Raw genomic sequence first — 72,089 nt, forward strand, 5'->3', positions numbered from 1 at the left:
ATAAGAAATGCTTAAAGAATGTATTGATATATTAGAAGGAGACCCATGGAGGCAGGATTTCTGGATATTAAAAAAAAGATTGATAAAAAAGCTTAGTGTCCAAGGACTGTATGAGAAAGAAAGGCCTTAGGAGTCATCAGAGTTGACCTGGACTACGCTAAGAAAAGCCAATTATTTCTTTCAAGCCAAACAGAGCTAAGTTCCAAATCTGTACTGATGAATTGCATCAGAGATGCACTAGTTAGGACATACTAGGTTATGCTACAGTGACAAATATCTCCCAAATCTCAATGACTTAAAGCAACAAATATTTACATCTCTTCCATACTATGTGCCTACATTGATCAGCAGGGGGCAGAGGACTCTGTTCATCATAATTACTCAGGGACTCAGGTTGCCAAAAGCTCCAACACCTTCCGATACCACCGTCTCAAAACAACGTTTCATGGCTTTCCACAGAAAAGAATGAAAAAATGGAAGCTCGTACATCATCACATAAGGGCTTGCGTAAGGAAGTAGCACGTTACTCTCACTCACATCTCATTGTCCATGGCAAGTCACATGCTCATGCCTAAGCTCAAGGAGTTATGTTCTCAGGAGGAAAGAAGTAGAAATTTGGATGAGCCCTAGAAAAGACTAGCACTAGTGAAGTACGCACAGCGGATTCCTCACACTCGGAATAGCCGAGTAGCTGAATGGTATGTATGATGATATATGACATGACATGACATGACATGACATGACATGACATGACATGATATGATATGACATGATATATATGACATGAACATGTGATATTGTATAATATTAGCCATTCTACTGAACACCAGTACATGCTAGACACAGATACCCTGGTGCTCAGTAAAGGGTAGTGATCATCGTTGTCATCATTATTCTTACTTCCGCTCCACAGATGAAGAAAATAAATTCAAAAAGATTAAGAAACTGATGCGAGGCCATATAGGCTATATGATATTGATCTCCTATCTGTCTTTCTATTAGAGCATTTTATCTCCTCTCAAAAGCTTTAATGTGGCCCTAGCTTATATTTCCAAGGATATTTCCCACTCATCCCCTTGTTGCAAACAAGTTAACCAAACTCCTCTTTTATTCTTCACAATGTCTCTCTTTTGGCTTCTGCTCACTTATTTCCTCCACCTGGAAAGACGTCTTCCTCCTTTTCATACTTTTAAGTTGTATGAGTCCTTCAATGTGTACTCAAAAGAACCATTTCTTCCATGAAACGTTTTCCCATTCCCTCTAAATTATTTGCCTTCCCTTCTTCTTATTTACTGTAATTCCTTATCATTGCCTATACCAGTATTGTATTTATGTCTTACTTCTCCCACCTTACTGTGAGATCCATGAAGGCAGGACTTGCATCTGTGTCTTCTAAATGTGTATCAATCTTACTGCACAGACAGATGTGTTGGGTCATGGAAATTTGTTTTCTTGAAATTGCAATAGATCTGATTCTGACACTTCACCCCACCCTCATGATTGGTCTGGTATGAAATTCAATAGTGACCATTATTCAGACCCTTCCTCCCTAGAGCCCTGTGAATGTCCCAGGCATGAGGAAGACATTCCCGGAAGGTCTTTGGTTTGGGTTCCCGGCAGTCACTGCTGCCATGCACATAGTCCCTTGAAGTCTAGCTCTGTCCAGGACAGGATCTGGGAGTTCTAAACCTGCCCTTCTGGAAGACAGATCAAGCAACCATCCCCTTGCTGCCCCACTCTCAGCATCCAAGCTCCCGTCTCCTTTCCAGATTATGGAGAAGGATGTGACTATAGGGACCAAAGGCCATGTAGACACTCCCTAACTCTTGGAAATCGCCTTTGCTCTGTTGTATGGCTTTGCTTTCTCTCACCTCCCCAACCCCTGAGATAATCCCCTTGCTCCAGCTTTTAGAACTGCAAACCCAAGAAAAAACACTCTGCAAGCAGCCTCCACTGTCTTGCCTGCAACCATATCCCCTCTGAGGCATAGGAGGTCAAAACACTGCCTACTCCTTGGAATGCTGACAGAAAAAAATACATAAAAACAAAATATCAATAAATAACCCAACTACACAAGCTCTGAGTGTTGATCTGCACAAAGGAGGCTTTCTCCACTTGATTAAAGGCATGGATGATGGGAAGGAAATGCAACAAAATGATTCAATTAAATGAGCCAGTATGAAAGCTGTTAATACACTTACTCCTGGGGCTGGCAATGGTATTATGTGAAATGCTGTACAACACTGGTGACTGGCCTAAAGTAACCCAGAAATTTTAAATGGCAGAATCCTATTTAATGGGACCAATCAATAAAAGTGAGTTTTGAAGGGTTGTTTATGACTGAAATAAATAAATGTTGACAGTTGCTTCAATAAAATCTATATTGACTTCTTTTTTTTAAAATAAAACCTTGACATATGAGCTCACATATATGACGTATTTGCCATCAACTCTGCATTTCCAAGGATGTTCCAGTTTGATATTTTCTGGGCCTGGAGTCCATGGACTTAAAGAGATCTGCAAAACCCCTGGAATTTTATGCAAATTATGTATGCTGTTGCATATGTATCTACTTCTGAGGAGGGAGTCCAAGGGTTTCACCAGATTGTCACAGGAGTATGTAGACCATAAAAGGCACTGTCCAATATATACACACATGTCTAAATCCCCTCATCATTTTTTTCTAGGTAAGTTAAAAAAAATCAGAAAATTACCAAACAGCCTTAAAATTGACCCATGATTTTGAAGCGTTCCATTTGAGAGGCACCTATAATGACACTATGCCTTTTTCTGCAACCTTCGTCCAAGTGAGAATTCCAAATCCTTGGAGTTATCGTATAAAAGGATGTGTAGTACAGAATTCTAAGTGGAAATAAGGAGAGGGGGACATAAAGAAGCCTTAGGCTCAAATAGATGTGAGAGCCTCTGCAAGTCAAGGTCACTTCACTCCTGTAAATCAGGGGAAATCCTTTGGAGATAGAGGGGCAATGCCAGACCACCAGCCACTAGTAAGCTCGCTGCATGGCTGATAGAGTGCCCTCCAACATCAGAAACAAGATTGAGGTGGCGTGAAAGGTTGACAAAATGTTTACACCTCATCAAAGAAAGCAAGTTGAAAGCTAGTGGTTAAATGGCACCTGCTCCTACTAAAGGAACCATTTCTCCCTCAGTGGAAATGGAGGAAAGTTGGGGAAGATCCCAGCCCAAATGACCCCCACTTTTTACTTTAAAGGGAGCATGTAACTTCTTGGGTCCATGTCTCTGTGGTCCCTAGAGAGGAGTCCTCAGTTTATTTTCTGCAGGGACACATCTGTTGAGGAATATTAAAGCATAAGCTTCCTGAGAACAGGCATAACAATAACAGTGACTAATACATTATCTCATGGAATCCTCAAAAAAACCAAGAGGATACCACTATAATCCCGTTATACAGATGAGGAAGCTGAGGCAGAGATGTTAATTAATTTCCTATACATTCCTCCTTCAGCACTTTGTCCTCAACATCAAGTACAGTGATTTTCAAGTAATCAGGGTTCAGTTATTTGTCAAAGTGAGGCTCCCACATGATTTTGCTGACACATCATCTCTAATTCCACCCTGTTTTCCTTCTATCAAAGGAGGCATGTGAGAGGGAGATTTTTCTAAGGAAAAAAATGGGATTTTTGCCTCCACAAATTTAGACTGTGTTCTCAAACTTTAAGACTCTCATGTTCTACCAATTATTAGTAACCAGCATCTTATAAAATCTTATTTGAGAGAACAGAGGCTGGGCTCCCTATGCAATGACACCCCAGCATCGGCTACGAGGGAAGGATGCAGCTGAAATGATATAACAGAATGTACTGGTTCTCCATCACCATCCCTTCTCTCTTATTCCCAGAGTCCCAGAGTATAGGGACCATGGCTGCCCACCAGTGGTCTACATTTTCAGGGCTCCCTTGCACTGGTGTGGCCATGTAACTAACTTCCAACTGGTGAAATATGAGCAGAGGTACTGCTGCCACTTTCAGGCCTGGTCCTGGAAACCTTGCACGTGGTCTCCGCCACACTGGCCCCTCCATGGAAGTTGAAGCACCTGAGCTCAGGCAAGTGAAGAGGATGATGCCTCCCGGCCTTGCTACTCTCAGACTTTACCAGAAATGCAGGCCCTTGGGCCCCATCTCACAAGGGGAACCAGCATTTAACGAGCTCCACAAGTGGCCCATCTGCATGCTGGAGTCTGAAGAGCACTAAACTAGGGGATGTTAGTAGACACCAGCTGAAAAGAGGCCTGAGGACTCCTCTCAGAAGGGTCTCTGGAGCCAAGCTGCCCAGCAACCTGGCCCGTCCACCCCAGACTGTTCCATCAGAGAGAAACCAATGTCTACCTTTTTTAAGCCACCGAACTATTGTTGTTGAATCTCTCTGTAAAAGAAGCCTAGCCTCAGTGACTAACACAGTGAGGAAACAGTCTACTGGGTGAGTTTTTCTCTGTTAAGAGACCTACAGAGAAAACCTTTGAGGAAAGAATAAGGATAAGCTCCAGAGGGACTTCAACCCTTTATTGTGCTCATGAAGGACATTACTATAAGCATGTCTTTTATTCTACAACCCAGATGTCAGGAAGCATCCCTTATCCCTTTCAGATCTGGTGAAGACTGACTCAAACCTCGTTTCCAAGACTTACTGGGAGCCCAGAACTGTCTCTCTAGCTTTGGTGAATTCCCCAGGAATTCCTGTCCCCATCTCTCTCAGCCTTTGAGTGCCTGCATCACCACGCACTGCGCTGGTTTCATTTCATATCAACCTAGAGGTGAAGCTCAGTTCCTCCCATAATCGCCTATAAAACCACCCTTCCCTGGGGACCCCACGAGTTTAGACTCATTGTTAAAGATTTAGGATGGGACACAGAAGTCCTATACGGCCTTAGTCATCTCTCTGAATCTCCCTCTGCCTCCTCCCCACTTCCTCCCCTGGTGTAACAAGAACCATTTCAGCTGAGGAGGCAGAGGACGAAAGAGACGGAATAAAATTTCAGACTATCAGGAGAGAGAAATCCACTAGCCTGAAGTCTGAAAATGGCTTTGTCTGCTGCTTTCCAACAGTCTGTAGTCAAGGAGCTGGGGCATATCTTATCCTCAGTGAATGTCTGTACCGTCATTTGATCACCTTTCATTATAAATCCACCACATGCAGGCACTTTCCTAGGCACAGAGGACACCAGGGTCAGAAGACTCATGTGAACCCTGACCTCAAGCAGGTGAACGTCTACTGAGGAAACTAGCTCATAAGTCAATGATTATGAAATGCTGGGGTTACAGTCTGATCGTGACCTATACCAGGTCCAAGGTAGGTGACAGCTGCATGTTGGTGCCCCAGGAGGGGTGAGGAACGGCCTTCCACGAGGATTGTCACTCAGGCTGACACTTGAGGCAGGCAAGGGCAATCAGGAGAGCATTCCAAAGCCTACAATTGCATGTCCACATGGCTCAAGAGCACGGTCTCCTCAGGACCAGCTAGTAACAGTCAAGGGTGTGTGGTTGAGGAAGGAGAAGCCTGGGGAGGGAGAGGGGTGAGAAACGAAACTGGGCAGGTGAGCAGGGCCCAATAACTACAGGTGTTTACACACACAAGGGACTGAACTTGATCTAGATGCTTACCTGTTTTTGTGCCATGGATCCTTTGGAAATTTGATGAAATCTATGGACGCCTTTTCCAAAAAAATGTTTTCATAAGTGTAAAATACAATGCATAAGGTTACAAAGGAACTCAAGTCTATTAGGATACAATTCTATCCTGGTGAACACCCCAGGTTAAGAACATCTGAAGGTGATGAGGTACCAAAGAGCAGAGAGGGAACATGATCTGATTTTCACTTCAGAAATAGCAGTCAAGAGCTGGGTGGAGGTGCGGTGGAGGGAGAAGAGACTAGAAGTTGAAGGACCAGTCTGGCAGCTATTAGAGTAACCCAGGCAAGAAGGTCTTGGTGAAAAGACCATTGTGACTATTTGTTGTTGTTGTTGTTGTTGTTATCATCATTTACATCATCCTTCTTAACCAGTGGCTTTTACTTCTAGAAAGCCCAGCACTTCACTGATATTAAATATTTTGTAAAACACATTTTAGCATCCTGAGACAAAATTTAATGGCAATATAACCTACCTACACACCTTTCTTACACCTTTAGGAAAAAAGAAATTTAAACTTTGAGTAAGATCACATTTTTCAAAAATGCCACTGCTCAGCCACAACTAGACTAGAAGATGTAATGAAGGAATCAGCACCAGACCCAGAATCACCGTGAGGGGGACAGCTCTAAACGCTGAGCCATACAGATGTGCTAAGTCAGCAACTTAAATTCCTCCATGACCACTGCCATTGCGAGTTTCCCAAAATTCTGAACAATTCAAATTCCAAAACAAGACAAAATGAAATCTGTCCATTTTCCTACCAGTCACATTTCTTGAAAAGTTAATGTGTATTAAAACTACTCAAAAACCCTTGGTGTTCAAAAGCACAATGAAGTTAAGTTCCAGCTTCTGATCACTGTCATCAGATCTTCCATCTATATAAATGACTGGTATGACATCTGAAAAACTCGTAGTTTGGGGATCAATTTATAGAGGTACTTCACTGCCTCATGCATTACAAGATTTCTGACATCCCTAGGCCTAGTCCATTTTTATTGTGAAATCCAAAAATATTCCTCAAAAAAGTCATGAAATACTGTATTAAACAATACCATTCCTGTTGAGAATCACTAGTGTAAAGTCGCCAGAATCTAAAATAGCAAACCAGCACTGGGCTTGTGTGTGTGTGTGTGTGTGTGTGTGTGTGTCCGTGCATTTGTGTGTTGTTGGGGGAAGAAGAGAAAGAATGGAATGGAATGGAATATGAGAACTAAGAGAAACTGCCAACTTCATGATATTTTTTGAGTCCCGTTTCCAAAGAGGCAAAGGATAAGGGTGCTTCTAAGAGACTCTAGACTTTGACAAACTCTTTCTCCAACAATATCCAGATTTTGTTAACACCTTAACTTAAAAAAAAAAATACATTTGCTCCACCAGCCTCTTCAACTGCACCAAAGAGGGGAGTTACCCTTTGACCCCTGAAGACATTTGCTAATGACCTGCAGCATAAGACTGGATGGCTTTTCTCATTAGTGCATGACTACATTGCAAATGTTATTGCCAGCCAGCCGATTATACAAGCATAAAGAGAAAGTAATTAGCACAATCATTTTATACAGAGTAAATTTTAGTGCAGCTGGTTTGTCAGAGATGCAATTTCATGGGATCACAGCCATGCATTAATGGAGTTATGGGAAACTGTTAATTTGTTAGTTGAAATGAAGTCCTTATCTCTGGTCAGTTAGCTCAGTTAGTTAGTGCCAGGTGCCAAGGAGGCCAAGGGCATGGGTTTGCCTCCTCTGCTGTCCAGTTTGACTTTGTAAGGTTGAACTGCTGACTGGCACTCCCAGCCGGCCAGTTCATGTGGGAGGCTGTTAATTCCAAGCAGAATTATTTCCAGGGTTCCATGAGCATAGATGACTCAGGAAAATTTGCTGGAAGAATTTAAATTCACACACAGATACATGCACACAACACACACACAAATGAGTACAAGTAACACTGGGGAACTCTGAGTAGGTTTGGTGGATTTGCATCAAAGTCAATAACTTAGTTATGATGTTGTCCTAAAGTTTTCTGCAAAATGTTACATTAAGGGAACAAGAGATCTCTCTATATTATTTCTTAAAACTGCACGTGAAATCTATAATTATATCAATAAATTTTTTTCTTAAAAATTCACATATGTTTGGTGATGGCTAAATAGAATAAACCTTGTATTCCCAAAACAATTCTTAACTCAGGAAGACTTTCAATGGTTCCTAAAGACTATGTCATAGTGCTCTAGGAACACAGTTCCTCTGATGTGGGAACCAGTCATCTGTTCTGTTTCCATAAATGGCAGTTGGATATTCAAACTTGCCCTTCTCTAATCCCATCCATTTGGTTCATATTAGATATCATTATAGCTTCATGGATGAGTTAATGGTGAAATTCTAGTACTTAGATTTTCATGCAAAGGAAAAAATGGCAACTAGTATTTTTTTAGCCTTCTTTAAATATCAGTCATCTCAAATACATAACCATATCAAAAATGGAGCTACTTCTCAATGCAGTCTTCTGAGATAGCCAAACAAAATTTATCGGATTGTCATTTTTAGTCTTAGGCTACAAACTGTCCACCTTTGATAAATAATTATAGGCAAGACTTACGATCACTTTGAAATGGATTACAAAGTGAGCCTACAGAGTTCCATTCTTAGGAGCTCCCAGGGGAAAATCAACAACTATATGTCTAGGATGGTTTAGATTCTCATCTAAATCTGTGCCATGAGTTCTTCTGTGAAGAAAGGGTTCCCTATCCAGTTATGTTAAGGGAAGGCTTCATTTCATCTCCATCCCTCCACCATGACAGTGGATTGAAAAGTGACCTCCCCCTCGCCAGAATTCATATCACCCAGAATCTCAGAATGTGACCTTATTTTGGAAATGGGGTCATAACAGGTGTAAGTATGACGTCATACTTGGTTAAAATGGGCCTTAAATCCAGTGACAGTGTTCTTAGAAGAAGAGGACACACAGGGACACATATAGGAAAGAAGGTTGTGTAATGACAAAAGCAAGGATGGAAGTGATAGAGCTATGAGCCAAGGGACACCAAAGACTACCAGGAAGCACCAGAAGCTAGGAGAGAGCCGAGGAACAGAGGCTCCCTCAGAGCCTCCAGGAGGAACCAGCCCTGACAGCCTCCTGATTTCAGACTTCTGCCCTCTTGAACTGTGAGAGAATAAATGTACATTGTTTTAAGCTACTCAGTCTGTGGTAATCTATTATTATAATGACGCACCTCAGAGATCTGCAGTCTCTATTAGTAGGTTAAAAGCCTTGAGAAGTTCTTAAATACCCCAAATTAATTTAGTTATGGAAGCATTCCCCCTGCCATATAACACTATTAGTCTTTCATGGGACATCTTATGAAAATGCTATGTTACACAATTTTCAATTTCAATGTGTCTACAGTTCCTTTGAAGATTTTATGAAAATGAAGATTCTGATTTAGCAAGTTGGAGATGGGGCCTGGGATTCTGCATTTCTAACAAGCTTTCAGGTGACGCTGATGCTACTGGTCCTTGAACCACACCTGGAGTACAGGTTTATACACCAGGAGGCAGGGTCTGGAGCAGGTAATCTTCCAGGGTCTTTTCCTGTTCAGAGGACAGTGACCTAGCCATCTGTGATGGCTTGACCCTCATTCCCAGTTCTTGATGTTCCTAGAATAGGGAACACACAGTACCTCTCACAACAGGTGGAGAAACTTCCCTGCCTTGTTGATATCAGCTGAGCCATGTGACTTACTGTAAGCCATGGAATTTTCATGGATGAAGAATACAGCCTAGGAATGCTAAGTGATGAAAAGCCTCTACCCCTTCAGAGAGTGCCCCAGAATGAAGACGTGAAGCAAAGATATGAACCCAGCCAGAGGCCTGGAGTCCAGCCTGGCCCATCGAAGCCCAGCTTAAATCAGCCAAACCACAGGCTACCTGTGAACTTAGGAGAGAGGGAGAAATGCGTCCTGTTATAAGCTACTGGGATTTTGAGATTGTCGGTTACTCGGCAAAAACTGACAAATACATCACCTTGGTTTTCTATCCATCCATCCATAACTAAGGATGCAAATATTTATCTACAAACTAGGAGGTATTTATTGACTGTCAACTATCTAGTACAAGGAGGTAAAAGATATGATCCCTACTCTAAGAATTGACAGTCTAGCTTAAGGAAAAAGTGACTTACAAATGAAAGAATAAATTACAATGTAAAACCATATAAATTTAAGAATAATAGAAGTCTAAGGAGGCTGGAGTTGCCAGAGAAAGCTACGGATGGGCTTTGGGTAGGTAAGGACAAGTGGAGAATTCATTTTGAGGGGATGAGGTTGTCCTCTGGAAAAAAAGGTTGTAATAGCATAAAATGCCACAAGCTAACAAAGTATTGATTGTAAAATTCAAACCACCTTTTCTGACCATTAGGGGAAAGCTCACGTACATTATTATACTGTGGCAGGCCATTTGTGACCATTTGGAGGAGAAAGAACATTCTACTTGTCCATTATTCACTCCTGGCACAGTAACAATCAGAGACACAATGAGGAACCGCCAGTGGCCAGCTTTCAGAAGCTGTGACAAAGCGAAGGCAGTGAGGCCAGTGGGCTGCAGGCGTGAGTCAGTGTGCGTTATGTGCCCAGTGGAGCTGACAGAGGCTGAGAAATATCGGAGCAGGAGGAAAAGTGCTTTGCACCAAATTACTTTTTATTTCTCGCTTAGTAAAAGCTTCCTGGGTTGTCTTCGGTTATCGTCGCTGGATTCATCATCCTTGATCATAAATGTATGCACAGAGCAATTCCGATGATGTGCTGGGATTAGGGGAATTCAGAAGGAAGAGAAAGCCTACACAGAGTGACTAATTCAGCTCAGGGGAGTCTGCTCACCTACAGGATTATAACAACCATCCACCGTAAGCCAGGGAATGGGATCAATATCCAGTATCCCCCACGACAACAAGGACTAGAATGGTTTTCAAGACTGACCTTATAAATTACAAATGTTTCATTCCCCTATACTCATTTTATAGGTTGGGAAACTGAGACCCAAAGAAAAGTGACTTGAGATCTTAATCAACGTGGACCCAGAAAGAGAAGTGTTTTCCCACTTGCAGCAGGAGAACTCAGATTCCCTACAGGTCCAGCCCCGTCGGGGGGCTGTGGTGCCTGCCTCAGGCACATCTCTGCCAAGGGGTCCTGGAGGCAGCTCCTCTCAGGGAAGAAGAGCACAGGACACACAGAAGCCAGGCTACAGTCAAAGGGAAGCAGCAAGTTCAGGGGCAGGAGGGTCTATGCTCCACTGACTGCCCTCTGGCCCCACATCAACAGCCTCTGTTCCCCACAACTGGACCAGAACTGTCAGAATCTGGAGAGAGGAGGTAGTAACCAAAAAATATTACAGCTGACATTTATTGAGCACTTTACATAAATTTTCTCATGCAACCTCACCAAAGCCCATTTGCTAGAAGAGGAAACTGAAACATCCTTCAAGATGTGAAGTAACTTGCTCAGGGTCTTGATGAGCCTAGGTGGTGGAGGGACGGTTTGAAAGTGAAGTTTTGACTCCAGGAGTCCCGCTCATAACCTCTATGACATGTCACTCTACTGCTGAAGCAATCGCTAGGTGACACTAAAACTTAGCATCCTCCTCCCTCCAGCCCACTCAAGAAAAGTCTATAATTGTCAGCTCAAGGGGGGAGGGTATAGCTCAAGTGATGGAGCACATGCTCAGTATGCACAAGGTCTTGGGTTCAATCTCCAGTACCTCCTCTAAAAATAAATAAATAAGTAAACCTAATTACCTCCCCCCAAAAAACTTTAAAAATTAAAAAAAAAAAAAGAAACAGAAGAACTTAAAAATAAAAACGGAAAAAATATAATTGCCAGCTCAATTCCCTTGTCCCCACCATTGGTTCTCAGAAGCCTCTTGCATTTGAGAATAGACAAGGTCTGGCTGGATCTGGAGGGGGAATGAAAGGAAAGATAATCTTACCATAAGCTACAAAATAAAGAACAGAAAAGAAAGGAGAGGGATGAGAGAAGGGAAGATGGATGGGTCTAGTCACGGAAGGCAGGGGTGAATGAGAGGCTCCAGGCCACGTTGTGTGTAAGAGAAATGAGGACTGGATCTGAGAAGTGCTGCTGGGGGTTAATGCTCTTCAGGAGACAGAAGTGAAGCATGGGGGTGGGGGAGGGCGGGGGGAAGGTGCCAAGATGGCAGAGTAGACAGACTCACAGCTCATCCTCTCCCACAAATACACCAAGAATCACACGTACAAACCCACTAAATCACGCAGAACACCTACTGAACTCTGGCATAGCGTCTCTTGCTTTGAAATCCAGGAGGATACTCACAAAATCTGAAAAAAGTAAGAAAAAAGGAAAAGAAAATCAGTGCAGAACTGGTCCTGCAGGGAGGGAGCGGCATAGGAAGCAGGCACCCTCGCACTGGGACGCCCCCTCTCCATCTGGGAGGTCAGCGGGGACAGAAGTGGAGCTTCCAAGGCTCAGAGGAGAAAGTGGCAGCCACCTGGCAGACAGAAGTAAGAGAAACTGGCACGGAGGGTCCCTGCAATCCCCAACCCTAGATGTGAGCTGGCAGGGGCAAGCTGGGACTGGCTGCTGGAGATCTTTGAGGAGCCTGGGGAGAGGGCTGGGGCCACTGCACAGAGGCAGCCTCCGCGGACTGGGAGGCGGTATGAGCTTTTGACTGGGGGTGTGTGTGTGGAACAGAAAAGCCTGGGATCCCCAAAAAAGCACTACTGCTGGTGTGCGGGGGATTAGGGGGAGGCACAATGCAGCCTCACCATAGCTTCTGTCTCCACCTGGCTCTGTTGTTGGTATGTTCTCAAGAGAAGAGAGGTGGGGCCCGTCATAGCCATCACAGCTATGCAGAGGTGGAGCTGAAAGCTGAATCCATACCCAGGGGCCCTGCAACTTCACAGGCAGGACTGAGATTTGTTTATAGCCCCAGGCAGAAAGGGTAGATTTGCTTGCGCCTCTGGGACAAACAGGCAGTAAGCAGAGTTCTGGCAAACGCAGGGTATTTACAAAAGGCTGGCATACCTTACCATATGCGGAGGTGGGGCTGGGGTCTGCGCAGACCTTCTGGCATACCTCGGATTCAGGTGTGTGACTGCATGCTTACTATGGTGAGTCCTAGTGTCTGACATTGGTGGACATGCACTGGTGGTTCCTAGGGCCCAAAACCTGGGGGACACCAGCGCAGGTGGCTAACATTTCTGCAGATAAGGGCAGGACAAAGGCAGCATCAACAAAGGGTACTTTGTAAGCCCGCATAACAAGTGACAGACAACACCACAGAGGGCACTTCCCAGTGGACATCTCCTGTGGAGGTACACTCAGTGACTCTTCTGCTTACCACTCACCACAGCTCAGAACGAGTCTGGAGGGCACTTAAATTTGAAAAGATACATGCACCCCAATGTTCATAGCAGCACTATTTACAATAACCAAGACATGGAAACAACCTAAATGTCCATCAACAGATGACTGGATAAAGAAGTTGTGGCATATTTACACAATGGAATACTACTCAGCCATAAAAAATAATAAAATAATGCCATTTGCAGCAACATAGATGGACCTGAAGATTGTCATTCTAAGTGAAGTAAGCCAGAAAGAGAAAGAAAAATACCATATGATATCACTTATATGTGGAATCTAAAAAAAAAAAAAGACAAACTTATTTACAAAACAGAAACAGACTCACAGACATAGAAAACAAACTTATGGTTACTGGGGGGAAGAGGGTGGGAAGGGATAAACTGGGAGTTCATTATTTGCAGATACTAACTACTATATATAAAATAAACAACAAGTTCATACTGTATATAGCACAGGGAACTATATTAAATATCTTATAGTACCATGGTGAAAAAGAATATGGAAACAAATATATGCATGTATATATATGACTGAAGCATTATGCTGTACAGCAGAAATTGACACAACATTGTAAACTGACTATACTTCAATAAAAATATATATATACAAATTAACAAAAAAAAGAAGTAAATCATGGAGTCCCTTGTATATTACAGTATGGCTATTAAATTGTACATCAGTAAATGTGACACCATTCCAAAACTAAATAACAATTTGAGTGCACCACAAAGTTGAGACCAAAGGATACAGTTTCAACAGGTCTATATCTGTTAAGAAACAGGGAGCAGAACGCATCCTCATATCCAAACTTGTCTCACATACTGGGGTGGGAGACACCTTTCCAGGAACATGGCAGGCTCATGGCAAAGAACATCAACCTGCAAGGGACAGAAGGGACCTTCTGCAAATCAGGAACCCGTAAGTCCAACCTCTAACACAAGGAAGGAGAAAACAGCAGAAGATAAAAGGCCACAAAGCACTGCTCCAAATACATAGACAATGTCTCCAGAGACTTCCTGAACTAACATGGAGATTTGGGGAAGTATATATTTGCAACAATTTTTGTGACTACAGACGCAGAGAAAGGTGTTGCTTCTGTTCTCATGATCCTAATTTACCTTCTGGTTGGAGAAAATATAGATTATATGCTCTATCCCCATTGAAAAGTTTAGAAAAATAGAAACCAGAAATTGGTAATATATTTAGATGACACATACTAACGTCAAGGTCATGGAGCAAGACAGATGTGTCCACTAGGCAAGCAGAGATTTTAGGCTGGGTTCTGAAATGGAGAGGGATCCTGAGATGTGGACTTAGGAGAGGACAGCAGGAGCCACGCGGGCCAGGAGGGAGCACACGGAGAAAAGTGCGCAGAGGTCTGAAGCCTCACAACACCCAGCTTCTCAGTTGCTTAGCAACTCCTCTCATAGAGATTAAGCAGTGAGTCTTTCAGAACTCTGCAGTGAGCTCTTTGTTGTAGGTAACAAAATTGTATCTGAGTCACCAAAGAGTTACTTGGGCTTTCAGAGGTGACAAGCTCATTACCAGAGGCAGTCAGTTACCATGGTTTATCAGAGTTCGACTGTGAGCTGCCCTGAGGGATTCCAGAGAAAAAAGAGACAGCCCCAGTCAAACCCTGATGAGTTCACTACCTAGGCAACACATACTCATATGTGTAAAGTTATTGAGAAGAAATACATCCACCTCCAAGTGTATTTTTAATTAACTTATGTGTTCTGAAAATGCATTTGATTAGTTTATTCATTTGTTTACAAGCACACATGTTCTCATGTCCATTTTAACGTCAAGAAATTCAACTTCTTTGCCCTGCAAAGAAACACCTAAGGCAAAGGAAGACTAGTCACCCAGCATCCTGGAATTGGGGGTGTAACAAAATATTGAGTGACCCAATCAGGCTATTATCCCCCAGGCCACTGCTATACAAAGATGTTCAGTACAGAAATAGTAATTAATTTCGGTACAGAGTATGCAGCATTTGGAAGGAAACAAGCTGACATGTCAATCCTGGCATCCCAAGATAGGAGGTGAAGTTAACCTGAAGTAGACCCTCTCCAACCAAGCTTGAGGGACAAGGAAGGCAATCGAGCCCCACAAATAAAAATTACTTGTACATAGTGAAAAGTCTAGACTGGATTCAAAGAGACAGGGTTTGTGCAGTGAGTTGTCAGAACATAGCATGTAGCTTATACTGTAAGAGGCCCTAGTCCCATGTCTTTGCCCTGGGAATGATGACAGTGCACGTAGTATAAAATGAAGGAGTACCACTGATCACAGCTGGCACCTCTGGAGCAAGGCCATCCTTTCTCCATGGCTGCTCTGAGGAGCAGGCACAGGATAATGACCCTGCTGAGGCCCCATCTATGTACATGTGAGTGACAGGAAATGGGGGCTGCCAGAACACTAGTGTTCCCCCAGTTGGAGGTGGGAAACAGATAGACATACCACTTGGAACAGTGGTAGCCCAACTCGTCCCAGAGTTCCAGAAGAAAATCAAGGGAGGGATGGCATCCCAAACTGGAAACCTCCTCATGCACTATTCTGACCTGGCCAAGCTAGCTCTAATTTAATTTAAAGAAATAAGGAGTGACATCACCAATATGGTGGAGTGGGACACCCCAGCTTCCATCTCCACAAAGCGAAACAATTAGACAGCTGTCTATGAATGAAAACAGTTCTGGGAGCCCTCAGGAGTCCGCCTAAGATGCCTCAGTGACACAGTGGAACAAAAACCCGAGATAAAAGCACAAAAAGGGTAGAAAAAACAGTTTCATTATACCTGCATCATCCCATCCCCTAGGCCAGCACTGCTCAGCACCGAGAGGGAACACCATGGCCCAAGAGAACTTCCCTCACTCGGAAAAGAAGAGTGGGGTGAGCAACCAGCTCCCCCAGCCTCTTGGGCCACTGCACAAAGGACCTGTTTGGTTTCACCCCATGTAGAGGCCAGCAAAGCTGAGACATCTGGAGACAGCTAGGAATAAGGAAGAAGGGTGGGTTCTACTAGTATCACCAGTATCACCTGTGTCAGGGGAGCTACCAAGTTTCCAGTGGCTGGCAATGTCAAGGACCCCAGCAGCTTTCACCACCTAGGAAACCAACAGCCAGCACAGCTGCCAAGGACTCCCTACAGCTTCTTCTGCTGAGACCATGCAGGTTTTTGCACTTGCAGACTCCAGCTGCCTGGGTCCCTCCCCACATCCACCCACCACCACCATCACCACCACCACCTGAACCACACTAGCCAGAGCCTATGAAGTGCCCCAGTCCCAGAATCCTTCAGGGCCAATCTGCCTGCAGCCAGCCCTGGCCTCTGTGGCTGTGTGCATGCCCAATGCCAGGTCTCCAGTGCCAACCTCTACCTCATGCATATGGAATAAGACACAATAAATGAGAAGATATTCCATGTTCATGAATCAGAAGAGTTAATACTGTTAAAATGTCCAGTCTACCCAAAGTGATCTATATAGAGTCAATGAAATCCCTACCAAAATTCCAGTGGCATTTTTCATAGGTATATTTTTTATAATCTCAACATTTGTATGGAACCACAAAAAACTCAAATAGTTAAAGCAATCTCGAGCAAGAAGAACAAAGCTGAAAGCATCACAGTTTCAGGTTTCAGGCTATGTTACAAAGCTATAGTAATCAAAACAGTATAGTATCGGCATAAAAAACAGACAGATCAGTGGAACAGAATAGAGAACCCAGTGGAATACTATTCAGTGCTTTAAAAGAAGGAAATCTTACCATCTGTGACAACACAGATATTCCTGAAGAACATTATGTTAAGTAAAATAAGCCAAACACAGTCAAATATCACATGATCTCACCTATATATGAAATCTAAAGAAGTCCAACTAATGGTAACAGAGAGTAGAATGGCGGTTACAAGAGGCTGAATTGGGGCAGCCAGGGGTGGGGGGCATGTGGTGGTGGGAGAGAAAAGAAGCTACTGATCAAAAGGTACAAACTTTCAGTTATAAGATGAGTAAGTTCTGGACACATAATGTACTACATGGTGAATATGTTAGTTTAATTACAGTTATCATTTCACAATGTATACATATATCAAAACATTCACTGTATACTTTAAATATACACAATTTTTATTTATCAAAAATAAATAAAAATTTTAAAAAGAAAAACATCCATCTGCTGGATATATGCCACCTTTTACTTGGATGTTAGAGATTGCATATGATGACAACACCCTTAGCAAGGAGAGTTTATTGTATAATTGGCAGCTGGACTAACATGTGTAGGCCAGTATCATCTGACAACCTGTAGATTCATTGGTTAACCCATACATGATGTTAGTCCAGTTTCCAATTGTACATCCAGCAGATGTTCATTAAATATAGGGGAATGGGTGAGCACAATGAGATAACACAGCCAAAAATGAAGAATACGCTAAATCTGGGCCAACGCTAGGTAAGAGGAAACCTTGGTCTGCAAGATATCCTGTTATGATAGACTATTACTCAGCCATAAAAAAGAATGAAATAATGCCATCTGCAGCAACATGGATGGACCAAGAGATTACCATACTAAGTGAAGTCACACAAAGAAAGACAAATATCATGGTATCACTTACATGTGGAATCTAAAAAAATGATACAAAGGAATTTATTTGCAAAACAGAAATAGATTCACAGATATAGAACACAAATTTATGGTTACCAAGGGGGAAGGGGGAGGAATAAATAAGGAGTTTGAGATTAAGAGACACACACCACTGTATATAAAATAGATAAAGGACCTACTGTAGAGCACAGAAAACTATATTCAATTTCTTATAAAAACTTATAATGGAAAAGAATCTGAATCACTTTGCTGTACACCTGAAACTAACACAATCATGCTTCGATAAAAATAATAAAAAGAATTCCTGTAATGAAGAAAATGGAGAATAGAATTAACAATGCTAGTGACACAACACTGTAAAATGATTATGAATCAATAAAAATGTAAAAAAAAATATATAAACATTTAATTAAACTAAAAAAAAAAAAAAAAGAATTAACAATGCTTGTACACTAATGTCCTGGGGGATTTTCAGTTATTTTTGTTATTGTTTATTTCATAAATAAATCTTTTTAACCATATCCACTTTGTCTAGAAATGTTTACTGAGAATAATAATGTATTATAGTAAAAGGACAAGAATTGATTTTTGTCTAACTCACTGAAATGTGTCACATTCTTTTCCCTTAATTCTTACAAGAAAATTAATTTTGTTTTAATTGTTTTTTAATTATCTGTTTCCTTTCAAGAAACTGAGCATGATGTAAATTAGGAGACAGGTGCATTATGGAAACTATCAACATATAGACCATCCCCAATTTATAAATGGAGTGAGTTCTCAAAGTTTCTTAATAAGTTAGATGTTGAGAAATCAGAGTGTATTTTTTTCCCATGAAGATTTGTTACACAGAGTGGTTAGTTTTCTAGATCCAATAAAAATCTTTCTACCCTGTTAACAATCATGAAATTGTTTTCCTAGACCAGTTACTCTCAAAGTGTGGTCCACAGATCCTAGGAAACCACTGAGACACATCCAAGGAGCCCTTGGATCAGAAATATTTTCACAATCATACTGAGAAGTTATTTACCTTTTCACTGTGTCAACATTTATGTTGATGGTCCCAGAGCAACAGTGCATAAAACCACGGATGCCTTAGCCGAAACCAAGGAGAGGGCACTGAACTAGCAGTTTTCATCTCCTTCACCACCACTCACACAGAGTAAAACAAAAATGCCGATTTCACTTAAGAATGTCCCTGATGAGGCTGTAACATTGTTCATTTTATTAAGTCACAACTCTGAGGGACATCTTTTTAATATTCTATATAACAAAATGGGACTATGCATAAAACACTTCTGCTGCTCACCAAGTACAACAGTTATTTCCAGAGCAAGGGGAAAACTGTGTGATTGTTCAAGATGTAAGTCAACTAGCCACTTTGTTCACAGAATCCCACTGTTTCTGAAAAGACCAACTGGGAAACTGGTTATTCAGACTGGGTATAGATATTTTAGTTTCCTATTTATTCTTCATAAGTTTACTTTTAGCTTCCTTCATCCCTCTTGAGACAACCTGAAAAGTCTATTAAAAAAAAAACCTACGACAAATGATCTTAATCAAGAATATCTAATTATTGGACAAGAGGCTTCTCCACTGAAATACCATACTGAGGAACTGAGAACCGTGGTATCTGAGCATGTCAAGTTTGAAGCAGCTGCTAGAATTGGTCAAACAAGGGAGAGAGAGTTCACCACCTTTGTCAGTGCCCCTGGCATGGGAGAAATCCCTTCTCTTCCCCATCCCGGCAAGCAGGGGAAGGAACCTCTGCTTAACTTTGGGAGAAGCCATCTGCTATGGTTAAGATAGTTCTAGACTACTAACCTACCCCCATCTCCCACCCAGCACAGGATCTGATAAGACCTAAGGATTATCCAAACCCAGACCACTTGGGCACCTGGAAGGCGGGGGTTGAGAGGGTGAGGAGTTGGGGGGAGACAAAGACATAAACTTGGCCACCAAAGTTCTCAGAATTGTGGGGTCAGCATGTTTGTTCAACATCTGTTTCATTGTATATGCGCTGAAGAACCAGTGACTCTCAAACATGAGGCAAACTGAAGGAGGAGTCTAGCCAGGGAAGTAACTTTGATACAGGCAAAAACAAAGATTCTGCTCCTGGCCAGTGGAAGCAGCCACTAGGATTCAAATAGAATTCAGAAGACAACAATCAGCCAAGCATGCACAATTATTTGTTAAATTACAGGGCTTCTCCAAGACAGCAGGGGCCCAGCAGTGAACAGACACAGACCCTGCCCTCACGGACTCAGAATATAAAAAAGACAAATATAAAAAGTGTAAGTACGAGTACAGTAAATACAGGGAAATAGGGGAGAGTATGGTAGCATACAAAGGTTTTAGCCCAGTTTGTGGGATTAAAGAAGACTCTTCTGAGGAAGTGATATTTAAACTAAGACAAAGGTCAAATAGACATTAACTAACCATGGAGCACTAACAACCTGATCATTGCAGACACCTGTCCCAGACACCAGCCTGAAACACAGGCTTTAAAGTGGGGCTTCATTAAAAGCGAGACGTGCATCATCCTACCTGAACCTCTAGGCTCTGGTCAGAGACAGACGTCATGTAGGAGATATGAGGGAGTCATATCAGAGAGGCAAGTCCAGAGGCCAAAAGGAAGCCAGTCCCAGAAAGGTCTGAATGCATATCAGGGGTTCCACAGGGATTGGTACAGGGGGAAGTGGGGTAGGGGTGCCTCTGTGAGGTTTAAAGGTACCAAAAACAAGAATGGTCTCCCCAAAAGACAAGAAGTAGTCAGAATCTACTCAGTAGAGAATTACGTGTAGAAAAGAATGTACCTCATGAGAAGTTGTAACAATGGTCTTGTTCTTATTGTTTTTAATCCCAGTAACCCGAAATTGGCTACACACACATACACACTCACAGAAAGCATCTTAATAAAAAATTAACTTCTAACCTACTATTTTTTGATAAAGTGGTTAAAAAAGGCATAAATTAAAAATATAGACCTGAACACAGTTAAAATTAAAATTATGCTACTTCATTTTCTTCTTCTCATATTTTATGTTTAGAAAAAATGTATATCCTGGAGATCTAATGCACAGCATAGTGAGTAGAGACAAAAAATACTGTATTGTAATCATCAAATCTGCTAAGAGACTAGATCTTAATTATTCCCACCGCAAAAAAAGAAATGACAATTACGTGACATGGTAGAGGGGCTAATACAATGGCAATCATATTATAATATGTAAGTGTATCAAATCAACATGTTGTATACCTTAATATACACAATGCTATAGGTCACATATATTTCAAATAAATGAATGAATGAATGAGTTTGGTCTAAAGAAAGGGTGGTGGCAAGGGAGAAGAGAGCTGCTCCCAAGTGTAGGATATATCACATATGCCCCTGAAGATCTAGCCTCCATCCTGTGCTGACTGTTCATTCATTGCCCTGAAGGCTGACTTTCAATCGACTGACTCAGTGTCCTCTCTTGCCTTCCAGCCTCCTGTTGGGAGGCACTGGCAGGAGGTTGGAGGGGATCTGGGTCTTAGCATTTGTAGGGCAGTTACTATCCTGGTAGCTGCTCCCACCCACCCCATCCCTTCAGGGCTGTGTCAGCTCCCCACTGCGCTAGCCCAGCGTGACTTCACAACCCCTTGCTAGCACCTCTTAAAGCTGCTTGCACTTTTACAAAACATGTTTTCCTTAAACGCTCCTCAGTGCCCTCACTGGAGTATACCAGACCCTGACTGGGACACCAGAAGACCTTATGCTAAACGTCACAAGATTCTTCACAGCTAGGGATGCGGCAATGAGGTCAAAGCAAGCCAAGAGAAGAGCAAAGACATGACAGTAAAAGCAGTTGCCTTCCCACCTCCTGGAACTGCCCAGGGAGCCAAGTCTAAGCATCTAGGGCTAAAGGAGAAGATCCGATTCTTCACATAAGAAGAATGGAGGGACAGGGCCAGCATAACTAAATGAACAATAAAGCTACCACCACTAAGAACGTACTACACAATGCACTATGCTTATTATGCTGCTTGCATCATCCCACATGGCTTCATAAAAGCCCATTTTCCAGACAAGTAAGTAGACTTAGGCAGGCTGCTTTACTTGGTCTTGGCGGAAGGAGCTGGCTGTACTGGCAAGTCTGTCTGCCTCGAGAGACTTAACCACACACTCTCCAGATATCATCACACCTATGGCTGAGACGCTAAGAAGCTTTGTCTAACTTCCCAGTGATGAAAAGGAACAGGACGCCCTATAAGCACTGTGCCGGCCACAAGAACCTGCGGCTGAGTTTTAATATCAACCTGCTTGGATGACTGCATCAGCGTTTGGACAGAGACCTTGCCATTTTGTTTTCTTACCCTTTTTTTGTTTTAATCTCTTCTTTTTTCCAGTAACTCCCTTGTTTCCTAAACCACCACCACAGAGACAAAACAGGACAATGAAACCTTATTTGAGTGGAAATAAAGAGGAACCAGGATTTCTGCAGAGGCCAAGATTTCTAGAAACTCAAGAACTCCACCTCAGCGATGGCAGCCAGAGAGGAATCCTCTGAACTCTCCTCTCGGAAAATGAGGAAACCTAAACGCAGAACCCACAGGAGTGAGAGTTCTGAGCCCCGCGTCAGGCTCCCCGGCCTGGGGTCCGGCACGGGGAGAGGAGCCCCCAGAGCCTTTAGCGTCATTGCAGGAGCCCCACAGGACTGGGGAAGTGGCGACTTCACTCTTAAAAGGCGCACACAAATCCCCCCCTCCACACCCGGACCCAGGGTAACAGCAGTAATTCGACGGGAGCCTGGGCCGGACCTACCTGCGGGGCTCGGAGCGTCTCCTGAGGAGGCGGCGGCGGCGGCGGCGGCGGCGGCTCACCAGGGGCGCGGAGACGCGGGCAGCAGCTATACTTGGGGGCGTTCAGCCCCGTGAGCACGGCTGTTGGTCACTGAGAACGAGGCTCATTAGCGCCAACACGGGGCAGCGCCTAACAGCCTGCGGGCGCCCGTGCTGGGACGCCTCAGGCCAAACAACTAGCAGGGCAGCGACACAGCCTATCAGCGGACAGGCTGCCTAAAGCCGAAAGCGCCCACAGCTGCCTCTGAACGTGCCCCTGGACACGCCCCCGGACACGCAGCCAGACACAGCCCAGCCTATCAGAGGGCCAGGACCCAGCTCCTCCCACCAGTGGGTGGGGCCTGCTTTTCCCGCCAAAAAGCCTGCGCAAGCCAGTGGATCAGGACCCAGCCTCACGCACCAGGGGGCAGACACCAGAAGCAGGAAAACTAAAAGCCCACAACAGAGGGGTCCCAGCCCTGCCCACTAACAGGCGTACGCAACCTGCAGGACATCCTGGATCCCACACTTAACTGTGTTATGAACCGGCCTCCCCCAACCAACGATCTGAAACGAGCTCAGGGGTTCCTGTGCCTGAAGCCAGACTCCAGGAACCAGGACTCCAGGAACCTGCTAGTAGAGAGGGACTAACCCCAGGATCTGGCTCAACTCCCAGTGGAGGGGTGGGCAGCAACTACAGAGTCTTCCAGACACTGACTCCGCCCATCAGTGAGCCAGCACTAGACCCAGGGCCTCCTAGGGTTCTGCAGCCAGCCGCCTTGTGACCAGGCCCTGCTAAACAGCAGCCAGCACCATCTGCACAAGGCAGGGTCTGGAAACCAAACCCACCTGGCCACCCACGTAGTCAGCTCACCACAGCAGAAGGACCCACTCAGCCCTCTTAGGGGGACACCCAGAGCATATAACTTGGATGACGGGAGGAGAGTGCACCGCTGGGATGCATAGAACGCCTCTTACAGTGGGCCACCTTGGAGAAACGTAACGAACCTATCACATACAGGAAAATGCAAAGAACAAGTTAGACACAATGAGATGGCAGAGGAGTACAGTCCAGACAAAGGAACAAGATAAAACCCCAGAAGTAGATGACATAGAGATTGGCAATCTACCCAAGAAAGATGAGTAATGATCGTAAAGATGATCAAAGAACTTGGGGGGAGAATGGATGCACAGAGCGAGAAGTCAGAAGTTTTTAACAAAGAAAATACAAAAAACAACCAAGTGTGAGACCTTTCTGAGTCCAGGGTCCCATGTAACTGCGCAGGTCACAGGGCCACGATGCTGGCCCTGTTTCCTGCAAAGGATCTTTCCTGACAAAGGAAATCAATTTCTGTTGATCAAATAAACATGCAACAACAACAACAAAAATCAGCAGGTAAGACTGTAGAGAAAGCATGAATGGCACAAGCCAAAAATCATATGGAACAATAATGCTACTGTATTGTGTGTATGAGAAGCAACAGCCCATGTGCCGATCCAAAAGGTTATGACAACCAGCCTCAAATCTAAAGTTCTCTGTCACAGTGAGTACCTCCTGAAATCACTTCCCAGGGCCTTTCCTGAAAACAGTTCTCTCCACTCATTAATCTCAGGGCCAACACAGCTGTAGTTTCCAGGAAACAGTGGAGACCCTGATGTAGTCACAACTTCAGAAAACAGCCATTTAAATGGACCACTGCTGATAAGTCAATTAACAAAAGAAAACAGTGATAATCAACAAATTCTCCCACTTAAAACTCACCTCAAGTTCGCCTAAATGTTGATAAATTGCTATTAATTTTGCACAGTAAAAGGCCAAGTTATCATTTGTTTCCATCTGCTCATAAGAAATGAGTTTAATCTCTAAATATTAATGATGTGTGTTCATTTGTAACCAAGGAGCTTTTTAGCTTTCTAGATATTACCGTCACTAATATAAATTTATCAGAAGTGTGGCAGCAAAGTTAAATCCCAGACCAATAGAAGATTTCACTAATTGGAAAATCAAATCTGGCTAAATACCAGGTTTGGGCCAGAGCCCACTAATTTTCCCCAGTGCCATCCACATAGTGAAGGAAGGTGCTTCAGTCCTGTTACTTCAATCATGCAGTCAGATTAAATCATTTATTATCAAAGATTTCCCTCCCTGTAATTGGCACTTACTGTTTTTGTTCCCTTACATTTTTCCAAAAGTGACAGTACTCCAAATATTTTGGGGGGGGCCTCAGCAGTGCACTCTCCTCTCATCATCCAAGCTATATGCTCTGGAGGGGTCCCCCTAAGAGGGCTGCATGGGTCCTTCTGTTGTGGTGGGCTGACTATGTGGGTGGCCAGGTGGGCTTGGGCACCAGGCCCTGCCTTGTTGTGTGGATGCTGCTGGCTGAGGTTTAGCAGGGCCTGGTCACAAGGCTGCTGGTCGCTGAACCCTAGGGGCCCCTGGCCTAATGCTGAATCTTACTCATTCCAGCAATGGCACCCTACAAAGAAAATTGACTTGTTTCTGCTGCGTGGATTTCCAGACCTACCTCAATTCCTGCCCTTTCCCACCCTTTTTCCCCAGCTTTTCTATTATTTCTATAAGTTATCCAATATCCTTGCAGTAAATTACTTTTCTGTTGAAGGTAGACAGAGTATCTGCTGCTTTGCAACTAGAAATACACTTAACAACATGGCTTGTGCTTCCATTGTGATTGAGGAATGTTTTAGATCCCAAAGGATCAAGTTGATCCCTATGGAGCAACTAAAGACAAGCTCACAAAGTTGAACATCTCATTGGAAGAAGAGTTCAGAACATCTATAAATATCATAGAAGGACTGACAAAGCAACAGACCAGTGTGTTCAAATCAATATAGTATATTTTACGGTTATGGGTGTATTCGAATACATATATATATGTACATATAATGATATATATGTATGTTTATAAGGATAAATATGTATACTAAGGAATACCCAGGGGAATCAGATTTTGAGGCAATTACCAGGACAGATGTGAGATTAAGGGGTGAAAAGGACCTGGTTTAACAAGATGAAAGGAATGATCTACCCAAATTAAATAATCTTGACAATTGCCAAAAACCACTTGCAGTTAGCATTACAGAATCAACCAATCTCAAAGAAAACCACTTTTGATGTTGCAGAACTGTTCAATCACCAGTGCCCTAACAATCACTTTGGCTATGACACATCTGCTTAGGTTAAGTGATGCCCTATGGTTTTTGTCTTCAAGAGGTATCCTGGGACATGAAGTGTACAACTTACAAAGAAAAACCAATGGGCATCATTCACGGCAACATGTTAGCATTTCTCATCTGTGTAGAAATTTGGGAGTTTGAAAATATCTAAATTCAAAATCTATTTCCCCCACTCTGGGAATATTAATATAATCTTTGTGAATGGAAATAACTATTTGCAACCTATCTTTAAAAAACACCCTCAACTTGTATTTTTTTTAATTTAAAGAAAAATAACTAGGTTTCTTGACTGTGATTTTTTGCAAGAGAGTATAAAATCAGCAATTCTGGGTGGCAATATTTTGTCTACTCTGCTCTCCATCCTGATGGACTGAGGCCAAAATTGGGCCTCAGTTTACCTGCCTATATAGCGATGGCTTCTTTTCTTGGCTACTAGTCCTGCCAAGGGATCCAGTACCCTCGTTTTGGCCTTAACTGGTTCTGACTTGCCAGCTGCCCTTCCTTCCCCTGATGCTAGAGTTCCTTCCAGTGGTGCCAAAGCTGAGCCTGAAAAGTTGTGATAGTTAGAACTCTGTTACTTGTCTTTCAAAGGCAAGGAGACTGGGGTACAGAGGGCTTTATTAATCCATGGGAGACTAGTCCAGATTCAGTGTGTGCTCAGTGCAGTAGCCATTACTGCTTCTAACCAAATATAGCCAGCTCTCTGCCTCCTGGGCCCAGGGCCTCCCAGCACTTCCTGGCTCCCTTGTGCTGGGGGAGACCACACGCTTTGTGGACTGGAGCATCCAGCTGACCTGCAGTGGATGCGGAGTGCTAATGAGGAAGCTCTTTGCAATTAAACACCTCTAGGATTCAGCAGGTTTCTGCAGCATGATGTCACTTAAGTTAACAGATACAAGATATGAAAATGTCAATGTCATCACCAAAGCATTTTTAAGCAGTGCCTTCAGAAAGCAAAACCAAGCTCCCAACTTGTCCACCAAGTATTCAATTTGGTTATCTGGCATGATGCAAACAAGCATTTTGGTGATTAACTGAACTTTAAGCAAACTAAACCAACAGAATGTTGATAGATTTTATCAGCTCCCTGCTCAATTCTACAGGTTCTTTCAGAACATGTACTGTGTGTCTAAAGGTGTGCTGAATTCTAGGAAGAACACAGACTCAATGACACAGTTATATGAGTCTTACTGACAAATTTCACCTTGTGGAAAGTAAAATAAGGACTTGGAAACTTCCACTGAGTGAGGTCAGCAGCAGATAATTGTTGACTTCAATAAGAAGCAAATGTCCATTCCACCTGGATGAAAAGATTGTGCAGGCAGAATCATCGTGAGCTTGTGTTTCCCTCTCGCCCCTGTTGGTTCATAAGCACAAGTCATCTGTGTGTCGACCCTGAGCTTTATCTCTGCTAATTGTTGGATATGAGGTGCTAAGTTCAGTAAGGCACTTCGGTACACATAGAATTTTCCCAAAACTTCTTCCTATGAGCTTGTTATAGTGATGTGCAATATAAAATCAAAACTTCTAAAATCTGGTACACATGTGCATACATGCACACAATGAGTTATTAAAGGGATTGCAGATTAAGATCCAAGGTAGGTGAGATTCGTAAAGAGTCAGAGACTGGAGAAGATTTGAACTGAGGCTTGAAGAAAGGGTGGGTTTAATGGACATCACCAGGAACACTGTTGGACCACTCTCCTTAGTTTCTCAATATGCTTATCTATTTAGTTACCAATTGATAAACAAGCTAGGCCCTTCTTTTAAAGTAAAGTAATTCCTTATTCCTGAGAGGGGAAAATGGTATGTAGTAAGTATATGTCATACCATGTTAAGTGACCTTGGACAAGACTCAGAACTTATTTGAACATCAATCTCCTAGTCTGGGAAAAGCAGGACAGGGACTAGATGATGGCTGCATTCCCTAACAGCTTGGTAATTCTCTGAGGACTGTATGCTATGATCTTCTAGCCATCTATTTTTTTCAAATTTGCCACACACAGAAAAACACTCCCATTACAATTGGCATGCTATTCATCGTTCCTTTGGCCAAATGAAGAAAGAGAGAGCAAAAAGCAACCATCACATTTAAACGAAAGAGTTATCAGTCATTATTGTACATTGCATCTGCTTGAGAAGCCATAGGGCAGAGGCATTTATACGGAAGATAAGCTCATTGTGTTGAACAAATTAATGCTGGATTGTGAATTAAATGGCGTGTCTTCGGACAGCTAATTAGCTTTGTGCTGCTCAATTAAGTTTCGAAAGGACATGTTGTGTTTCTTGATGGAATACAGAATATATTTCAAGGCTACTGCTGCTCTGGATAATTTCAATTTCAAACCCAGTGAAAATGAGCAAGAAAGTATCACAAGCTTCGAAATCCCCCAAACAATTCAGACTTTCCATACAGCTTACATTTCAAACCATAAATAGCAAAATAACACATTTTCTTTTTAACCACATCTGGACATCTTAACAAGCGAACAAACATGAAATTAACTCAAGTTCATTTTTCACAGCATTGAGTGGAACATATTTTTCATTCACATGGAGAACAAATATTTTAAAAATAAGAATCAACACTAAATTAAAATGCTTTCTATTCAGTATACTTTTATTCTACAAGATGGAATCACACACATCCCTTCTTCCACATACTGGGGAGGGAAAAGTGTTGCTACCGGAAGCACTTAGGCTTTGGAATAAGAGAATGTTAACCAGAGCTTGTGTCACCCTGGGGATGTTCCTGCTTCTCTCCTAGAGCAATCGGAGATTGAAAAGTAGAGCTCACAGGTAACTCAACAGTTACCTCTGAAAGCAAGATCTGCTAGTCTTCTTGTCATATCAGATGACAATGCCAGCAAGGGAGAGAGACACACGACCTAGACAAGCCCAGACCTAGAACACAGTTGCATGAGTGGGTAAAGAGTAAAGACACATATATGCAAACCCCTCCCCACAACACCACCACCACCAAAACCACCAAGATTTGCAAGACTTCAGCTTAAAGTTTTGTTGGTAAACCCCAAACTGAGACATGTGCTCTCCTGGACTTCCTTAAATGTCCATTTTCCTCACTAACCCTGAACCCACAAAGTGTACATTCCCAAATATTCTTATCTTTAGACCATCCACTTTTGAGAGTAAGAATTGAACATTTGCCTTGCTCCACACAACACACGTTGTTTTCTTGTTTCTTTTTCTCCTAACTTGGGAGCCTGCAGCCCCATAAAATTCTGCTAGCTGCCAGAAAACAGGACAGCTCCCCTTTCAGGCAGCCTCCAGCTAGCAACGAGCAAAGACGCTGTGGCTTCGCTTGGGTGCTTTCACTTCAGGGCTCTTTGACAAGTGATATGTTACTGGATTTGCCAGGTTCTTATACTTTTTAGCCAATCACATTTCTGGAACACTAATCATTCCCCCAGTGAAAAATTCGTTCTAGCATTCCCCGGGTAAATGAACCCCTTCTCCCTACAATGCAGGTCAGAAATAACAGTATCTGAAGCATTTGGAGGACCCATCTCTGGAGAACGGATTCCTAAGATTTCTTCAGATGTCAAAAAACCACATATCCAGCACACTGTTTATACCAGATGACCTTAAAATATGTGACAAATAATGTAACAGCCTTGTCAAGTTTTTCCAATTATACCTAATATTGCAATATCAATTTTTCTAACTGACCCGATGCATAGAAATGTGACATGGCAGAGAAGGAGACTGCATCCATATGCATCCAGACCAGTTTGACTAAAAGTAGTGAATTTATTTAAAAAGTAAAACTGTAACACAGGCCAACTGAATCTACTAGTTTCATTTTCACCTGAGTAAAAAGGACTACAATGGTACATCCAGACAATGGAATATCATTCAGCACTAAAAAGAAATGAGCTATGAAAACCTTGAAAAGACACAGAAGAACTAAATGCATGTGACTAAGTGAAAGAAGACAATCTGAAAAGATAACATAGTGTATGATTTCAGTTATATAACATTCTGGAACAGGCAAAACTATAGAGATAATAAAAAGATCAGTGGTTGCTGGCTGGTGGGAGGATGAACAGGCAGACCACAGGGGATTTTGATGGCAGTGAAAATAGTCTGTATGATATTATAATGATGGGTATGTGTCATTATACATTTGTCCAGACCTATAGAATGTACAACACCAAGAGTCAACCCTCAGATAAACTTATGGGTTTATGGGTAATTCGATATGTCAGTGTAGGTTCATCCTTGATAAAAAAGAAAAGGAAAGGGAAAAAAGTGTACCACTTAATTGAGTGATGTTGATAAAAGAGGTGGCTATGGATGTGTGGAGGCTGGGAGTATCTGGGAAATCTCTGTATCTTCTCCTCAATCTTATTGTAAACCTAAAACTGCTCTTTAAAAAAAATGGTATTTAAAAAAAGGTTGGGGAGTACTACAGAGCCTACTATGTACCAGCAGGCCACACACTACGTGCTGAGGGAGAGAGGGCTCACGGGCTCAGGGAGCACACAGACTAGTGCTAGTGCCCATACAATCACAGATAACGCCCTGATCAACACAAGAGTCACCTTTGTAATGTCACTAGCAAGTGGTCATCCCACTGTGACTGAATATATTGTAGGAACTGGAACCCCCTCTGGCACTCATTTTCTCTGGGACAAGATAATGGACCAGTTAATTTTTTTTTTAATTTACTATGGATACAGGTAAAAATATTACCTTTCCTGGAGAATCTATTTCCCTGTTTATAATAGATTCTCATCCTTAGACTAAGGCATCATAGTTGGAATTTCAGACATGGTGGAAGACAAATCAGAAGTTGAATTTTTTTTTTTTACTAAAGTGGAAAAGAGACCTCTCTGTGCCCTTCCAATCATACATCATGATTGCTTGCCTTTCCCATATAAAGGATCAGTCCTGTTTCCAAAGGATAAGTAATTGCAAAGAATAAAACACTTTTCTTACAAGAAGTCACAAAAATAACCATTCTGCCCTCACATCATTTCCCTTCCTTCATTCCACTATAATTTATGAAAATAATTTAAAACTTTGGACTTTAGTGAACACTGCAAAATCCGGTCTGCAATTAGTTTTGTATGTTTAAGGTTTCCTTCGTCAGAGCAAATCATAATTCTTTGGAAGCAAAGTTGAACCTTGAAAAAGATATGAATCTGCAAGCTTCCGTTTTTAGAGAAATTGATTTATACAAGAAAAGGACTTTAGTATGATTTCCTAGGTAGAAAACTCCCTAAAATAAATCTTGCAGAAATTGGTACAGGAAGCTGCCATCGAATTCCAGTTCTCAACAGTTACGATCCACTGTTATGGTTACTAGGTGCCAGGGACTGTGCTGGGTGCCCTCTTATGACTTAGGCATCAGTCTTGAGGAGTTAACTTTGTGTCATCTAAGCTGCAACAGTGTTCAGGCTGAAATGTGAAGCTATTCTGAAGCTCAGGTCCATGGAATAACCCTCTAGAAGAAACGCCTTCATGTCACTCTGACTACCATTCTCGCTGACCTCCATTTCTGGCTGGCATAGTGCTTGCCACTTAATGGTACCCGGCAGATGCTCATTGAACTGAGCAAATGCCATATAAAATCTGAAACTTGCTGTCTCCACAGCTTCTCCAGGCCTTCGGAAGTTTTATTAGAAGGCAGTATATGCTCTCCCTCAACGTCCTGTCTTGGTGATTGATAATGTGGGACATGATTAAAGATTCTCCAAGTGGGAGTCTTATATATATTGGTAGTGATCCCTTCAAATAAATCACACATAAGTAATAAGTTAAGGACGTCATTCAAAAATTACAAAGGAAGTCAAAACCTGTTTACTGGGACTCATCGGAACCGATTTATTCTTGTTATCAGAAATGTAATAGCAGATTGCATTTCGAACTTGCTTCCTGAATGACTCCTTTGTTTTGTTTTGATGATGGCTCAGTCTTAATGAACATAACAACACTTGGCAAGAAAACAGCCAAATCTGCCTGCAGTACATGAATTGCTCTGTATTGTCACATTGGTTTCCACAGTCACATCTGTAAGGCCAAAGAAAAAGAAACAAACAGCTTCAGAGACAAAGGACCACCTATCGGCCCCTGAGTAAGTCTAATTGACTCTGGGTATTTTGTTGGTTTGCAGATCAAATTGAATAACATCTAAACTAAATTACTTGCTTTTAGAGAAAGAGACTCTTTTCTACCTAGGAGTTCAAGCTGTTTTAATAAAAGAAATTTAGGAAACCCCATGTTAGCTGTTAGCAGTGACTTCTAATGCAGTGGAGAGATTCAAAATTAAAAAATAAAATTTCTGCTCATCTGGAACAGAAAAGGCAGACAGTTGAGTTACCTTATGTACTCACCCAGTGTCCCTTTCAGGACAACACCTTTGAGAAGATTTCTTTGGTTCAGTCTTTGAGTGGCATTTCATTTTTCTCACTATTTGCTGTTATTTATTGATTCAACATATATTTGCGAGTGCCTGCTCTGTACCTGGTGCTGGGAACACCAGAGTAAACCAAATCAGATGAGGTCCATTCCATCAGGGAACTAACATGTCAGCAGGGGAAAGAACCATAACCAAACACCGCAGTCCAGCAGGTAAAACTGCTACACAGGTGATGTAGGATGGACCCACCACTGGGGGGCTGACCTAAACAAAGAGATCAAGGAGGAACTCTGGGATACAGTGGTCATTAACTCTGGATGTGGACATGAGCCTATATAGAGTGGCTCCTGGCAGAAGGGGCCTCAGGAGAAAGTCCATGTCATGGCAAGGAGCATGGTGACTACACGGGACAAAGAGAGAAACAGTATGTGGCTAAAACACAGCTCAGGAGGGGAAGCACTAGGCAAAGTGAGGTGGAGAGGGCTCAGGAACCAGACCTGCAGGTCTTGTTGGACCACTTAAGAGTTTTCATCTTTGAAGCAGTGGGAAGCCATGAAGGGTTATCGGCAGGGAGGCGTCATGGTCAGCCTTGAGATTTTAAAGATGGGTGCGGGGAGGAGAACAGATCAGAAGGGGGCCAGGGTGTCTGTTAGTGATTCAGCGTGGAGGCTCACAGCCCCGGCAGCAGACGATGGTAGATTAGACTAGAGGGTAGCAGCGTGAGGGGTGGATAGACTTGAGAGAGTATCTCATATCTACTTCCATTGCCCAACCCGTGCCCTCCATCCCTTCACTCTGAGTAGCTTTGCTTCTCTCTACATTGATTTTCTTCCTGCTTATTGCTCCAGCTTTTAGTGCTATGCTTTATAATAAGGGCTCAATGTGTATTTGTGTTATGAATGAGTGGTTCCCACTTTCATTATGCTCTTCCCTGAACCATAAAATTCTTCCAGTTCAATCTGTCCTACAGTATACCCTGTCGGTGTACAGAGAGGTCACATAACTGGCCCAGTAGCCCCCAAAGTACAACTGGAGATTCCTGGGGGGGAGGGTCCTCCCTCACTTGATCCCCAAGCTTCACCCTTAAATGTAGAGCCAGGAGAAGGAGCAGTCAGGAGAGGGGGACAGCTTGAGGGATGGGTTTCATGTCTCTGAGCAGAGTTTTCTCTATAATACCTGCAGCCGTGCCACTAACATCCATCTCTCAAGTTACCTTTGACGTGACGTCCATAAGCTGTTAGCACATTTTCTAGATTCTCGGATGGACTTTTAACATTCTAGTAGTCCATTTCCCAGGCAATACAATGCCTTTATTAGATAACTCACAGCCTAATAATGGGAATATAAATATAAAACATGTTTAAAAGGTCTTTTATCTGCCTTACCTCTTTGATACTTACAATAGCCCCATGAGATAGGCAAGACTGGGATGGATTTCCCCAGCAGTGCCTTGAGGCTGAAGCAAGCTCTTTCAGACAACAGCACAATAGGCAGCTGCTCTTCTGACTAGTCGGGAAGACTTAACAGGGCCTCCCTATGAGCTTTGGTCAACCCAAGCCCAGGGGTCGTGGAGTCCATGACATTTCCCTCGCAGACATTTCCTCTGGAGGATGCTGGGTTCCTGCGATACTTAAGACACTTTTCTTCTGGCCATTTCACTTAGACATTGCTCTGAAACTGAAAATAGCATTCACAGCTTTTGTTCAGCACACCCAATTTCTACTATATCCAGAAATTATTCCCACTGGATTTTTCCATTTGGGCTACTTCTCACAGGGACGATATCCTCTTGCTCTAATGACAGAAGCAAACATGAATGGTAGGTGGGTGGTCTAAAGATGGTTCTGACACTTTCCATGCTTTCCTGGACTAATCAAATTGATAACAGAAGCAAAGACTCTTAGAGATAGAAAGCTTCTTAGCAGACACCCAGTCCACTTCCCTGACCCCCATATCACTGTATATGCATGTGCATGCATGCAGATCCAAAAATGTTACATCTGAGTATCCTTTTGGGAGTCCAGATGTTCAGGCTGGGGATTCTGCTATTGTTCAAAACAGTTTGGAAATCTTTTCTTTGAGAACTGTCTTTAAGGCCAATTTATAAGTTACAGGGGAAAATAGTGATGACTTTGCTTTAAAGAAGCCCTGGCTCCTTTTGACCCAGCACAACTTCAGACCAGGGTCCGAATGACGAATGGAATTTGTCAATAAGCAAATCCACTCTCAAAGAATGCCACTGAGGAGTATCAAGAAAATGTGGCACATGACAAGGACACTCCCAGAAGGAAACAGCCACGGCACTCTTCTAGGCACAGAGCCTCGAACGTACCTTCGTTACCGAGGACGTGTCCACTCGGCTATCGAAGTTCTAATGTCTCCACTTCCCAAAAATATCTGCTGTCAACTTATCATCACATTTTGGACCTCATTTTAATTTTGCAGGTTTCCAGGGTCCTGACCACTGCTGTCATCTTTTCTCTGCTCACCCAGTGGCGTCTGCACCAAATAGCCTGGTCTTTGGGGCCTGGGATGCTGTCTTACTCAGTGATGATGAAGAGGAGTGACAGGCCTGCCGGAGCACTGAAAAGAACTGTGGAGACAATGATGAAATCACTGTCTAACAATTTTACTGTCTGTGTTTATTAAGCTGTGGGCAGTGGCCATGTATCGCATAAATTGATTTAACTATAAAGATGAAAACATGTGTGAGTTTTAAAACTGTCCACTGGCAAGTAGCCCAGTATAGGGGCAGAGAGACTTGAGGGTTGGGGAGTGGGGAAATTGGTTTTTCTTACTTAAGAAACCATGATTTTGAGTCTTATCTTTAAAATAAACATAAACAAAAACCAAAATAGACCACACTTTCAGAATTTTTCAGGGAACACGTCTCTTCTCCATTCATTCCATCTCAGCAAAAATGTCTCTTTGGGTCCAGTCCTTTTATCTTTAAAATTTTTTAAAGGAAAGAAACAAGAATGTTCACATTTTGAGAGTATGCGTATCACAGAAATATTTATAAGTGAAAAATAGAAACAATGTTCTTTTATATAAATCAGGAGGTTGATTAAATAATTACATAAATGTAGGTATATTACTATGTCACTGCTAGAAATCATGTTTTTGCAAAGAATTTAATGACAAGGGAAAGGCTCAACCCTACTCCCCATAATCCCTAAGAAGGAGATGGCTCAAGACCCCAAAATCTTTTCATCTTACATGATCACCCTCCACCTCAGAGCCCACTTCTGTCTCAAAATGCACCTGCAGGATTTTAATTTACGGAGGTGACTGAGTGACAACACAGAGAGGCTAATGCCATTGAATGAAGTTCAATGGAAAAATTGCATTTTGTTACTGTATTCTGGAGAGGACAGGGCACGTTACACCATGCAGGGTCACAATTGGAAACACCAGGTTTGGGCAGGAGACCAAAAGGGTGAGTGGAAGGCATGGCTCACAGCGCCGGTTGTGTGATTGTGTTTTCTACAGGTAACGGTTTAGGATTGGGTAATCTGACTAATCAGTGTTCTCTGGGCTCGAGAGATGGTCTCCAGTTGTCTGGTGGCTGGCCCTGGCTGATTAGGGCAGAGGAATCCTGTCTCCTGGAGTATAAGAGCCAGAGAGAGGAGGTGGTTCAGAGTCCAGGTTCTGAAATGGTTAGTTTGCCAATGAAAGGGATGCTCCTTGGGTGAGCCCTTTGCTGTCTCTAAGAAGTGACTAACCCTTGGTGGAGCCATCTCCCCCCAGGTCAATGAGGCTACAAATGCCAGAGCATCAGGAATACAGAAAATGTTGTAAATGCAGTTAATACAACTCCTATAAAGAAGCAGCTGCCCGCAAAATCTCTGGGTCACAGAACAAAGTACTGATTTCTCCTGGGCATGATTTTCTTCTTCTTTTAAGAAATAGTCACACTAAGTCTGTTGGTCTCCTTCATGATACTGTGTCCCAGTTCCCCAGTCCTTTATATAATAGAGCAACTCTGATACAATTTATGGCCCTCTGCCTTGTTGAGGGCTGGACCATCACTTTATTCATCATTGCATCCACCACAGTGTCTCACACTTCATAGAATGTGCACTTCTGCAAAGGAGGCAGTTTTGACCACAACCATCCCTGAAGACAGCTAGTAGATTATAGAAGACCCTGGTAGGAGAATTCTGCAAAAGAGGGTGGGCATCAAAGGTACACATACCCCCAAACTGGCATATTTACTTGGATGTATGCATTAATCCCAAGTGAGGTTCCAAGGCTTTCAATCACTCCAAACACAGTTAAAAACCTATGCTTTACATGGACAGACCTAGAGATCATCATATTAAGTGAAGTAAATTAGACAGAGAAAGACAAATTTCATATGATATCACTTATATGTGGAATTCTTTTTAATGATACAAATTCTATTTACAAACCAAAAACAGACTCACATACATAGAAAACAAGCTATTGTTAAAAGGAAAGGGTGAGGAGGGATAAATTAGGGGTTGGGGATTAACAGACACACATTACTATATATAAAATAGACAAACAACAAAGACCTACAGTATAGTACAGGGAACTATATTCAATTTCTTGTAATAACATACAATGGAAAAGAATCTAAAAAGGAAGTGTGTGTGTGTGTGTGTGTGTGTATTTGTATATGTATAACTGAACCACTTTTCTGTATACCAGAAATTAACATTGTAAATCAATTACACTTCAATAAAAATTTTTATTATGCTGTACTCCAGAAATTGACACATTATAACTGACTATACTTCAAAAAAAAGAAAAAAAATTGAAAACAATTAAAGATAATATGCAATTTTTAAAAAAAAAAAAAAGGCCTGTGCTTAAAATAATTTTGCCAGGTCACCAGACTTCCCAGATTAATTTTAGGGAATGAGAAGATGGAAAGATTATAGGGTGAAGAGAGGGGCACAGGGAGGGGACAGTAGAAGGAGTGAAATTCCTGAATCAAGTTACCCCCAGAAATGGGGAGTGGGGATTAAAACCCCATGTAGCTGGAATACCCAAGCCAGAGCTCTAGGAATTGCATCTGTCTAAGAAACAAGAGACGCAGCCGCTGTATGGGGACAGATGAGACAGGCGAACACCATGTGCGATTAAGCCAATGTGGAGCAGCTCACATTTGCGGCTTGTTAGGCAATTTCACATTCTTCTGGAGATAAGCCAACTGATGGGCTGTGACATGAGATAATCGGTGTCACTGATGTGTGAAGGTCCCATAAGACATGACAGGCAGACTTAACAGAAACAAGCATCCCAGGGTCTCTGTATGAGCAGACGGAATAAATACATGTAATAACACAGTGCCCATTTGCAGAACGACAGCCTGTTTCAGCAAGCTGACGATGACAAGGATTTTCCCGAAGTGTAGCTCTTAATGATTTGGAAGTCAAAAAAAAAAGGAACTGCATTTTCTTTCTGAATGTCAACGATGGGCAGAGGGTGCTAAAGTTTTTCTGTTTAGGAAACAATGGATATTTGGGGGGAAATTGAAATGTATGAGTGTATTTTCTAAGTGACTTTCAGGTTTAAGAGCATGAAAAGTTGCAATAGGTTGCATGGGAAATGTCTGTATTTGTTCTCCCTATATCTCAACTTGACCTTGCATCCACCATCTACCCCCTCCCACTCGCAAGCATCAAGCCAAGTCCTGACTGAGAAGACCCCACTCGTGATTTCCATTTCCATGGCTCTCATTCATTCCTCAACCCATGCCAATCTGGCTTCTCTGCTCAAGCCAAGGTCACCAGTGGCCTCCTAACTGCCAAATCCAATGAACATATTGGGCCCACTGGCCATTTCTGTTGCATTTAAAAGACTTCATGGACGTGATTCTTGCTTTGGGGAACTTGACAGTCCAAGAAAGAGCTCTCCTATCATGAAATCAAAGATTTCCTTCAGGCTTGTGGAGGGCCAGGGCAAGGGGGCAGGAATAACTTCCAGCTCCCGCAGCCAGACAGGGCACTGAGCGGAAGGGGTGGGAGAAGGTACAGACTCTGAAAGCTGGATTCCCCTGGAGGCACTGGTCTGGGGGCAAGAACAGCAATTTTCTAGGAAGACCAGACAAAGTAATCATCTCGCAAAAAAGTTAAATGTTGCATTTTTGCACATCCATTTGCAATTTTTGAAAAGTACTTTCACTCCTTCTGTGTAAAAGGAGCATGATTAAGTTGATAGAGTCTGGACTGTAAACGTGGGTGAGGCCAGTACCAGGATAGGGTTGCCTATTACACATATTACTCAGCCGAAAGGACTGATTTGTGTTCTGAAATCTGAAATTGTCCCTGAGTCAAATAGGCATGTGCCAGTGACAGGTACCTATCTCTGAACAAGCTGCTGCCCCTTTCCCTGTTTCTCCTTCTTCTGGGTCACTATCACTCCTCTGCTTGTGGAAGCCTTCCCTGCTCTGCCCGCCCCCCAGCCTGGCTGGGGTGTCCATGGTATCACCCTCTGCCTCACAGAGCTGCCACAGAGCTTACCAAGGATCACTAGGATGGAGTCAGCTGAGTTTATCTTGCTTCGTCGACTGCAAAATCATTGACAATGAAGACAGTATGTCTTACTCATCTCTGGTGCCTAATGCAATGTCTGGCAAAGAGTAGGCACTCAATAAATTTTAGGTGAATGAATGAAGGAAGCAGTATTATTACTAGCCAACAACAGCACCACTTGGAGTCCAAAAATGTTCTCAGATGAAAATGCTGAACTGTTGAATGCAGTGCAATATGCAAGTGATATGACTGAGCTATTAGGAACCAAGGATTTCAATGCTATGCCTTTAAAATATGCTCAATACAGGAAAAATATGTCTTAGAATCAGTTTAACGACACATGCTGATAGCACAGATCTGCTATTTGTCTGCATTTAGCTTCATAGCAGTAGGTTACAGGAACACAATTTGAAAGGGTGTCATATTATTTTATTGAAGAGTCAATAAAAGTATAATAAAACTGAAATGCTGGAGTCCACGGGAAGCATTGTACACTTTTGTTATTCATTCTGCCTTATAGTAAAATCCTATTTTAAAAGCATGTCTTCAGTTCTAATTTCTCCAATAATGCTCAGTGCTGTGGGATACAGATCCCTTAGTCATCCTGGAAAATGAGCACTCTTTCTTTGCAATATGAAAATTTGAGATATTTCATAAAACCACTGTCTGCCAGCAACAGAGGAACTCTTGAGAAGAGCCAAAGGCATTGGTCTTGGGAAAGAGAGAATGAAGTACACACCCCGAAGTCAGCACCCAGGAGTGATAAATACATACATAAATGCATAGAACAAAATAAGATCAATGAATAGCTTATCTCAGTGTTTCCAAGAGCTCTCTCTCCCTCACCTCCCACCCTAGAAGAGGGCAGGATGGGGTGAGGGTCAGTGAAGAGAAGCTTCTCATCTCTCTTGCTTCTCTAAAATTCTCTAAATACACTTCTCCTTTCCTTCCACCTCCTCAGCAAACCCTATCAGCTCTCCTCAGCAATTCAGGTTTTGAAAAACCAAAGCCAGAAGGACAAACAGGCCACTTCTACCTTCTACCCACCCACCCCCCACAATGTAGCTCTCCTGAATCAATGAAGTGCCAAGCCAGCTACCTGCGTGAAGGGGAGAAAAAGGAAGACATGCACCAGTTAATTTCTCAGTCGATATTGGAAAGCCACACACGGAAATAGGTTTTGGCACGTCTCTTGTATTATCAAGGAAAGCACGTAATTCAGACATTGAATGCCTTGGTTATGACATCTGTAGAGCTAATTAGCAGGAAAGATGCTCTCCATGTCTCTGAAGACCTGCTCAATCCAGAGCAGCCACTAGACTACCAGGTGAGCATATGGGATCCTAACCTTGCCTGTTCTCTAAGGCTTTTGTCTGAGTGAATCAGACAGCCTGGCAGTCCCACCAGCTTGATGAGGACAGAAGCTCTTGCCCTGTCTGCAGATGGTAATCAATCCAATTTGCTCACCTCCTGAAGTTATCTGGCCCCTGCCACCCCTCCTCAGGAAGCAGAAATGAAGCCCCCTTGTAAGACTGGGGCATGATGGATTCTTCAGTAACTGAGAGTGACAGGAACAAGGCGAATAGCTGGGCACGAACAAGGCACAAACCCCCCAAGCCACAGCCCAGCATCACCTTTGGAGAATCACACGAGCAACTTCACCATCTCACCTTGATTTGTAAAAGAAAATGTCAATTGTGGGGGAGGATGCTATTGTAATCCATCTGCTTTTTCTTCTCAAACTGCCAGATGAGTTAATCATCTTCCTTAATAAGCTGCATAGAGCTGACCTTTAGAAAACCTCCTGCAAGCACAAATGTTTAAAGGCAAAACTCTTTCCAAACACCAGAGCGCTAAACATTATTTATTCATGTTCTTCTCTGCTCTATGGAACTTGCTATAGTCCCAGGTCAAGTGTCTGGACCACTGATGCAATCTCTGTGAGACCAATTCACGAAGGCACTGCTCTCTAGTTGCTGCTTTTGCAAACTTTAGCTCATGCAACCTCCCAGGTAGGAATTGTTATCTCCACCTTAGAGATGAAGCATCTGAAGGTCAGAGAGCTTAAGTAGATTTCCCAGGGTCACACAGCTTGTGAGACCCACTAGGCAGGAGCCACGTCTGCCTGTGATTCTTGTGATGCCTTATCTAGTGGGCCTAGGAGGCCCTGGACAAGATCATCCTCGTCCCTTTCTTACCTTTGCAGGCCATCTGCCCCCACCGAACGCTGGCAGCCGTCTCCTCACGGGGACTGGAGCGCTCCCACCTCGTACAACCTAGCGTGCCTCTGGCCAGGGCTTTGGCTTACCAGTGTGAAGTGAGGACCCCTGCCCTGAGGGCCAACGGCCCTACTTCATTTGGGTCCCTTTCAGGTGCTAGTCCCTTGTGCCCTCGTGTCACCCCACCCCCATTAAAATGGGAAAGTTCTTCCTTGTCCACATATCTGGAAGTTAGCGATGAAAAGGCTTTTGAGATTATCTAAGCCAATCCTTTCACTGTTTTACAGATGGGAAAAGTAAGACACAGAGAGAGGCGGGGGCTTGGCTGAGGCCAGCAGAGAGGAGGCCATTCTCCCAGCACAGCCCACTGTTCTGAGCGCCCTCGGTAGTGCTCTTCCATCTGTGAGAAAGCCGCTTTGTCAGCTCTCTGGGACATCCACACGCTCCCCCTTAACTTTCAGCTTGGGATAAGGCATAAGACTTTGTTCATTTCAGAGACAATTTCTGACATCAGCCATCCAATGGGAGAAAGTGTTTGTCTCTCAAATCACACTGTTATAAATCTTGTGTCCTCATGGCTGAGTCAATGGGAGCACCTCTGAAGAGGCGGGGGGTGGGGCAAGCAAGAGAGGAAAGAACAGCCAAGGGTCCTTTTCCATATACCCCAGGCCTGCACCCCACATCAGGTTGTGGGGGCAGCCCTATTCCTAGAGTTTCTAAGTGGAAGATTTTAAGTCCCAGTGTCAGCCCAGCAGCAGCACATGACCCCACTACCAGGTCGCAGAACCAACCTCGCCCCCGATCCCAACCGTCTGTCTGCCTGAAAACTCCCACATGGGTGCAGGTAGAGCCTTTCATCTTAACCTCTCAGCCCCACGCCTCCACCCTTAGCGCGAGGCAGAAGACACAGGAAGTAGGCTCACTGTCACCCCAGTGCTTCACACATTCACATCACTTTAAGAGGAATTTCTTTTCTCATTTTTGTTAATGCTTTTCTACCTGTAATGGCATTAGGGTTGACAGCTTTTATCAATGCTACCCTGTCTCATCCTCATCACGCACACACACACATACATACACACACACAAACACACACACACACACACACACACACACACACACACACAGACACTAATACACGTTGCAAGTAAAACCCCCAAGTCTCGATGGTGCAGTTTCCCAAGACTCCTGTTTGCCCTGGCCCTGGACTCCTGGGAGAGGGTGGCTTAGAGCACCAGGATTCCAGGGTGCCAGTGGAGAAGGCAGATGCGCGATTTGGAGCTAATCAGTTCACACGCGGGTGAAATGCAGACTGCTGTGTTGAGGATTCCTTAGGGTCAATGTGATGAGCACTGACTGGGCCAGGCACACAGGGAGGGCTCAGTGCGTGCTGGGCTTTAGTGTGCTGGTGGGAGAGGCGAGCACAAAGGATCGTGGAAGGAAGAGGTCACACAGCCCCCTTCCTCTCACATCTGGGGAAGGAAGAAATCTACTCACTTAAAATGCTTAAAATTCTTACACTATGTGTCTCTTAACATTTCAAAAATTTACTCAACAAATCCTCAGGAGCAAACTGCAATCTGTTCCTTCTTCTAAAGGGTTTAAACTTGCAGCGGCTGTTGGCAGTGGTCTTCGATGTCCTGGAAAGCCCGGCCAGTGCAGAATGTGTGACAGCCCAGGAACTTGGAGGCAGCCAGCAAGAGCGAGCCCTTTGGAGAGAAATAAAGTTCTTAACAATTACTGCTAACTATGCTGTGAAAGGGAGAACACGGTTTCAATGACCAAATGTCAGCTCTAATCCCCACTTATGAGCATTGGAAATAAAACGATACAATTATTACACAATCTGCAGAAAAACTGACAAATATATTCCCAATACGAATGATTTATTAAGTCAGCCCGGCCACAGCCTGGCTTCGCACCTCAACGGAAGCTGTAAAAATGATGCCCTGCACTTCGATAATCACGGTGATTTCTTACAAGCCACTGATTAAGCAATAGATGAGGCAAGCATTTTGGAAACTCTAAAATATCTCTGATTATTGGCGATCTCTCCAAAATGATTGCCTATCTGCTTAGGTGGCCTACTAAAGAATCGTACAATGGTCTGTCAGAAAGGACCTTTCACAATCGAGGCCATCTCAGAGATGAGAAGAGGTTAAATGTTAGGCAGAGGGCACGCAGTGGAGGAGCTGAGATTAAACCCAAAGGCCCTGATTTCCAGTCTTTTCCACAATCCCCCACAGCCTCAGTTATTAACAAGGTATAATCCAATGTGGGCCATTAACCTCTATTACTCCCCATTGGAAAGTTAAGCCAATCAATATGTTACTGTCACCAACAAGGTAATCACCTGGTAGCAGTTACTCTTGATCAGAAAATTAATGGGTTGAGTTATATAGAAAGAAATGAGCAAACCAGTCTGCTCTTGGGCATAATATGGATAGAAAAGGCGAGGTGAGAATCTGAGGGCCTGAGTGATGGCATTTACTCAGGAGGATGCTTGTGGTAGGACCATACAGTTCTTCCCTAGAGCCATGGGGTCATTCAAGCTCCTCCTGCACCCTAAGTAGTAAGAGGGGAATTGCCTCATGGTTCAGAAGATTGCAAAATTAAGGCTTTAAGAAAAGGAGATTGAGGAACCAGGAAAGAGTAGAAATAGCAAAGCAACATGGAAATGAGGATTTAGAATAAAAGATAATAAATACATTCTGCATCATGAGAGGGTATAGGTTATCAAACTCCTTAAACTCATACATCACTGTAAGTTCGCAAATTATTGGTGTTAATCCTAAACCATAATCTATGCTAGTCTATGTCTCATTTCAGGGAAATAACTGAGACTCCCTGGAGCAGTGATTATTAAAATATTTGGGATAACTGGGTCTTTGAAAACTCGATGAAAACCATGGATTCATTGCCCCCAGATAAGTTCACAATACACATAAACAATACACATACATATATAATTTTAAGGTATTCAGAGACCCTTTTGAAAGTTTATCATTGGATTCCAGGGCACAGCACCTTCTGAGAAGTTTTAACCAGTTATATAAATATACGACCTAAACTCCTAACATTGATTCACTCTGAGTTTCTCAAAACTCCTGTTCCAAATACACCTCTGGTGAGAAGCTTCACCTCCCTGAATGGAGCCTAATGTTTCTGTTCACCTTCTGAGCTTTCAATGTGTTTCTCTGCACATATTCTTAAACAATTTTCACCTCTCTGGACCATCTGCTTTCCAAGCACAGGCATTTTGCTTTTACATATAAGTATGAGCATATACATATGTGTGCATAGGGCCATGCGTGCATATGCATATATTTTCATGATGCAATATGCAAGGCATAATCTTTTGATGATCAGTTTCTTTATTTGTAATTTGAGAGTATCAATATCTGGCATATTTATCTCAGAGTCGCTAAGAAAATAAAATGAGATCATGAATGGGAACATTCTGGTGAAAATGTTTGAAGAATCATAAAAACGTGTGGCATTGTCATTATTAGTGCCATCATATTGTCATTACATGCAAAACCTAAATGCAATTTGCAAGCCTTAGTGTTATTTAGGAAGTTAGTTTAAAATGTTTATCCCCTTGTAAAATAAAGATGGTATAACTTTTCAATCATATTAGTCATATTGGCAGTACTCACTGCTCCAGAAGAAGAAAATTGGTCATAGCCTGGGTCCATCTTACGAGCTAATGAGCAATTCTTTACCCCTACAGGGCTGATGTTTAGTGGGTTCATGGCAGCATGACTGTACTGGGTGTCAGCCCTTAATGTCTGCTCTAACTGGTTGGTGCCCCAGTTATAGTAATTATTAAATATTTTTAATATTCCTCTTGGCACCAGCTATGTATGAAACACTGTGCTGAGTGCTGCAGAAAAAAAAAAAAAAGATGTGTAACACATGGTCCATATTCCCCAAAAGACAAGAACCTGATTGAGGAGCTCAGTCTATTCATAACACAAGGTACTTAGCATTCATTTCTGTGTATTAAGGATTTCAGTAGATCAGAAGAGGCAGTCACTCCTAGAAGGGTTTTGCTGGGATAAGGTGGGATTTATGGTGGTCCCAAGGAAGACCAACTCAGTGTTGATGGTCACCTGTCACCTCCACAAAAATGCATATGGAGACAGAGGGAGAAACCAGCCTGCCAGCCTTACAAAGGGACAGAGAAAGCGAGAGTCTTTGAATTTTATTTTACAGATGGCTTCTTCCTCCCCCAACTTCCAGGCAGAGGTTTAATTGCTTTAGAAGGGTAATTTGAAAAGTTCTTTAAGACCTTCAGCCATCAGGTGCCACAAGAAAGATAAGTGCTAGGCTTACTGTATCTATTTTGGGGCTGTGGGTAATGCACCATTAGATTAGATCCACGCGGCACTAATTTCACGCTACCAATTTCTGTTCTATTAATTCTTCACTTAAATCGGCTAAGCACCTCTTCATTTGCCTCACCACTGTTATAATTTAATATGTACAACCAGAGTTGGAGTTTAATTGTTTCTTGAGTGAGCTAAAATCCAATATTTGTAAAATGCATCCATTTAAATGAAACCCCAGCAAGGTTCTGACTTTTCCCGCAGCCCCATCGCTGACAGCTTTGGTTCCGCTCCCGTGGAGCCTCGCGGATTCACAACACTGATTCCATTAGTGGGGAGAAGGCCACAGCCGCCTGGGGACGGCCCTGCCGATGGCCCTGCCTCCCCGCCAGCCCTCGCCTCCCTGCTCTCTATCTTGGTTGAAAGACATAAATGCAGCAGGAAAAACACATTAATGTCTGAGCATCAAGAGCTCATCCCCTGCCACACTCTAGGGGGAGCCTGGCTTTGCTTTCCTGCATCAAGAAGCAAGAGTATAGCTGGATTTTCACCAAACTGAACAGAAACAGGAAAGAGAGAGAGAAAGACAAGGAAGCAAAGAAGTCCCTGTGACCTGAAAGAGTCATCTGAGTAGAAGCAGGAAGGGGAGAGATGGATCTTTGCATGGGGCATCAAAGAGGGAAAGGGATCAGGGCTTTGAGAATTTGGTTCTGTGGATTGAAGGTAATCCCTCTGGTGTTTTCTCAAGACTGAAGTCAAGATTTACATTGCTTTTCAAGTATTTTTAGATGCTGAACTGGAATTTCTTTGAACAAGATGCTTAAGAGAGGGAGGGCCTTAGACTGGCTCACAAAGCAGGCTCTTGGTGATTCATTTCCCTTCCAAGTCCGACAAGCAGAGCAGTGCAGTGTCAGGGCCTTACAGTCGCTCGCACGGGCAGGAGCGGCGCACAGACTAATCTTACGCTCTTTCAGAAGGCCAATAGTACGTTTACACAAATCCACAGTCAGGCTGGAACTCAAGAGCCTCCAGAATCATCCCCTTACTCGACATGGCTTCCCGACAGGACCCTTTCTCTCTTCTCACCTCTTATTCCTAATCGTTCCAAACAAGTTGAAATCTTTACATTTGTCCCAAGATATCCCTTCTGGAAACCTGTCCTGTACACTTATCATTCTTCCTTAAGGCCAGCCCCCTCCAAGAGGCCTGCCCCAGTCACTGCATGATCATTTTGCTTTTTCTAAAAGCGGGACTTTTGTAATTATTCACTTATTGGGAAAGTATCATATGTGACAGACAGTAAGGATAACTGCTAGAGAGATGTAAAGATAAGGATGTTTCTATAGAGTTCCAAAATACTGTCAATCAAATTGAGCAATTAATTGAATGTGATACTCACTCCTCAGATGAGCTCCTCACTCCTGGTTACTTGTGACAGAATAATGGCCCCTCAAAAATGTCCGTGACCTAACCCCTGGGACCTGTGAGTGTGCTACTTTACACAGCAAAGGGTAATTAAGGTTGCAGATGGGGTTGAGGTTGTCAATCAACTGACCTTGAAATGGGAAGAGGGACCTGGATTATCCAGGTGGGCCCAGTGTTATCACCTTGGTCTTTGGAAGTAAAGAAGGAGGCAGAAGAGAGACAGAGAGGTGGCAGTGTGAGAATTTAACTTGCTGTACCTGGATTTGAAGATGGACAAAGGGGCCATGACTCAAGGAAGGTGGACAGCCTCCAGCAGCTGGAAAAGGCAAGGAAACAGAGTCTTCCCTAGAGCTTCCAGAAGAAGTGCAGCCCTGCAGGCACCTTGATTTTAGCCCACTGAGACCCATTTAGGACTTCCGATCTCTGGATCTATAAGGTAGTAAATTTGTGTGGCTTTAAGCCACTAGATTTGTGGTAATTTGCTATAGTAGCAATAGAAAACCAACACAGCACCCCAGACCCGTCGTCTGGCCTCCCCAAAACCCCAGCCCCAAACCATGAGCCTTATCATCAGCAACTTGGAACTAGAGAAGATCCTTGCTCACATTTTCACAGAAGAACTTTGGTGTCCGAGTGGGGCCAGCAGAACACTGTGGGGTCAATGAAACAGCACACTCAGAGTTTTAAAGGGCTCTGTCGGCAAGCCTAGGCACCCAATTGTCACTGTTTTTGTGAGAAAATGACATCCAACTTTCTAAGGAATGTGTGGAATTCCCCACGTTGGTTCATTGGATACTGTCTGCAATCTGTGCTGATGGTTAAAGGAGAACCATCAGTTCAGACTTCAGACATGCAAGGAGGCCAAATTATTATTCATTTTCCAAAGTTTAAAATCCTGGCTTGCATCTCATCCAGAAAGACAATCTGCTTCAGCTGAGGCCTGTGCGCTACATGAGCCTTAGACCAAGACAGGATATTTCCTCAAAAAAAAGCTCAGGGAGCCCTTCCCTGAGTGCCTCATATCACCGACTCAGACGCCAAGTCAGTGCATCATGTTACTCGAAAAATACATTTACGTCCAAGGCTGTTTTGCAAAGAAGCACATTGAACCAGTCCTGGAAACTCTTCTTTAGAATTACATAAGCTCAAATGTAATGCTAGACTCACATTTCATCAAACAGGGGTCAGGATAATGAGACACACGCTATATATATTGATGACATGTGGTGTTCAAATCAAACCATAAAGTAGATATTAAAAAACATATTTTATTATCTTCTCTTCTAAGTAGCATGAACTTAACGTCTCAGTTTTCCTCAGCCAGTCTCCGATTTCATCTGCTGCCTCTGCTTAATTATGAATGATGTCCCCTTTCACTCAGAACAGTGCTCGTTTAATGACATATCACAGGGTCACTGTACATATAAAAGACAGTCTCAGCTTTCTCGTACATTTTCCTAAGTCAGAGTACCATTCCTTGCAGTTTCTCCTGCATGTTTCAGAACTGACTCCATGGGGAGGAACAGAAGAGGGTTTTAACTGAGAAAAAGATGATTTTGTGAATATATAAATTATATATATATATATACGTATATATATATATATATAAACTAGTGATCCAATGCAACTAAGTAGCAAAACTATGCCTGACTCTGCGTGTGTGTATATACATATATAATACGTGTGTATAATAAAAATAAACCCACTCCCCAGTCCTTGAATTCCTAAACCTCAGCCCTAAGTCATTATCAGTCTTACCATCAGCAATTTGGAACCAGTGGAAATGCTTACTCACCATTAGTAAAAACATTTAATGATATTTTCCAAGAAAAACATTGCTCTCCAATCTGGTAGAGTTCTGTGGAGTCAATAATACAAATATATAAGATATATAATTATATTATCATGTATATAATATACAATTACATAGGAATCCTATATATTATATATATAGAACTTACACATATAATTTGTGACAGTATGGCTAGGTGGCAAAGCTAAAAGTTTTTGGTGAGGATGACAAGGGTGTCAGCTGTCACCATTTCTATTCAACATTGTACAGGAAGTCCAGCTAAGACTATTTGGCAAGAAATAGAAATAAAAGGCACCTGTATTAGAAAAGAAGTAAAACTATTTCTTTTTGCAGATGATATGATTTTGTATCTAGAAAATCCAAAGGAATCCATAAAATCAAAAGACTACTAGAGCTTACAAATGGGTTCAGCAAGGTTATAGAATACAAGATCAAGGTACTAACATCACTTGTATTTCTACACACTAGCTATGAGCAATACAAAAATAAAATTAAGAAAACAATTCCATTTCCAATAGCATCAAGATAATAAAATATTTAAAAATTAATTTAACCAAAAAGTGAAAATTTTTCACACTAAAAACTACAAAACATAATTGAAAAAATCAAGGAACTCTCAAATAAATAGAACCACATGCCATGCTCATGGATTACAAGACAATATTGCTAGAATAGCATTACTCCTCAAGTTGATGTACAGATTCAACACAATCCCTATCAAAATCCCAGCTGCTTTTTTTTTTAAGAAATTGACAAGCCCATCATAAAATTTATATAGAAATGCAAGAGACCCAGAATAGCCAGAACAATTTTTAAAAAGAACAAATTCAGAAGACTGACACTTCCCAAATTCAAAACTTATGACAAAGCTACAATAATCAACACTGCTTGATACTGGCATGACAGATAGATAGATCAATGAAATAGAATTCAGAATCCAGAAATAAATGCACACATTTGTGGATAATTAATCCCCAACAAGGGTGTCAAGATAATTCAATAGGAAAAAAGTCTTCTCAACAAGTGGAGCTAAGACATTTGAATATTTTTATACAAAAGAATAAAACTGGAGCCTGACTTCATACCATATTAAAAAATACATACACACTACCTTCAAAAATACATCAAAATGGATCAAAGATCTAAATATAAAAGCTAAAACCATAAAACACTTAGGAAAAAACACAGGAGTAAATCTTTGTAATCTTGGATTAGACCGTATTTCTTAGACATGACAGCAGATGCACAAGTAACAAAAAGATAGATAAAATAATGTCATGAAAATTAAAAACTTTTATGCTCAAAGGACACTGCAAAGAAAATGGAAAGGCAATCCACAGAATGGGAGAAAATAATTATAAATCACATAACTGATAAAGGTCTAGTATACAGAAAATACAAAGTTATAACCCCAAAATGAAAAACAAATAATCCAATTACAAACTGGGCAAATTATTCAAACAGACATTTCTCCAAAGAAGATATAAAAATGGCTAATAAGCACATAAAAAGATACTCAACATGATTATTTACTAGGGAAATGCAAGTCTAAAATCCAATAAGATAGCACTTTATATCCACTAGGATGGCTGTAATCAAAATGAGACATTAACAAATGTTGGTGAGAGAATTTGAAAACCTCATACATTGCTGGTGGACATGAAAAATGGTGCAGCCACTGTGGAAAACACTTCGGAACTTCTACAAAAAGTTCAGCATGGAATTACCACGTGACTCAGCAATCCCTCTCCTAGGTATACTCCCAAGAGAATTGAAAGTGTAGGTCCACACAAAAACTTGTACTTTCATGATCATATCAGCATCATTCATGATCACCAAGGAAATGCCCTTCAATGAATGGGTAAACAAAGTATGGTTGGTTCATGCAATGGAATTTTATTCAGCCATAAAAAGGAATGAAGTACTGATACACGCTACAGCATGGATGAACCTAGAAAACATTATACTGAGTGAAAGATGCCAGTTACGAAAGTTTACATAGTATATGATTCCATTTACATGAAAAGTCCAGAATGGGCAAATCTAAACAGACAGAAAGTAGATCGATCAGTGGTTGCCAGGGGCTGTGGGGTAGGAAAGAATAAGGAGTAACTGCTGATAGGTACAGGGTTTCCTCTGGGGTGACGAAATGTTCTGGAATCAGATAGGGGTGATGGTTGCACAACACTGAAATATACTAAGCCACAGAAATGTGTACTTTAAAAAGGTAAATTTTATGATTTATGAATTATAGCTCAAGTTTTTAAAAAAGAAAAGAAATGAGAATAATAGTAGCACCTCTCTCAAAAGGTTGATGCGAGGATAAAGGCATATAACGTAATTTGCATAGTGCCAGACTGGACGGTGGTGGTAGCGGTGGTGGTGGAGGTGGTGGTGGTATCATCTTGGGGAATGTCTTGTGCTCACAAGTTTAAGGTCTAAATTTAAATCCCAAGAGTGGTCCATCTGCGCTCTGCTTTATTTTCTCTCCTCTTCTTCTTTTTCCATGCTCCTGCCCCACCGTTTCCAGCTTTTCTGGATCTGGCCCTGGTTCCAAACCTTTCTATTCAATTCATTCCAAATCCCTGTATTTGACCCTCAAATAATCTCCTACAGCCTTTTCTCCTGCATGGCTGGCAAAGTGAGGATGTGTCAGAATTGTCCCCAGTAGCTGCGTCTTCTGAGACACAGCTCTGGCACAGACTGATTCAGTGCCCACCCACACAACAAGACAGAAACTTCAGTGGGTTGTGTGAAGAGAGGGGATAATTTTGGAAACTAGGAGTCTGTGTCATCCTTTTAATGAAATAATAACAGATTTTTTGATTTGCACCCATTTGCAATGTTACTGCTCCCAGACAAGTTTCTTGGAGAAGGTGATTCATCAGTCAGCCATCCATCCCATTACGAGCAGTGGAGAAACAAATCACCATACAGCACACATCATAAAAATGGAAATCAAGGAGGCTGTTCATTAATGCAGATTAGTTTTAAGCTTGGCATAGCTTTGCTCTGCTGAGATTAATACACACACAAGAAATTCTCAGTGGGCCTTGGGTCCTTGGTAAAATATAGTCCTTATTACCTTGCTGACTGATGAACCTTCAAGCTCGGGAGGAGCCACCTCTGATGGTCCATGTTCCCTACAGAGGGACCAGGGATCAGAGCTGCCTGGACCAGGCTTCCTCGTCAGACTCTCTGCCCCCAGCCACGGCACTTCTGGCCCATCTCTGCCATCCCTGAGTTGGTTTGCTCTTACCAAAACGAAAGAAGGATCCTGTATTCAGGGTCTTCTCAGCCACTTTTCAACTAAGCAACTGAGCATTAAGTAATCCAGTGAGCAAATGAACAAAAAGAGTTAATGGCAAATGATGTGGCAATGTGTTGTTCCTCAGCATCAGAACAGAAATAATATTTTAAAGAGAGCCTCAAATCCCATAATCTGAGGGGTTGACTAATGGGAGGCTTTGAGAAAAACCAAAGGAGATTTTCTTTTTCTTTCTTGGTCAATGGGAGGAGCTTTTCAAATATTTCAAATCACACCATGCAGGCAGCTGCCTACTGCAATCAGATTAGAGCTGGTTGTTTTGATGTTTAACCTAATTCAACATAATAGGCCAGCTCTGAACAGGCGCTGGTGGTTATGTGGCAGACTGCCTCTTTTATTTCTTTCCTCCATTCCTTTTTCTCTCTTTTGTTCCTTTTTCTCCTCTCTCTCTCATATTTGGCCACAATTCCTTCCTTCAAGTGTCACTGTGCTCATTCTTTCTCCCATAGAATCTGCATAAAAAAAACGCAAACATCGCCAAAGACAAGATGTGCGCCTTTAATGACACTAACCACACAATGAAGGCAATCGTTTGTATTTCTTAAGTAGTAAGCCCTAAACCCGTGGTCCTCAAAATGTTTTTTGAATGTGACCCCATCTGAGTGATTCTTAAATGCACTGCCAATATGTGTGTATATTTATTTATAAATTATTCGCATGTAGTATTACTATAGACTATCCAATTACAGTATAAAACAGTCAAAAAGTGTAAAAGATAAAATTAAAGCAGGGGTCAACAAACTTTTTTTTTTAATGGAGGTACTGGGATTAAACTCAGGACTTTTGCATGCTAGCGGGCGCTCTACCACTGAGCTACACCCTCCCCGCAGCAAACCTGTTCTTAAAGTACCAGATAGTATATATTTTAGGTCTTGCAAGCCATAGGGTCTTTGCTGCAACTACCGAACTCTGCCATTGTAACAGGAAAGCACCCGCTGACAATATGTAAACAAATGGACATGGCTATATTCAAATAAAACCTTCTTACAAAGACCGTGGTGTGCTGGCTTCAGCCCCGGCCCCTATTTTGCCAACCCCTGAAATGAAACATAAATAGCAGTAAAAGTCCCAAATATTTTTCCTCCTACCCGCTTGAAGGCCACTGCTTAAGAATATGAGAAGGGGTATGATTAGAGTCTCCTTAGTTCACCAATTCTCGATTGCTGCTGCGGAATATAATTTGTTATATTATTTCTACAAACTAAGACAAAGGGTGCAAAACACAACTAGGATGAGAAACAAATGCTAAGCTCTAGGCAGAGTTCACGTCTATATATACCATTTACTCCACAACTGACATTTCTCACCAACTCTGCAGTTCAAATTCATGCTTCAACAAAATGTCAAATTACTATGTGTCTTGGACCTTTGGGGTTTCTGGCAAATAATCCAAGACTTAGATGTCAAATTAGAAAATCCCGAGTGACTACTGAATAATGAAAAATAAAACCCCCCAGTAAAGTCATAAGACCTGTGTGTGTGTGTGTTAAGCTGGGTAAACAAATCTTGTCATCTTGATCTTTAAAAATGTTTTTGCCCATGCTGTTGTGCTGAATCCATTAATCTGTAAACAGGGATCTTGGAAATTCTTGACAAATTATTGAAGTCATCTGTATTAAATCCAGCTGAAGCTGGAAAAAAGGAAGACTGATGAATGTAACAGTTTTTGAGTATCAGGCCAGATTCACTGATGATTTTTTAATCTTGCTTCATTGGCATAGAAAATCTCAATGCTACATTGGCATGTTTAGTATGTCAGCACAGTCAGCCCTCTCAATGCAGAGCCCTCTCCATAAGGCTCTAGTAATAACTTCACCAAACACAATGGAAGCGTTACTTTAATCATTTTAGTCAAATTGAATGTGTCAAGGAGAAATACTATGAATAGAGTCAGCACTAATTCAAAAACATGCCTTCAGTCCCAACAAACCCGAGTGAAGCAAAGAAAAGAGATTGCAAGGCTCAAGAAGAAGATGCCAAGCAATTAGGAAACCTTGGTTCTAATGCAGTTCAAATGCAATCCTTTTCAATGTCCTGAGCTTCCGTTTTCTTATTAATATAATAATACATGACTTACACAGCTGTCAGGAGGTAAAAATGAAATAACACAAGTGAAAGCGTCTCACAGAAGGCCTGACACACAGCAGGTGCTCTATAAAAACCTTGAGTTTTCTCTCCTCTTCCTCTTTCATGTACCTCAATATTATCATCTCTAAAACAAACAAAAAATCTACCAAATTCACATGATAACTAGGAATATTCAAGAGATAATTTATAAAGCTAAAACACCTTGTAGAATGAAAAATCATCAGCTCATGGAAGATATGGGTATGATTAAAAATTAACCCAAATTATTTTGATGTATCGCTGTCTCCTAATACTTCTTCACACAGGATATCTTTCGGTCACCAAAAGGAAAGGAAATCCTCTCTATCGCCTTTTCAAAAGATATTGCCCTAGCTTGATGCTAAAAATCCCTCCCCTGAACAAGTGTTTTCCATGTCTGTCAGCAAAGGCTCTTCCTTGTGCCATTTTAGACACCGTACAAGGAGAGTATTAAGCCCAAAGACCACTTTCCTGTAGGCCTACCCATACCAGTCCTGACATACCCAACATAACTCAAGGTGATTAAGAAAAATAAAGGAGGGAAGCAATTCCTTTTTCTTCTCCTTCTTCAGCATCCCAAGATATCACCACAGGTCTCCAAAGCATTTATGTGTTTTACGTGGAAGTTCTGCTAGGTGGTCATCACAAGGAAGCCAAGTAGCCAGTGTGCTCAAAACTGATTATCATACGTAACCCAAATCCCGTCATCACTGCTTTGGTCATGGATAAACTCACCAAATCATTTCTGGCTTTCCACGCGTCACGGCACATGGTAGGACTGTACTTTTTACACCCTCTCCCTGTGGCTGGGTATGGCCATGTGACTGCTGCTGACCAACACATGACGACTGAGTCTCAAATTCACCCAGGACTAGAGGTTTTAAATGCAACGGGAGACCTTCCAGAGCACTTTTCCTCCACTAATATGAAGGCTTGCAATGTTTGAGATGGTGGCTGCTCTGCCAATCAAGGCAAAGATACATCACCAGGGTCTCATAACCACCTGGTGAAAGATGTGCGGCACAGACGTAAAATAAACCTGTCTTGTTTTAAGTCACTAAGATTATGAGATCACTTGTTAACAGAGTATAACACAGCCTATTCTGATAGTTACTCCAACAAAACTAGTCATTAAGTTACCCTTAAAGGCAGATTTTAACTCAACTGTTATCCATAACTAATGTACAAAAATTAACAAATGAATCCCAGGAAAGAGTATTTTTTTTAAGAAACAAAATATGGATAAAGATGGAAATCAATAACACTCAGCATTCCAAAATATGGCACTGTGCCAAGGAAGGCAGGCCAGAGTGAGACAGCATTAGACATTCCTCTGAGCGTATAATGGCCTGGGAGATAGACTATATCCATGGTTAGTAATCAGTATCATTATAATTGCAAGTTTTAAAGAGAACTTACTATATTCTAGGCATGGTGCTAAGTGCTTTACAACAAACATGTTATCTCAGTTAGTCCTTAAGATAACCTTACAAGGTAAGAAGCTATCCCAATTTTACATGGGCAGTGAAGAAAGAAATAAAAAGATAAGTTACTTACAGGTCTGTCTAAAGCCAAACTAGTTTTTCAACAGAAATAATAATAGATGTGAAGAGATAGATGATAGATTAAGTCCAGAGAAGGGAAAAAAGGAAGGAAGGAAGGGAGAGAGGGAGGGAGGGAGGGAGGGAGGAAGATACAATGATAGATATAAAAGTATATGAATCTTCCCTTAATTAGCAATATTCAATGTTTGCATTCCAGTTCTTGCCAAAGAACATAACTTCAAATTCTCTATTCTCAGGTCCTTACCTACAGCTCAGAGATAAGGTGCTGCCTACAGAATAGGAACTCTACCCCTTCTTTGAGATCAATAGCTCTTAATAATTGGGAGGCAGGCAAAGACCCCTTTATAAATCTTATGAAACCTACAAACCTTTTCCTAGAAAAATATATGTACACAAAATTTTAGAGGATTCATAAACAGTCCCTCGAGTTTCATTATGGATTGCCAAGGGGACTCTGGTTGCTAAGTGACTTTTTCTAATGACTATTCTTGGGTCCCCGGATCTTGCCTCTGTAACAACACATCCCCAGTCACAGGCTGTGTCCTTTCCTGTTCCTGCAGCGCTGGGGCTTGAGGGAAAAGGGCAGTCTGATGCATGTGTCTTATAGAAACTGTGGGTTACTTAGCTCCAGGTGACGCATTGTTTCCAAAGTTTGGGAGGAGATACAGGCCGGAGGAGGTTTGGAGAGTGTGGCTCCCAGCTCAAGTTGATGGTGTCTTCGGGCCACCCCGGGCAAAGGCCAGCCCAGGCCGGAATATACTGCTACACTAAACCTCTTATGCCCAAGCACGCCGTCTTCAGACACCAGCATAACTACTTTTTAGGGTTGCCAAACCAATCCACTACGTCTCACTGCCTTAAAACGTTGCCCCTTCAGGGGTCAGACTGCTTCCTGGCTTTGATGTCTCCACCCTCCTCCTCAGTCTGATCTTCCCAATACCCATCTTACCAAGTCTAGACACAAAGAATGCGGTTCCTCCCCACAGCCGCTGAGAGAGGAAATCACTCTCTCTAGAAGATGAGTGTCAGTGTGACATTATATGAGAAGAGCGGGTTATAGCTTTACATGCAAAATGAACAACTGCTCTGTCATTGTTTATGAAAACAACGGAAAAAATACCAAAACGCTAGTAAGTAATTATCTCTAGAGAATGAGAGTGGCAGTGAGAGTTTTTTTAATAATTGTCATTGTTTATTCAAATTTTTTACATAAACATACATTTATACTGTTTATAATCAGAAAAAAAGTGAACTGATGCTCTAAAAGGTATGTGAGGACTGTTAGTTCTTGCTAGCACCCCCAGTACACTGCTAGCTCTGAAACAGCAGCAGACAAGGGGATGGACACTTCTGTGCTGACAGCTTTATGTTTTTTTTATTTCATTGAATCTTCACAACAGGCCTGAGATATAGGTGTCATCCACCTTTTTAACTGAAATGGAGAAAAATTGAAATTTATGGAGATTGAAGTTTACCCACAGTCACAGGGTTAGAAAGTGGCAGAGCTGAATTTTAAACTCAGGGCTGTCCAACCTCTACAACCTGGACACTTTCTACTGTTTCACAAATGGAAAAAACAGCCAAACAATGAAATCACTAAGGTGACATTTTACCTTCCCAGTTTCAGAAACGGCTGGTGAGGAAAATGTTTTGTGGACTGTGCCCACCCTTTGGGGGAGATCAAAATTCCTCTCTTCTTAAAGCCAAGGCGGCCAACCCAGCCGATGCATGACTTCTATCCACGAAGCACAAGGAAGTTTCAGAACTGGCTGAGATGTGGAAGCTGAGTTCAGTAATCAAGTAATGAGCCTTAACGAGGAAATCAGGTCAGTGCCTGCAGGAGCAGAGGAGACCAGGAGCCAGCAGCCGCGGCTCTGGAACACCGGCTCCCACGCAGGCTGCCCAGCTGCCCATCCTTCCCCAAAGTCTCCTGGAGAAAAGCAATGTTTCTCCTCATCACAGGGCCGTGCCTGGTGCCAGGAGGGAAGCAGAACCTGGCTGGAGTTCACATCAGATGGCTGCACGGTGGGCTCTGTGGACTGCAGACTGCGGCTTCCGGGGCCAAGTGGCTGTTGCACTCCAGCTCGCTTTCTGCCACGAGAAACTCCACACCATTTACAGAGTCTGCTCTGCTAGTCTCCACCAGCTGTCTCACAAATGCCCGTGTTGGACTCAAGAGTGGCTTCTGGGAGCCCGAGGGAGAACTGGGAGAATTACTTTTGATGGGCCACCTCTGACAGCTGTGACGTTAAAGCAATGAGACTTTGGGAAACGGCCTGTATTCCTTAGAGTGTCACTGATTCCAAAAGCACACCAAACGCTTCTCATCCTTCCCAAACCCACTCTACGACAATCCAGGAACAGAAGAGGAAATTGGCTCACGGCAGCACCAGGAAGAGGGAGGAGTGGACCCCTGACGGGGCGGGAACGTTCACAGCCTTCCAGAAGTGGAAGTGGGATGGGACCACACTTGTCACCGCCCAGGAGGTGCTGGGGGAGGGTCCTCCCTTCAGATCTGCAGCTTTATCACGGCGACATGGAGTATTAGTTCCCTGTAGCGGCTGTGACAAGTTACCACGAACCCTGCGGCTTAAAACACCACCACTTTACTATTTTACGGCTTTGGAGCTCAGAAGTCTGAATTGGGACTTAATGGAGCTAAAATCGAAGGCTGTGTTCCTTCTGGGGCTCTGGGGGAAAACCCTGTTTCCAGGCCTTTGTGAGCCTCCGGAGGCTGTCCACGTTCCTGCGCTTGTGGCCACAGCACTCCCAATGCTGGCCTTGTCATCGCTCCTTTCCTGACCCTGACCTTGCTGTCTACCTCTCATAAGAAACTCTGTGATTGTATCAGGCCCCCCTGGTGAAGCCAGGATAATCTTCCCATGTCAAGAAGCTTAATCACACTGCAAAGTCCTTTTTGCTATGGAAGGCGGTATACTCAAAGGTTCCAGGGACTAGGAAGTGGACGCTCTTGGGGGCCATTAGTCTGCCTGGCATACTTGGTAAGGAGATAGAGAACGTGAAGTGAGAAGCAGGACAAGAAGTAAAGCTTTCGATGCAAAATAGCTCAAAGCAGCCACAGAAGCTGGCTCCACATACTGCAGTCGGAACAACTGGCAACAGAAATGTTTGCCCCAGAATAAAGCTAGATTAACACTCTCTGACAAATTGAACAGTCTGCCAGGGATGGTCTTGGGTTTCCATACAGAAGAGAAAGATCAAGAAGAACATAGAACATCAGATCTTAGAGGAAAAAAAGATGAGTGGAGGGGGAGGGGTGGAGGGGAGGGGATTTAAAATTTTTAATTGGTATCCACACAGAGATTCTAAAGTTATTACATTCATAAAATAAGAATAGTCTACTATGAAAAGGGAGCAATTCCCAAAAAGTTCTTGGAAAATAAGATAATGATATGCAGGACAAAAATATAATAGATGGCTTGGATGAAGTTGATAAAAACTACCAGTTCATACGGAACATAAATAATCAACAAACAAAAGAAGAAAATTCTACTGAACTGAAGAGAGAGAGAAATTCTTCTGAGAGTCAGCTAAGATCCTCACAAAGGTATAGAACATCATGATGAGAGAAAAGACTCAAAAGTTTCCAAAGAGATTTGGAAAAAAAAAACGACCTCACTTACAAGGGAATGCAAATCTGTTCTCAACAGCAACATGCTTTAGAAGACAATGAGCCATGATTTCAAGGCTCTGTAGAAAATTATAATATTGAATCAAAAATTCGAATCTTCAGACAAACTATCCATTGTGAACAAGGAAAAAAATCAGTACATTTTCTGACAGGTTTTAGGAAATCTGCTCAGGAAAGGCGTTCAGCAATTTGCATCCTTATTGTAGTGTGCTTGGGAGGTACTGCCACAAAATAAAGGAGGTAACATGGCGGGGGAAGATGGAATACAGCCGAGCAGATACTGCAGGTAGCTCACTCACCACCCATGCCAAACCCCGTTTTGTGTGCCCGGATGCTACCGAGCCTGCAAAGTCAGAAACTCCACTTCCCTGATTCTCTTGTAGCTAATGCTGCAGGTGGAGGGATGGTGCCCTGAGAGGCAGCTGAAGTATAACTTCTGCTCCCTGGTGTCTGACCTCCTGGGGAGTGAGCGGCAGGCTGAGATCAAAGAAGTTTCTGCCAGAACTTGCCATTGTGTGCTTGGGAGCTTGTCCTGAAAAACTCGTTGGTTTCTGGCTCTGCCACATCTCTGAAGAACGTAGAAACTCTGTAAGCCACCTATTACCCTGACATAAATCACTTTCTGCTTAAATAAGCGAGTGTAGATTTTGCTGCCTGCCTTCGGGGATGAGGGATAAGAACGAAGAGGTTATAAGAGCAAACAGTTATTACTCTCCTTACAAACGCATCTATATTGTTTTATTTTTTTGCTCTGCGCATGCATTCCTTTGAGTAGAAAAATGTTTTAACTTTAATGTAGTGATGGGCAAAAGAAATAAGGCTTTTTGTCTAATTCACAGATTAGTAAATCCAAATGGGCCACAAACATGCACAGCTCTTCAATTCGCTCGTAACCAAAGAAATGCAAAATTGAAATTATACTGTGCCCATCAAACTGGCATAAATTTTGATACACCATACCCACTGCAGGGTAAGATGTGGAGAAATTGTACTTTTAGGTGGAAGCATGAAATGTTGCAGCCTCTTGGGAAAGCAATCTGGTAGCACTGATTAAAATATAGATTAAAATTGTAAATATATGTACTCTTCAATTCAGCAGACCCAGTCCTTGAAGTCTATCCCACAGAAATATATAAAACCACCAGAGCTTAAGAACTGTTTGTTACAGTGTTGTTCACAGTAGTAAACACTGGTGCAAAAAAAGAAGAAGAAGAAAAAGAAGACGTAAATAACTAACAGTGGAGAAAGACTGAATAAATTAGGATCCACCCACACCACACCTTTTAAAAGAATGTATACCACCTATACCAGTTGATATAAAGGAGTTTACATGAGACGTTGGGTAAAAACTAGAAATCTCAAGAAAAGTGTGAAGACTCCCCAAATACAGTATGTATTGTCCCAGTGCCTTGCTTTTTTGTTCACACTGTGCCTTTCACTGAAAATATCCTTCCTCCTCGGCATCAGTCTCTTATCCCTGCCTAACAAATCTTACCCTTGTTGAGTATAAATTTGTCTGACCTTTTAGAAAGGGCAATAGAAAAATATAATTCAAAATATAAAATGTATAACCGTTTGGCCCAACAATGTTATGCCTCTGAATTTATAATAAAGAAGTAAATATATAAGTGGAACATGAGGCATGTACAAAGAATAACAATCCAAATATTCATCACTAGAGGGCCAATCACGTGATTTATGATTTATAAACTCCACAGAATATTACACAGACATTAAGTGATGATGGCCATGTTGACTGATTTTTTTTAAAATCTAGAATATACTCCACAAGTGACAGAGGTCAGCTACAGAAGAACATATTATGGCTCAATAATATAACATTAGGTATATTTATCTGTAAATATATTTATATTTATTTATAGATGAGATTTTTTAATTCATTTATAGATGAGAGACTGATGTTGAAAGGAATTTTCTAAAACATTTCAAAAGTGGTTATTACTGAGATTTAAGCTAATTTTAGTTTCTTTTGCTTTCTCATTTTTGTGTACTATTTTAATTTTTACCCAATTACATGCTATGTTTCACAAACATGATAGTGCTATTTTGAAAAAATTCAGTCTACAGAGCCTATAGCTCTGTAAGTTCCAACTTTAAGGTGTCAAATTCTAAATCCTAATTCACTAGACTTGATAAAATAACAATAACATATTTACTGAGCGTTTATAATACAATCTCCTCCTAAGTACTTGTATATGTATTAACTTAGCTATTTTCACAACAAACGTTTTTAGGCAAGTATAATTATTACCCAAATTTTACAGTGAGGAAAGTGAAGCAGAAAAAGGTTATTTAATTTAGAAAACCAAACTGATATTTTAGAAAATTTTTCAACATTTGAAACAACAATTAAAAAAAAAAAGTTTTCCATTTAACAGCACTCACCCGATTACCTAGAAGAGTCAATCAACCAGGACCTCTTATTCAATCTCTCATTTCTTAAGAAATCTGTTTTCTAGCATCAAGGTTTGACTCTTCTTCTGTTCTTAGCTATGCGCCCTCTCCCCACTGTATATTCTGCCACCTTTTAAAGCACAGCTATGGTGCAAGCTTTCTACTTGTATTGGGTTATGTTCATTTATATGCACCAGTATCTGTGTGGTTATAAAACTCACCCTTTGCAAAAAATTCTGTCATGCTGCGACACCCAGAAGGCAAAAGGAACATAATAAGTGACTCGAAGTTTTAGTACTTAAAGTGTTGTCACACAGGAGGAAAAAAAAAACCTCAACAAACACAGCAGCCCAACACTCGTGCACTTTGTATTTCAAAGCACGCAATGGAAGAGATGTAATTACTACGGTTAATTGGTTCCTGGTAAAATGTCACTGAGAGTGAGAACTCACTAATACATCATTTCAATCACTGGAGACACCAGGTGCTCCTAATCAGGTCTGCTGGCTGGTACCATTCCTGACATCTTTCTCAGGGTTACCATCTTCTTTGAAGAAGAACATATAAACCTCAATTTGTATACTATCACTTGAAATGCATTCTCTACAGTTTCTATTCTTTAAAAAATCATACAAGTTATCCAGCCAGGTAAACTTCTACATAATTCAAAGAGATCCACGTGAGATTTCTATCTGAAAGCCTGACCTTTACACATCAAGCAGGTGTGTGAGTTGGATAAATGTAAGTGCATACGAGTCAAAGATACTCTCTCTTGCTTGTCTTCATTAATGTTATTTTGGAAGTGTTCTTTTTAAACTGATGGGACTGAAAAGAAAGCAGTTACATCAGGATTTCTCACAGGATATGTTTCTACATCAGAGAATTAAATTTGTGCTAGAGATTTAAATAGTTTAGGAGAAAGTTCTAAATGTATTCTACCAATTTTTAACATTGTCTCCTCAGCTCTCACGCCTCTCAGTAGTCATAAAACTCCCAAATCTCTTGACAATGAAAGTTGAAATGGAGTGAGAATTACGGCGATGAAAATAACGAAGGAGAAGATAGAGGAGGAGAGAGAGAAGGGGAGGAGGAAAAGGAGTGAACGAGGACAAGAAGGAAATGGTGGTGGTGATGGTAATAGTGGTGAAGATGCCACCAGTGATGGTGATGATGATGATAGTGGTGAAGGTGGCAGGAAAATGATGAGTGTTTGTTACATTAGCCACAGGTGTGCACTTCTAGGTTCTTACTATACCTGAGTATATTAAAAAGATAATCGTTGAAGCTGAAAAGAAAAAACTCTATTCTCCATTAGACATTTCTTCATTTTACTTTTTAGCTTAGTTGTTATTTTTAGCAACCAATCTTCAAATCACCTTCCATCAGAGATACTTCTAACATTTCCAAATGTGTGGGGATATTTTTAGCCAAATATATTTGTCCTCAAAAAAAAAGGAGGAAGGGATTTTCTCAGCAAAAGAGTGAAATTGTTTCTATGCTGAAAATCTCCTTCCTGAAAAACACTTGTGTTTTTCACACACAAATGAGTATTTATTAACATGGAATACTGATTTTAAATTTTAAGTGAAAAAATCAGGTTATAAAATAGAATGTGCAACAAATAGTCATTTTGTTTGAAGACAATGACATCAGTATATAGTTAACTCTGGGCTGCAAAATTACAGGTGGTTTTATGTTCTTGGAGTTTTTTGCTTTTCTATATTTTTTCAAAACTCATTTTGCAGTGGGCATGTGATACTTTTGTGATAAGAAAAAATACGTATTTTCAAGCTTATGCAAAGAGGATTTTTTAATCTGTCTGTGGTTGGAATACTAAAACTGTAAGTGGAATGCTTACATAGAGAAGAGGCAGTGAAACTTGAAAATACAGACATGACCTCTCTGCTGGGGCTGAACTTACAGCAGTGAAGCCCCCTCAGGGGGAAAAAAGAGAGAGAAGCATTGAAGAAGAAACACTTCTAAGGATCAGAGAGAGGTGTCTGAAGGAGACAGAGTTCATTTCAGCTTAGCACATGCTTATTTATCCCCTGCTCTGTACCAAGCAATGAGCTTCACAGCAAGATAAGAATCAGAACAAGCCAGGAGCCTGTAGCCCAGCAGGAGAGAGAGAACCGGGATTGTACAACTTGGGCGCCGTGGGACGTGTTCTCCGCGGCAGTGAGCGCTGGCTTCCGTGAAACCCCAGAGGAGAGGCCTGGAAAGTGGGTGTGAGATCGGTTCCCTAGAGACATGGATATAAAAGGGGAGTGAAGACATACAAATGGCCAATAGGCACATGAAAAAATGCTCAAAATCACTAATTATCATAAAAATGTAAATCAAAACTACAATGAGGTATCACCTCACACCAGTCAGAAAGGCCATCATTCAAAAGTCCATGAACAATAAACGCTGGAGAGGGTGTGGAGAAAAGGGAACCCTCCTACACTGCTGGTGGGAATGCAGTTTGGTGCAGCCATTATGGAAAACATATGGAGATTCCTCAAAAAACTAAAAACAGACCTACCATATGATCCAGAAATCCCACTTCTGGATATATATCTGGAGGGAACTCTAATTTGAAAAGATACATACACCCCAGTGTTCATAGCAGCACTATATACAATAGTCAAGACATGGAAACAACCTAAATGTCCATCAACAGATGACTAGATAGAAGTTGTGCTATATTTATATAATGGAATGTTACTTAGCCTAAAAAAAGAATAAAATAAAATAATAATGCCATTTGCAGCAACATGGATGGACCTAGAGATCATCGTTCTAAATGAAGTAACCCAGAAAGAGAAAGACAATTACCATATGATATCACTCATATGTGGAACCTTAAAAAAAAAAAAAGACACTATGAACTCATCGACAAAACAGAAATAAACTCATAGACACAGTAAACAATCTTATGGTTACCAGGGAAAAGGGGTGGGAAGGGATAAATTTGGGAGTTTGAGATGCACAAATATTAGCCACTATATAGAAAAATAGATTTTTTTTAAAGTTTCTTCTGTATAGCACAGGGAACTATTTCAATATCTTATAACCTTTAATTTTAAAAAATATGAAAATGAATATACGTATGTATATGCATGACTCGGACATAGTGCTGTATCTCAGAAATTAACACATTGTAACTGACTATACTTCAATTAAAAAACAAAAAATAAAAGTAAAATAAAATTAGAAAAAAAGGGTGGGGGGCGGGGTGAAACTAAAGGAGAGGACCAGGAGAGAGTGTGTTCCAGGCAAAAGGAAGGCACTAACCAGGACACGTGGGTGACCGGGAGCACGCACGGCGGGTCTGGGGTATGGATAGTGCCGGAGGAACGAGCAAGGCAGACTGTACAGAGGGCTGGGACGCCCCACCCACACATCTCAGACTAGGAACGTGGGAATTTAACCTGGAGGGCTAAAAATCCATTTATGGGTTTCAAGTGGGCTGGCAGTGCTGAGCCCTGTGTGCTCAGAATACAGTGATCACTAAGAAAAGCCCCTACGCTTTTGCGTTCTTGAAATGGCTGACCAAAAAGAACCACCCTCCCTACGTGACTTAAGCCGGATGTGCCACCCACACTTTGGGGTGACTCCCAGACAAGAGGTGCCACCCTTGCTTAGCTGTGACGAGACTGAACACAGACCTTTCCCCTTTTGCCAGACTGTTGACAAGGCCACAGACTATATGGGATCCCTAGGTTTGCTGTAACAAAGTGTCACAACTTAGGTGCTTAAAACAACAGAAATATATCAGCTCACAATTCTGGAAGCCAGAGGCCTGAAATCAAGGTGTCAGCAGGGCGGTACTCCCTCAAGACTGTAGGAAGGGTCGGTTCCATGCTTTTTCTTAGCCTTTGGTGTCACTGACAAGCCTCGGTGCACCTTGGCTGCAGCTACTAACTCCAGTCTCCACCTGTCACCACATGGCCATCTTCTCCCTGTGTGTTTCTATCTTCACCTCTTCTTATAAGGACCCCAGTCATGTGGAATGGAGGTCCACCCTAATGACCTCATCTTAGCTCGAGGACATCAGCAAAGAACCTATTTCCAAATAAGGTCACGTGCACAAATACTAGGAGTTAGGACTCCAATGTATCTTTTGGGGAGACACAATTCACTGCGTAAGATAGATCCTCCAACTTCCCGCTCTTTAACTCATGGATGATTAGAGCTGCTTGTTCCCTTGAAAGTAGCCAGCCATAGGGGGAAAACTTTTTCCTATGCAGGTAACTGACTGAGGCTTCCCTTGTTTACAAAACAACCTCGATTCTCACCCACCCCACCTGCAAAGTGCTCACCCCTCCCTATAAAAGCCACTCTGCCGAGTCACTCTGGATCTGGGGTAGCCTCTACTGTGGCAGGCTGAATACATCAATCTCCTTACTCAGGCTGAATACATCAATCTCCTTACTCATTCTGTTTTTGCCTTTGACAGTAGGTAGGGTGTCATGGTCAAATTCTCCTGTGTATTTTGAGTAACAGCTGTGGCAGGGAAGGCTGACAGTAGGTGCTCAGTGGCACATGTTGTAGAGACTGCTGTGTGGGGCTCTGCCAGACCCCCTGTCAGGATCACTGCATTCACGCCCTCCTTGCTGAGAACAGCAGCTTCTCAGCTCTCAGGGACAGCTCTAAGGCAAGTCTCTGGCTGGGAACTGCCTCAGCTTATTCCCCAGTTGTGCTAGACTAGACAGACTAATGAACTTGTGGTTTCTCACTTCTAACTATAGGAATTTTCCTTCCCCCCTCGTCAGCAAATACAAAAAGGGAGCCAGGCCTGATGTTGCCTTTCTTGTGTGCTGTTTTGTTGCAGGGAGCAGAAGCTGAGAGGCATCCAGGAGATAACACTCCGTTCCCCCATCCAGACCTTTGTGTCCAAGACCGATGGCTCATTAAAGCGATTCGGCTGATGGTCCCAGAGCAATGGAGTGGGGTGGCGCAGGGCATGTGGGAACAGCTGTATCAGTAGCAGCTGGCATCTCTTTCCATAAGAGCCTAGAAAGGAGACAGGGTTTTGTAGCCCCTCAAGGAGAAACACCAGAGATGGCTCAGGGATGCTGGGGAGACAGAACATTAAGAGAGGTGGCCTTGACAACAGGGGCCAAAGACAGCATGCCAGTGCCCCATTGGGAGCCAGTAAAGCAACCCACCTTCAAATGGACCCTGTACGTTTGGACATCGAGGAGCTTAGTCATCATAAGGATGGGTTATAAACCAAAGGCCCTTCTGCCTTCCTCATTCCCCTGGTCCTCGTGTACCTGCACAGAAATGGAGTGACAGTCCAAACAGGACTGAGACCTAATTTCTCACCCTCTAAAAAATTAAAGCTCTAAGTCAGGATAAATTTGATTTGTAAAAACAAGGCATTTCTTGCCCTCTGAGTGTGTGAATCAAATTTTTAACTGCTGTAGAGGCAAATTCAAGTCAGCCAGACAGCAGTATATAAATAAGACAGCTACCAATTGCTTACTTTCCCAGCAGGGCCCCAACCCCCGAGTTCCAGCTCACAGACCATGACTAAAGCCCTCTGAAAATCCACTCTCTCCCACTACCCTGCGAACAAAAGTGCCTCCCGTCTCCTCCTTGTGCCTCCTTGGTTTTGTGAGCAAGACATTAAACTGCCATCTCTGGGTCCGAGGTGACTTAAGTCCAGTTACACAAGTACAGGCTCAGTGGGTCTTTTCTGCCCCCAAGGGGAGTGGAAAAGAAGGGTCTCCCTCCTTCCAGAAAGCTCCCTCAGTTGAGCCTCTGTTTCCAAAAGGCTAAATGAGAATATCATGAGAAGACAGACTCTCAAATGCATGTGGCAGCAACAAACCAATGAACACATGTCGGGGGGAAAGGCAGGTTCGTGCCGGAGAGGAGGAGGAGCTTTTGCAGGGAATGCACCCCTTCCCAGGAGACATGCTTGAGAAGTGGGCTCTTCCTCTTCTGCTGTTTACCTGCTTGAACTCCCTCTGCTGCTTATCTTCTCAAAAACACTGAAGTCCTATTTCAAGGCTTTCCACAGTAAGTTCCTGTCTTCCTTGCGTCCTTGTCACCTGCCCCCGCCAGGCCAAGTCACTGAGACTCCCAAACACACTTCAGGCTCACCCCACCCCATGGCTCCCCTCTCTTCCCATTTGTCCCCCTGAACCCCATTCCCAGTGCCTCCATCTCTCTCTAATCGGTTTACCAGCCTCATGGGGTCCTGGGGGAACATCCTTTTGAGGGAGCTCTGTATCATCTCCCTTCTGTGCCCCTGGACAGCGTCTGAGGGGAACAGCTTCCACAACTGCCCCGACACTCGGTTCTAAGAAGAGTCTCATCTGAATCATTTAGACTCACCTTTCAGGAATTGCAAAGTCCTGCACAATACAAATCAAAATCCAATCTTACCTGCAATATAAAGCTTTCCTCATCTCCCAACTCAGGCCTGAGTGTAACAGAGAGAAAGAGACAGAGAGAGAGCCTGGGTGTCCCTTCACTCCCCCTCCCCATCATCCATTACTCTCTACCGAGTCTCCCTCCCTCCCCAAGTAGGAGGTGCAAGAGAAAGGGGCCACTCTTACATAACCAGTTCTGCATCCTTCACCAGCAATGCCCTGGGATGTGACAGGTGTCCCACACTGGGGCTGCATGTGGGTTGGGGAGTGATCCCAGAGGGAGCTCTATGCTGTACAATTCCTGGACAAGAAGGATGAGCTACCTGCTGACTTCCTATAACCCCCCTCCTCTCACCCCTTGCCCTGCCATTCACCCCACAGAGTTTCATGGCTGAGCTCTCTCCCCTGGCAGGCTCCCTCTTCAATCAGATGCTATGTTCCACAGCATCCACTTGGTCCATGGGAAACCCACCCATCCTTGGCAGGCTAAGCAGGGCAAATGCAGGCAGCCCATAGCCCTGACATCATAGACTAGTCCCACACACTCCCATTCCGGTCCCCTGCCAGCTTCCAAATTTCCCCTGCAAGCAGTAGGTATCCGTCTTCATGCTCGCAATGCCTTCTCTTACCCAGGAACTTGCGTCAAGTTCTCCCAAGAACTCCCCTTCACTCTCTGTTCTGGGGGCAGCACCAGAGCAGGCCTAAAAGTTCCACTGCTCAAACACCAAGTATAGGCGTGGACTGCCAGTTCTTCTCTCTTGTCTCAGGGAAGTGGGGACACCCACCTCTCCTCCCCGTGGAAGGCACAGGAAATACCCACCACTTTCCCTAAGCAGACCACCTACTGCTGAAAATCCCAGCAAGAACTTCCTTTCACATTTATCATCTTCTGCTTTTATAGGAAGGTGTCGGGGGCACAGAAGTGCAGCGTGAGCAGCAAAGATCGCAGGATGACCTGGCCACCTCTGAGTAAGCCCTGTCTAGGGCTGGCAGATCCTTGGCGAGCTCCGCAGACGTGGGAGTGATGAGGTCGTGTTGTGTTCAGCATCAAGACTTCTGTAGAAAATTTTAAACAAGAAAAGGTTTGCATGTGATCCTGCTACATATTCAAATGTTCCCAATCCTTCAAAGCCCCACACCAGCCCTCAGCCCCTCCAAGAAACCTTTCTGCTCTGGCAACTCTGGCACTCACTGAGAGCTCCTTTTTCTGGAACATTCCATGCACTTAATGGCAGACAACACATTCTGATAAATAAATATATTCTGTCTCATGTTCGTCTCTTGTTGTTCTTTCATGTTTGTCTCAATAGCATGGCAGACTTTTTTGAAAGCAGAAACTGTGCTTTATACTTATTTTGTATCCCCTGTGGCCTTACCACTTTGCAGCCAACATGAAGGTGCTCAATACATATTTGAAGTGTGTTGAACTGAATTTTCAGTCAGACACACACAGGATTGAAAGAGCCTCGGTTGGTTCGGGGTGTGGTGTGCAGAGTAGAGACACTGCACACAAAGCTCCTTTCTGACATTTAGGTGTTGAAAAATTGAACAGGAACTTTGTAAAGATAACATATGCTGCTGCTCCTTGGAGTCAGATAACGCTGGTTATTCATCTCTGGGAATAATTACCTGGGCTCGGGATTCAATGTATTGGAACCATTTGCATAGACAGCCCAGGGCGCTGAGACTGCGAGAGCAGAATGTTGGAGGGACATGGGCTCCTTTCCCACCTCCTCTTAGACCCGCCCCGACCCAGGTTATGTGGCTGGATGGGAGTGCCGGGCACTCACATAAGGCAGGAAAGGGTCAGATGGACACGCCCCCTTCTCCTCTCTACTCCTCTCCTCGCTGTCCCTCTCACACACACACAGAGGCGTGCACACACTCACAGTGCATCTGGAGGGGGTTATTGCCAAAACGCACTGAAACAATAGGCCTGAGCTAGTTCCCCTCTTCCCTAACCTTTGCACACTTTCTTTACCTACAGGGAGTTTTTTTCAAGGAAGATTGTTACACTGTTCAACCCATCCAAGTGCACTTCCACACTAAATTTCATATGTCTATCCTTGGTTTCGTAAAAGAGGAACCCAAGGTCTTGGACTCCACTAACACATTCAGAAATACTTTTGTTAACAGTAACAGCCCAAATGACATGACTGCACCCCACAGACAAGAGCAGAAAATCCAGACAATGCATTCTACCCTCGCCTTCCTATGTGGTTATGGAAACCCTAAGATGCTATGACTTCTGAAGCTGGTGGAGTTAGGGGCCCTTGGTCTCATAGGCATGCCACCTCTTCCCTTGAATCCGGGAACACATCTGCATTGCATCTGCTTGCCTTCCCTTCCATCCCTGCAAGGTGACAGCAGCCACTCTCTCCTGGACCTATTGGAGCATAAGGTCTTCCTAACACTCCCAGTCAGGTGTCTTCTCCTACCTCCCCATCTCAAACTCCTCCCAGGAGCTCAAAAGTTACTTTGGTGTGGTAATGATACAGTATGAAAGAGAACTAAATTTAGTAGCCGTTGTGAGTCATTCATACGTGACCTGTCATTCTGAAATAGCAGCCAGAACAAGAAAGCTTTGGGAGCTTTCCTGAACACCCTTTGACTCCAGTTAGCACCTCCAGTCCTACAAAGAATGGCTCTAAGGGTTGAGCTTTAGTTATAGGCCATGGAGATATTTGGGGCACATGAGTTCTATCTCTGCTTGGTCCTGTGGCTGATGGCATTGTATTCTCAATGTAATGATTCTTTTCATGTGACAAGGAGTTGGAGAGAGGGATGCTGAGCGAAGGAGTCCATATATTCCCCATAACTTGAATTACGACAATGAATTGCTACATTACTCACCCTTGCACTGGACATTTATCACAAAACAAAACTGCAGAGCCAGGGAGTTAGAGAGGATGTGCTATTTCAACCTGCACCCTGTGCCAAGAGCATGCAGCTACAAGGAAGGTCCTCAAAGCTCTCCCTCACTATCTGCTCTTAAACCATTAGTTACAGTGGTTTGTGAGGAAAAGTCACAGCAGGGATTGAGACAGCTGGACTCTTAGTCATCTGTGAGGGTCACCTGCGGGCAAAGGACTGACCAGAGCCTCCTCTGGGTCCTAGTGCTTGCCATTCAACTTACCTGTATAGGTTCATTCCTGATTTTGCCAAACTCTTAAGAACTTGAAAGAGTTAATATATCTGTTCAGTGGAATATTATATATCTGGAAAAAAGATAAATAAAATCATTTAATTTTTTTGTTTGTTTGTTTTTAATTTAATTTAATTTAATTTTTAAACTGAAGTACAGTCAGTTACAATGTGTCAATTTCTGGTGTAAAGCATAACATCCTAGTCATGCATATACATACATATATTCATTTTCATATTCTTTTTCATTAAAGGTTATTATAAGATATTGAACATAGTTCCCTGTGCTATATGGAAGAAACTTTTTTAAAATCTATTTTTGTATATAGTGGCTAACATTTGTAAATCTCAAACTCCCAAATTTATCCCTTCCCACCCTCTTTCCCCTGGTAACCATAAGATTGTTTACTATGTCTGCGAGTGTGTTTCTATTTTGTAGATGAGTTCATAGTGTCCTTTCTTTCTTTTTTCTTTTTTTAGATTCCACATATCATATGGTATTTTTCTTTCTCTTTCTGACTTATTTCACTTAGGATGACAATCTCTAGGTCGATCCATGTTGCTGCAAATGGCATTATTTTATTCTTTTTATGGCTGAGTAGTATTCCATTGTATAAATATACCACAACTTCTTTATCCAGTCATCTGTCGATGGGCATTTAGGTTGCTTCCATCTCTTGGCTATTGTATATAGTGAGAAGCAATTTTTTTTTTTTTACATTTTTATTGATTCATAATCATTTTACAGTGTTGTGTCAAATTCCAGTGTTCAGCACAATTTTTCAGACATACATGGACATATACACACTCATTGTCACATTTTTTTCTCTGTGATTTATCATAACATTTTGTGTATATTTCCCTGTGCTATACAGTGTAATCTTGTTTATCTGTTCTACAATTTTGAAATCCCAGTCTATCCCTTCCCACCCTCTACCCTGCCCCCCCCGTAACCACAAGTCTGTATTCTCTGTCCATGAGTCTATATCTGTCCTGTATTTATGCTTTGTTTTTGTTTGTTTGTTTGCTTTTGTTTTTTAGATTCCACATATGAGCGATCTCATATGGTATTTTTCTTTCTCTTTCTGGCTTACTTCACTTAGAATGACATTCTCTAGGAGCATCCATGTTGCTGCAAATGGCATTATGTTGTCA

General features: G+C 42.5%; 2 long non-coding RNA genes across 3 annotated transcripts; both read right to left on the reverse strand.

Annotated features, from left to right (window-relative positions):
• Positions 1 to 11,554: 11,554 nt before the first annotated feature.
• LOC140696577 (uncharacterized) lies at positions 11,555 to 13,299 on the reverse strand. Its single transcript, XR_012073061.1, has 3 exons — positions 12,715 to 13,299; positions 11,955 to 12,008; positions 11,555 to 11,608 (listed from the first exon to the last, which is right to left on the reverse strand). It is a non-coding gene; the product is annotated as an uncharacterized lncRNA (long non-coding RNA).
• An 18,196-nt stretch (positions 13,300 to 31,495) lies between these two features.
• On the reverse strand, positions 31,496 to 48,399 carry LOC140696578 (uncharacterized). Of its 2 annotated transcripts, none has more exons than XR_012073063.1 (6): positions 48,336 to 48,399; positions 42,336 to 42,493; positions 34,392 to 34,652; positions 33,445 to 33,736; positions 32,034 to 32,169; positions 31,496 to 31,710 (listed from the first exon to the last, which is right to left on the reverse strand). It is a non-coding gene; the product is annotated as an uncharacterized lncRNA (long non-coding RNA). The 2 variants fall into 2 exon arrangements; XR_012073062.1 differs by lacking the exon at positions 48,336 to 48,399 and adding an exon at positions 46,798 to 46,916.
• Between the last annotated feature and the right edge of the window lie 23,690 nt (positions 48,400 to 72,089).

The sequence above is a fragment of the Vicugna pacos genome, chromosome 5, assembly GCF_048564905.1.
Source record: "Vicugna pacos chromosome 5, VicPac4, whole genome shotgun sequence".
Classification (NCBI taxonomy): domain Eukaryota; kingdom Metazoa; phylum Chordata; class Mammalia; order Artiodactyla; family Camelidae; genus Vicugna; species Vicugna pacos.